Raw genomic sequence first — 64437 nt, forward strand, 5'->3', positions numbered from 1 at the left:
AATTCGATTAATTTAAAAGTGTAAAATACTTATTATTTTTTATCAAATTTTGATTTGGATAATTCTAATTCAAATTATTAAATTAATTTTACATGTTTAAAACGAAATAAAGTAGAAATTTGATTTTCTATTTAAACGAAGAACTACTATTTTTTAATTTTTGGTAAATATTCTCAGTTTAGCTCATTTTACTTGTTATGTTGTCTACACGATTATAAAGATTTATGTATTGGATAGTGATAGTATATATATATATATATATTTTTTATATTGCTAATAAACATACCTAAATTTGCATTGTCGATGCATATATACAGATGAACATTAATACATATACACAAATGTTATTTGTCTATTAAGTGAAATTATGTGAGTAAGTGACACGTGGCCAAAAACATAATTAATACCTGTCACTTGAAATGACATCATCTGTTGTGATGCAATCTTTATGAGCATGGGCAAAATAGGAAAAGTACGAATATATTTAATACTAAGCTACAGTAAGATTCTACTTTTAACTAATGGAATTATTCAATGGCAAGTGCTTTGACCAAATTGCCTGTCACGACCCGGCTAGGGGCCGCGACGGGTACCCGGGACTAACCACCGAGCACCGCTCGTACTATCATTTACCTAACCCATTTAACAATCATTCATCTATTTCCGGTTAACTTTAAAAAGAGGATTTGCTTTTCATTACAAAAATATAACGCGTTAATAGAGAAACATATTTCAATATACTTATACACATGCGTACTACCCATGTTGTGGAACCACACAACCCACACCGAGCATCTATGAGCCTCTATTGAGTGACATACAAATATATACACAAAAGGAACAGTCAATTAGCACCTCCGGAAGATGGAGTGCTCTTCAGCTCGGCTAGTGACTCCTATCAGTCTGGACCGCTTTCCCGTCTACCTGTGGGCATGAACACAGCATCCAAAGAAAAGGATGTCAGTACGAACATTGTACTGAGTATGTGAGGCATACATCAAGAAATAAGTAAGAATAAGAAAGTAAAGTAAGAACAAGGAGATAATCGATAACTGCTTGCCTCTTAAGGCGGATCCATGCATGCATACTCATAAAGCATCATATAGTAAATTGTTGCGGAACGCGCAGCCCGATCCATATGTCATCATATGTTAGTGCCGAGGAACGTACGGCCCGATCCATAAACATAATAAGTTAGTGCCGACGAACGTACGGCCCGATCCATAAATATAATAAGTTAGTGCCGAGGAACGTACGGCCCGATCCATAAATATAATAAGTTAGTGCCGAGGAACGTACGGCCCGATCCATAACCCATATATCCCGCGTCCGGGATGGAATCATGATATGCCAGCTGTACAGGTAGCTATGCGTCTATAGCGCCTCACCTTTCCCCCTTTCCCCTGAAAACATTTTCATATCATATATATATATACATACATAATATACATAGCATGCTAGAGAGCCCAAGGAAAAGTTGTAAGTACGTTGGAGTGACGTAAGGTCGAAAGCCTCCGATTGTGTTATGGAGTAATCATCGTCGCTTTGTCTCACCTTGAAGGAACAATTATTATAAGGCGAGACTATCAATGAAGAATAGCATTAAAAGAAAGCATAGAATAAAATCATGAACTTCATAAGGCATCCATTCATATACTTTGGAAGATTTAGAAATAAAGTCACCATCCATGAATAAATTGAGAGATCAGTAAATAGCTCGACGTTCTCATATAGTCCTTGAAATCGTAAACTTGAAACTTTTAAACATAAGATTTGCTCTCATCATGGTCAGCATAATAATACTTTCACTTTTGACATCATCATTGTTATTGAAAACAATATCCACGGTCGTTATCATAACGCTCACATAATCGCAACCTTTGGTTTGGAAAATAGGAGTACTTTGGAAAACATTTATGAAATATCAAGAAGGAAATCGTGCTTCCGAATCTTAGATTATTTAACCTTTGATAGCAAGGAAAAGATGGGAGCATTTATGAAATCGTAAGCTAGGGATCATGCCTTTGAAAGAAAGGGAATAGCCTCACATACCTTCGACGTTTACAATTCTTATTGCTTGCTCGTTCTCCCTTAATGCACTCGTATACCTTCAAGAGAATTCATGTCGTCGTTAGCTAAGTAATTACAAGAACGGACTACCATTTCTAAGGAAAATTGGGTAGCACTCCCTTCATTTCTAATACTTTCTCCATGTTTCATTTCCACTCTCATACATTCGTAACGACACTCACAATATTACTTTCAACAATCATCACTGATACACTTTGAGAAAAATCTACAATTTTCCTCCAATTTCTCCACATTCATGGTTATAGCTCGTTATCACGTTTTATCGTATATAATACTTATTTCATGGTCTAGACGTTATTTATAACATATTCACAACCATAACTTATCAACATTCATGACTCCATTCATCTACTATTCAATTGTGCCACTATTTACCCATACAAGGCCCATTTTCTATGTTTTTATACATTTCAAGTATCTAAGCCTTCCAATACCTTGAACCATATGGTATAGTCATGAAACATATCTTGGATGATGGTGGAACAAGCCTTGAGCAACAATACTCTTTTTATACCAAAACCCTATTTCAACCCTTTTGAGATTTCTTGAAGAAGATGACTTCCAATAGAGTCTCATGCACTTGCTTTCATGAATTAGATGTTGATGATCTTGGTTCCCCTTTGATCTCTTGAATTTTGTGGATGAATATTTGGAGAGCTTCTAAAGTGTTCTTGAATGGTGTAGATGCATAATGAAATAAAATGAAGCCTTGGTCCCTTTTATTAATTCAAAATCTGGTCTTTAATGAATTCCAGTCGGGGTGAACAGTGGTCGTATACCACAGTTTACGAGCCGTAAACTGGTTTACGAGCCGTCCTCCCTGGTCGTATTTAAGCATGTCCAAAACAGAGAAGTTGGCTGAAGAATATTGCAGTTTACGATCGAGGTTTACGGGCCGTATTCCAAGTCGTATTTAAGCATTTCACCACTTAACAGAAAGTTGAAACTTGAAAGGCTGGAGGACGATGGTGGTTTACAGTCCGTAAATCACTTTACGGGCCGTATACCACTTCACGACCACTGTGCTGAATAAAATTCCATAACTTTTTCATTTCCAAAAAAATTCACGAATCATCACCCCTTGCTTAGTAAAACACCCCACACTCATACTCTTGTCGTTCTATTTCTTGTACATGTACGGGGACTTTTTCAAGGTGTAACATTGCCCCTGGTTGCTCTTGGTCGACGATCCACCTCTTCAACTCATACTTTTATATAGTTTAGGTTTAAAAAAAAGAAATTTGTCTATTACAAATTTAAAACTAAAAAAATGGAAGAAATTGCACGAATTGTCCTTCAAATGGGCTGGCAAAAATGCTGCACATGCAGCGCGTGGTATAGAAATTCAACTGAATGTATCCATCATTATTGACTCAATGGAGGATACTTTGACAATTACATGGATATTGCTTGATTTTTTAATATGGGGTCCACATTGTTTTTTGGGATATTGCTTATTTTTTAATATGGGATCCACGTTTTTTTTTATATTGCTTGATTTTTTAAAATATGGGGTCCATGTTTTTTTTTTCAACATGATTTTGAGGTACAAAATAGTACCACATTTTTTTTAGAATGTCTAAAAAAAATGATATATTTTTATGTTTAGAAATCATTTAACTTGAAATTTTTCCTTTTACCTTTAATGAAATTATTTAAATTCACACAAATATCTGTGACTTATTTTAAACCACAAATTAGGACAGAGAGAGTACCTTTTAGTAATATAATTATGAATTTTTTATTACAGAAAATATTATAATTCAATTAATTGAGAATATCAATAAATTATTTTACTTAGTCCACTTCTCCCATATATGAATTTCCTAGTTTGGTTCTCTATTGAAAGATTTGAAATTCACCTTTTCTTACCGAGTTTCATGCCATCTTCTCTTTCTACTCAACAATACTGAAAAGCGCTTTCATGTGTCAGCATCTGCTGTAGTCTTAAATTTTTAAGTATAGACCAACTTTATCATTTTAAGAAAACATGTATATACGTTTCTTGACCGTTTATATTTCGTCTTCTTGATGTTATTCCTCATTATTTGTGTGAGACGTATGTGTCTAAACTTATACCCAAAAGTATAAGTTTTAAATCTTTCGATTTTATGACTTCTTTAGCGGTTTTTATGTTCAATTTAAATCGTTATTTCTTTTTTTCCGAACTTCTCTTCTTTATATTTTCTCCAAACATACCTTTACCATTTTCTGAACTTATTATCATTATTTAAATATCTTATTTTTTTCTGTTGCAATTGTCTCCTATTTCTTCACATGGACCCCGCCTTAATTTTTTTTCCTAGCAATTGTCTCCTACTTCTTCACGCGGATCCCACCTTTATTTTTATTTTTTTTCAATTATCTCCTAATTCTCCACGCGGACCTCACCTTAATTTTTTTTTTGCCAAACCCATCGACAAATACCTGTGGTCGTCCACTTCTTTCACTTGAGCACCTAAAGTAGCCCTTGTTCCATTTAGATACTTCAAGTGGGTCATTTCTATTCTACTTAGACACTTTTTGCACCGTTATCGGAGTAAAACTAACACCAGTCGTCTCCTATATGGATTAAGTGGTCAATTAAATTGTGCCAGCTCATTTAAATTGTGCCAACTCAATTAAATTGTGCCAATTCATTTTAATTGTAAATTCACTAATTTGTAAATTCGTGGAGTTTTGACCATTAAAAATTGGGGCTTTTGGGCTGGTTGGATGTGCAATGAGGTGGCGCCCCCTTTGGTGTTGGTTTTGCTCCGATAACGATGCAAAAAGTGTCTAAGTGGAATAGGAATGACCCACTTGAAGTGTTTAAATGGAACAAGGGTCACTTTAGGTACTCAAGTGAAAGAAGTAGATGACCACAGGTGTCTGTCGATGGGTTTGGCCTTTTTTTTTTTTTTTTTTATAATCTCTACTATTATAGAAGAGTGGGCCCCACCTTAAATTTATTTATTTTTCATATTCCAACTATTATAGAAGATTGGATCTCGCCTTTTTTCTTTTACAATTTTTCTACTATTAAAAAAAATTGGGGCCCACCTTATTTTTTAATTTTTTTAATGACGAACGACGAAAAAGTGAGCAACTCACTCTTCTAACATGAGTTGGAGGTAAAAAATAGTACCACATTTTTTTTAGACTGTCTAAAAAAAATAATATATTTTTATGTTTAGAAATCATTTAACTTGAAATTTTTTCTTTTACCTTTAATGAAATTATTTAAATTCACACAAATATCTATGACTTGTTTTAGACCACAAATTAGGACAGAGAGAGTACCTTTCAGTAATATAATTATGAAGTTTTTATTACAAAAAATATTATAATTCAATTAATTGAGAATATCAATAAATTATTTTACTTAGTCCGCTTCTCCCGTATATGAATTTCCTAGTTTGTATCTCTATTAAAAGATTTGAAATTCACCTTTTCTTACCGAGTTTCATGTCATCATCTCTTTCTGCTCAACAATACTGAAAAACACTTTCATGTGTCGACACCTGCTATAGTCTTAAATTTTTAAGTATTGACCAATTTCATCATTTTAAGAAAATATGTGTATACGTTTCTTGACCGTTTATATTTCATCTTCTTGATGTTATTCCTCATTATTTATGTGAGACGTATGTGTCTAAACTTATACCCAAAGATATAAGTTTTAAATCTTTTGGTTTTATGACTTCTTTAGCGGTTTTTGTGTTCAATTTAAATCGTTATTTCTTTTTTTCCGAACTTCTCTTCTTTATATTTTCTCCAAGCATACCTTTACCATTTTCTGAACTTATTATCATTAGTTAAATATCCGATTTTTTTCTGTTGCAACTGTCTCCTACTTCTTCACGTGGACCCCACCTTAATTTTTTTATCCTAGCAATTGTCTCCTATTTCTTCATGCGAACCCCACCTTTATTTTTATTTTTTTGCAATTATCTCCTAATTCTCCACGCGGACCTCACCTTATTTTTTTTTAATCTCTACTATTATAGAAGCGTGAGTCCCGCCTTAAATTTGTGTTTTTTTTTTCATTCCTACTATTATAGAAGATTGGATCCCACCTTTTTTTTTTTTTTTACAATTTTTCTACTATTAAAAAAGATTGGGGCCCACCTTATTTTTTAATTTTTTTAATGACGGACGACGAAAAAGTGAGCGACTCACTCTTCTATATAGTTAATAAAACTGAAATATTAATACATATTTGATAATTTTTTAGTTGTTTGGTATAAGATTCAACATACTAAGTATAATATTTTGGTTATTATATTTTTTAATCACGCATAAATACAACATTTACAAGTAATTAATGAGTCAATTTATGTATTATTTTATGCGGAATAAAAAATAGAATAACTAATAGTCCAATATGAATATCTAAATTCTGCATAACTAATCCCTTCATAACTGATTTCTGCATAACTAATTTATATATTAGTAATACATGCATAACTCACACTAGCAACCAAGCGACCCCTAAAGGTTGTGATAACAACAACAACAACAACAACCCAGTGAAATCCCACAACGTGGGGTCTGGGGAGGGTAGAGTGTATGCAGACCTTACTCCTACTAAGGTAGGACGGCTATTTCTAAAAGACCCTCGGCTCAATAAAAAGCATAAAAAGAGGTCAGATGAGGCTAAGAAATTCAAAGCGATATGAAAATGCAAATAACGAAAGCGACACAGATAAAATAGAATAATCAAAGTACAGGAAATAATAGATAATAGTAGAAATCAAAGCACAAAAGATTATACTGCGATAATGCGCCTACTAATAAGGAAGGATAACGAGACTATCTACCAGCCTTCTACCCTAATGTGGGTCCTCCAAACCCTCCTATCTAAGGTCATGTCCTCGATAAGCTGTAACTGTGCCATGTCCTGTCTAATCACCTCTCCTCAATATTTCTTCGGCCTACCCCTACCTCTTCTGAAACCATCCATGGCCAACCTCTCACACCTCCGCACTGGGGCATCTGTGTCTCTCCTCTTCACATGCCCAAACCATCTCAGTCTCGCTTCCCACATCTTGTCTTCCACCGAGGCCACTCTCACCTTGTCCCGAATAGCCTCATTCCTAATCCTGTCACTCCTGGTGTGCCCACACATCCATCTCAACAATCTCATCTCGGCAACTTTCATCTTTTGGACGTGAGAGATCTTAACTGGCCAACACTCCTCCCCATACAACATAGTCGGTCTAACCACCACTTTGTAGAACTTGCCCTTAAGTTGTGGTGGCACCTTCTTGTCACATAGCACTCCGAAAGCGAGCCTCCATTTCATCCACCCTGCCCCAATACGATGTGTAACATCATAGTCAATCTCCCCACTGCCTTGCATGATAGACCCAAGATACTTGAAACTACTTTTCTTCTGGATGGCCTGGGTACCAAGCCTAACCTCCACGCCAACCTCCTGAGGTGCTTCACTGAACTTGCACTCCAAGTACTCTGTTTTGGTCCTACTCAGCTTAAACCCTTTAGACTCCAAGGTATGTCTCCAACCCTCCAGCTTAGCGTTAACTCCGCTACGAGTCTCGTCGATCAGGACTATGTCATCCGCGAAAAGCATACACCATGGCACCTCACCTTGAATTTGTCGTGTCAATCCATCTATTACCAAGGCAAATAAAAACGGACTAAGAGTTGATCATTGATGCAACCCCATCACAACTGGGATGTGCTCTGAGTCCTCTCCTACTGTCCTTACCCTAGTTTTGGCTCCCTCATACATACATGTCCTTGATCACCCTAATGTACGCCACAGTTACACCTTTAGCCTCCAAACATCTCCATAGGATCTCTCTTGGAACTTTGTCGTAAGCCTTTTCTAGGTCGATGAATACCATGTGTAAGTCCCTCTTCCTCTCCCTATACTGCTCCACCAGTCTCCTCACAAGATGGATGGCTTCTCTAGTTGAGCGTCCCGGCATGAATCCGAACTGGTTCTCTGAAATAGACATGTCTATCCTCACCCTCATCTTCACCATCTTTTCCCACACTTTCATAGTATGGCTTAGCAGTTTGATACCTCTATAGTCTATAGTTGTTGCAACTCTGGATATCCCCCTTGTTATTGTATAGAGGGATCATTACGCTCGACCTCCATTCTTCGGGTATCCTTGTCGTCTTAAAGATGACATTAAACAGCCTAGTCAGCCACTCCAAAGATGACATTAAACAGCCTAGTCATCTTCGGGCATCCTTGCGCTCTTCCAAAATTCCCCAGGAATCTCGTCAGGTCCGGTCGCTCTTCCCCTGCGCATCCTACGAACAGCACCCTTAACCTCCTCAACCTTAATACTCCTGCAATACCCAAAATCGTGACGCCTCCCTGTATGTTCCAAATCTCCCAACACAATGTCTCTGTCCCCTTCTTCATTCAAGAGTTTGTGGAAGTATGACTGCCATCTCCGTCTAATGAGAGTCTCCTCTACCAATACTTTTCCATGTTCGTCCTTGATGCACTTCACTTGATCCACATCGCGTGCCCTTCTCTCCCTCGCCTTGGCTAGCCTGAACAATTTCTTATCCCCGCCTTTCTCTTCTAGTTCAGCATAAAGGCGTTCAAAAGCTGTCGTTTTGCCTTCGAAACAGCCAACTTCGCCTCCTTCCTCGCTATCTTATAAAGTTTCCTATTCGTCCACTTCTCTACCTCATCCTTGCTTTCTATCAACTTCGCATACGCCACCTTCTTTGCTTCTACCTTCTCTTGCACTTCTCCATTCCACCACCAGTCCCCTCGATGCCGACCATGACTACCTGTCGAGACCCCCAACACTTCCCTTGCTACAACCCTAATGCAACTAACCGTCCTATCCCACATACTGGTCGCATCCCCACTACTAACCCAGGCCCCCATATCCTTAAATTTCTCTCCCATTTCCAGGGCACTAGTCGTGGTCAAACTCCCCCATCTGATCCTAGGTCGGTCATCCCTGACCTCTTCTTCCTCGTCATCTTGATCCCTAAATCCATCACCAAGAGCTTATGTCAGGTTGTAAGATTGTCGCTCGAAATGACCTTACAGTCTTTGCACAGACTTTTATCATCCTTCCTAAGGAGTAAAAAATCTATCTGAGTCTTAGCCACCGAACTACGGAAGGTTACCAAGTGCTCCTCCTTTTTTGGGAAACTCGAATTGGCTATCACCAACCCAAAAGCTCTTGCAAAATCCAAAAGTGAAACTCCTCATCCATTTCTGTCCCCGAAGCCAAAGCCTCAATGCACATCATCATAACCTCCCGAAATAGACCCGATGTGCCCATTGAAATCCCCTCCCACGAAAAGTTTCTCAGTAGGCGGTATGCCTCCCACTAACTCATCCAAATCCTCCCAAAAGCGCCTCTTCTCCTCCTCGCCTAAGCCCGCTTGCGGCGCATATGCACTAATAGTGTTCAAAGTGAGCCCTTTAACGACCACCTTAATCGACATCATCCTATCCGTGACTCTCCTAACCTCTACCACCTGATCCTTTAAATCACTATCTACTAAAATGCCTACCCCATTCCTGTACTTCAATCTACCAGAGAACCAAAGCTTATATCCGTCTACCTCCTTAGCTTTAGGACCTACCCATTTGGTCTCTTGAACACAAGCTATATTAATCTTCCTCTTCTTAAGAATCTTAACTAGCTCTATGGACGTCCCCGTTAACGTCTCAATGTTCCAAGAGCCTACTCTCAGCCTAGATGCTCCTTTAACACACTTACCCCTCCTAACCCTCGTCCCCGTCCCCGAACGAGAACATGACCCTAGTCTACCATCAATACCCAAAGCCACGAAAACGAGTATGAACTAATAAATTATTCAAAGGTCTAAAGTCAGCAAAATGTAACTACAAGTGTATGAACAAAGAATAGATATGGCAATCGGAGGTACCAACTCTAGTTGAACTGAACCTGGTCGCCGCCGGAAAACACTGTTCAACGTCGGAGTTACTGTTCACTACCGAGGTACTATTCACTGTCGGCGTACTGTTCACAACGACCTGAAAGGGAGAAGAGAAGAGGGGGGGGAAAGGAAAGAGAAAAGGAGAGAGAAAGAGAGGACTGGCCGGAAAAAGATGCCACAAAAGGTCGCCGGCGACGGAGCAGCGGCGTTCTGGCAGCGCCAGACGCAGATAAAAAAGGGTAAAAAAGGAGAAGAGAAGAAGAAGAGGAGAAGAAGAAAAAGGAAGAGAGAAGAAAAGTAAATCTGGCCGGAAAAGTAGTCGGGGTTACCTGGTCGCCGACACTATATTTTATACCTTTAATTAGATATATCGGGTTAAATCTTAAATATGGAGTCTCCTTTAATAGAATGTGCTTTGTCTAAGAAATAAAAAAAATCGACGCTAGTCTGAATTAACAGACTTCGAAGAAATATCGAACACCGAATGAAAACAAACAAAAATCTATGAATCAAAGATATTTTGAAGAGAATATGCACATTATTCCTATAACATGACTGTCCATTCGCATCTGATAATTGCTCTATAAAGTCTTTTTCTTTTATGTTTCTCAACCAAATAAAGAGATCACTTATATGTTAAGACATTTCTTTCATGGACCCTTGTGCAGATTTTTACATGAATTAATTTTGTCTATCCCTTTCCTTTAACTTCTTGATATATGTAACAGAGAGTTTGACGTGCATTTGTTAAGATAAACTAGCCAACAAATATTATTATGTTGTTTAATTTTGTCTGTTCTAGATATGTTAGTACAATTTTTTTTTAAAATGTCTTACACTATTAAAAGCTTCTCTATAATTTATATGGAACTTCTTTTTCTTATTAAGTTTCAATATGGAGTTTGTACGAAAACCCACGATACGCTCAAATTACACCTATTAATGGCGTAAAGCGGACGTTGTCAAATATAGTAACCCAAACAAGGTTGGAGTCGAATCCCACAGGGAATATGCAGAGAAAAGGGTACTAATTGTATACGATACTAGTCTTTAAAGGCTTTAATCCTATTCCGAATAGTTTGAAAAGAGATTTGGTTTGTATTCGCTATTTTAAAGTGTTTGGAATTTGTTTGGATTTGGAGAACCAAAGTTGTGTCCCCGTGATGATTAGATGTTATGCTATGGGTGTCAATATGATATATTTCTAATGGGTCGGGGTTATGTATGCACTTAATCTCTAATGCACTTTCTAATATTTTCCAATAGTTAGAAAGTATTTCTTTTCATGATTTTCCCAAATGTAGAAAAGTTGTAAATAAGATTGATTAAACATGCTAAATAGAACTCATCTTATCCCTAAGCGAGTTCATTAAACGAGGGTTAGCGCCCCGAATCCTTGTTATATTATTTCAAATCACACCCTATTTCATCTTTCCAAATAAACTAGGATTTGTGCATGAACAAGTGTTTGCAACCACTAATGAACAATGAATGCGAGAAATAATAAAACACATCACAACCCATTCTATATATATACAATGTTAGACACCCATTACATAGCACCCATCATTTGGGTCCACAACTTTGATTAAAGAAATTACTCACACATTATGGTCTCAAAAGTAGTAAGCAATAAATGAGACATAAAGCTTATAAAGTGTGATAAAGATGATGAAAAATGGAATCTTGTTGTCTTCACTAAGCTCCAAAAGGGGAGTATTCAATGCTCACCCACCAATGGAACTTTGTTCACGTGGTTACAATTAAAATTGGCTGCAAAAAAAAAAACCTAAAATGTTCTTTAAATAGGCTCCAAAAAACGCACAGCAGCGACTGACAAAATTGCCCCTGATAGCAAGATCGACGGACCGTCTATCGTTCGACGATCCGTCAATTTCTCCGTCCTTTGTACCTTCAGCAATGTGTTCCATTCGACGGTGCCGTCGACCAGTTCGACGCTCCGTCGAGTATTCCGTCTTTCTCTCTTCTTGTTGAGAGATCCTGATTGTCGACACAAACGACGAAGCGTCGATCAGTTCGACGCTTAGTCGATTCCTCCGTCCTTTGTCGTCTTCAACTTTGTCATCACTGGAAAATCGAGCTTATCGACGCTTCGAAGGACAGTCGGTCGACTGATCGACGGAACGTCGATTCTTCATTTCTGACCAATTTTTCCTTTGTTCTTTGCTCTTTGCTTTTGGGCCATTGTTTTCCTAAAACACAACAAAACATATTAACGAGAACCAAACTTACTTGAAAACAACCAAAATTCATAGTAAAAAAGCGTCGAATGTGCCACAAATCCGCGGCACATCAACCCGATAATTACTTTCTCGAGCTAAATATCATAAGGTCCATTATCAAGGTTGATGAGGTTATTTACCCCCTGTTTGGATGGTGGTTTCCCGTGGTTCATTAATGTATGGTTTTCTAGGAAACTATGTTTGTTTCCATTATTCTTAAAATTATGTGGTATGGTGTTGTAAACCCGTGGTTCATTCCATGGTTATATAACCATGAAAAGTCCCAATTTTTGAAACCACGGATTTGGTGGTTTTTCCGTGGTTACGAATTTCATTTCTCCATTATACCCTCCACCCTCCACCATCCACCCCACCCCACCCCACCCTCACCCTACCACTCACCCCACCCACCCCTGCCCCACGCTACCACTCACCCCCACCCACCACCCGCCAATCACCCTACCCCCGCCCTACCACCCACCCCCCGCCACTCACCCCACCCTCACCCCCGCCCTACCACCCACCCTCACCCCCAACTACCCCACTCCTCTGCCACCCACCCCCCACCACCCCAACCACCAACCACTACCCCTCACCACCGCCCAACCCCACCCCACAACAACTCACCCCCACCCTCATCCCACACTACCTACCCCTCCACCACCCCTACCCACTACCCCTCACCACCACCCAACCTCACCCCCACAACCACTTACCCCCACCCTACTACCCACTACCCCCACTCTCATCTCACAATCACCCACCTCACACCACTCACCCCTCCCCCACCCACTACCTACTTATTTTTTAAAATTCCTATTTTATTCTTTACCTGAATTTTATTAATATATATAAATTATTTCTAATTAAGAGTTAAGGGTATTTTAGTAAACTTACAAGTTATTATACAGTACCATACAGTCAAACCAAACAATACAAATGTTATTAAACCACAGCAAACGATACAGTCTATCCAAACATTGTATTCATTAATACAGTACAATACAATACAACACCCTACTGTACCATACCATACTGTACATTAATGAACCACGGCAAACAACCATCCAAACAGAGGGTTAGAATTCATTATATACCACTCACGTCATTCGACGAATTATGACACCAAAGACCATTGGCTTCCTTTTGTTGTGTTTCTCCACTACATGATAAGAACTACTCTCAACCATCTTCATATCTTGCGTCATTGAACAAACAATTCTGATTTTAATTTGTTGAGGTAATTAAGCCTATCCAAAACATCTTAATATTGCGTTATATTGTCCGATTCGCCATAATCTGTGCATAATTTTTCCCAAGAAACACATCATTAGGGATATGCATACCCGAACTTTATCTTTTCTTATCCACTTTCAATAGAGAACTTTAATTATGAACAGAATCCAACAACATTATCCCTAAATGATCGTCTAAATTTCCCTATTAGAAAATTATATAGTAGCTATTATAGAACTTGATTAACTTTTTTTTTTTTCATTTTCTCTTGTTGAACTCTCAACATAATTTAATTTACAAAGATAACAAAGATATTAAAATTAAAGTTGTCACTGAGCACTAAAATCACATCAGAGTTACAACTCGGTGGTCTACAAATGGTGTGCTAAATTATTCACACGTACTTCAAACAAATGTTCTAGAAGTATGAGAAGTATATAAAATTTTCCAACAACATACCCGGTGTGATTCCACAGGTAGAGTCTGGGGAGGGTACGATGTGTGCATACCTTACCTCTACCTTTATGGGGTAGAGAGATTACGTTGTTTTCATAAACCCTCAACTCAAAGAAACATAGTCAATGCAAAATGCAAGAAAAAATAAAACAGCAAAATATCAAGATACAAATTAAACAAATGACTCAATATATAGTAAGTAATACACACATAAAGATAATGATCTACACAATATCAAAATAATATAAAATTTTCCAAGCTGAAAAAATACTTTTACTTCAATCTTGATCTGATTAATACAAAGTAGTAGTATCAAAACAATTTAAGTACTTGTGAACGGGAAAAAAAGTAAAAAGGAACTACTTGTCCTACTCCTAGATCATTAGCTTCCTTTTCTCATTTTTCTTTCCTTTAGCTTTTACTGTGGTCCACTTGTTGTCATTTGTTTCTATACCAGCAACCTATGCCCGTGCAATGCACAAGATCCAACTTAATTAATTTGGTTATTCAATTTAGTTAGTTTTTATGATTTGTATATTTTATAAAGGAAACCTATGCCCGTGCAATGCACAAGATCCAACTTAATTAATTTGGTTATTCAATTTAGTTAGTTTTTATGATTTGTATATTTTATAAAGGATACTGCGATTCTCTTTAGTGATTCTCCATTTTTTTTTCTTTTCCTCTTATTTTTCCCCTTAATTTCTCAATTGTTGTTAAAATTTGTCTTATTTTGGTTATGTCCGCCTCTTTTTATATTTAGGAAGTTGACAATTCAAATATCCTACATGTCAAGTTTATAATCACAAGATTCAAAGAATATTTTATTATATTATACACATTTTTAATTTAGAACCACAAGATTCAAAAGTCTATTTTTATTTTTTTAAACTCCGTGTGGTCAAACGTAGACACTTAAATTGAGACAGAGGGAGTATATGTCAAATGAAGGAAATGAAATGACAATTGAGACACTGCGGACACGTGGAGACTTAAAAAGTAAACACATAAGAGGTTGTATTAATGTTAAACTTCTGAAATGTATACATGTTAGTCCCGGCTTAGAGTACAATTTCAGTTGCTTTTTGTACAACTTATTGTTGTTGTGTTGGTCCACCTTGGGCGTTTGTTGTTAAATAAAAAAAAAATTATCTTATTTTGGTTATGTCCGCCTCTTTTTATATTTAGTAAGTTGATAATTCAAATATCGTCAAGTTTATAATCACAAGATTCAAAAGATATTTTATTATATTATACACATTTTTAATTTAAAACTACAAGATTTGAAAGTCTATTTTTATTTCTTAAACTCCGTGTCTAGTCTAACGTAGACACTTAAATTGAGACAGAGGGAATATATGTCAAATGAAGGAAATGAAAGGACAAATAAGACACTCCTGACCCGTGGGGACTTAAAAAGTAAACACACCTGAAATGTACACATGTTAGTCCCTGCTTAGAGCGCAATTTCAGTTGCTTTTTGCAACTTATTGTTGTTGTGTTCGTCCACCTTGGGCATTTATATATAATAAGAAAAATATAGAATAGAAAAATAGACATATATTTTTATTAATGTGACCAAGTAATATGGGACGAAGGGAGTACTTCATTTATTAATTCTTAAAGAAACGTGAAAAGTCAAGTATAGTAATTTGGCCAAGTAATATGGGACGAAGGGAGTACTTCATTTATTAATTCTTAAAGAACGTGAAAAGTCAAGTAATGTGGCCAAGTAATATGGAACGGAGGGAGTACTTCATTTATTAATTATTAAAGAACATGAAAAGTCAAAAATGAACAAGTAAAAGTGCACAGAGAAAATAAATGTGTCGGAGAATTAAAATTGAAGTGCATACATGTATACATGAGAAGAGAATAAATATTCAGCAAGAACTTGAAAAGTCAAAAGTGAACAAGTAAAAGTGCACGGAGAAAATAAATATGTGTCGGAGAATTAAAATTAAAGTGCATATGTGTATACATGAGAAAAGAATAAATATTCAGTACTATGACATATGTTCATGTGAGATTTATTAATTCTTAAAGAACGTGAAAGTCAAAAGTGAACAAGTAAAAGTGCACGGATAAAAAATAATTTGTGTAGGAGAATTAAAATTGAACTGCATACGTCTATACATGAGAAGAGAATAAATATTTAACAAGAACGTGAAAAGTCAAAAGTGAATAAGTAAAAGTGCACGGAGAAAATAAATGTGTCGAAGAATTAAAATTGAAGTGCATACGTCAATACATGAGAAGAGAATAAAATAATAAATATTAAGTACTATGACATATGTCCACGTGGGATAGAAAAGTAATTGGTTAAAGTGTACAAGTTATATAGCTTTTGCTACGAGCATTCATTGCGTGTACAATTTATAAAGCTTTTGGTACAAGCAGTCAATGCTATGTTGGTCCCTCTTTCACACTTATATATAATAGAAATTTGTATGTATAAATATACATGGTGTTTACTGGTAATCTATACAGAAATTAATGAGCGCTCGTGAACCCGCACAACATGTGCTACGTCGGCAACTGTACTAAGGGACAAGAGTTTCCTTTTCACTAATGTCATATTTTATTAATGATCAACACGATATCAAAATAATATAAAATTTTCCAAGCTGAAAAAATACTTTTACTTCAATCTTGATCTGACTAATACAAAGTAGTAGTATCAAAACAATTTAAGTACTTGTGAACGGGAAAAAAGGTAAAAAGGAGCTGCTTGTCCTACTCCTAGATCATTAGCTTCCTTTTTTCATTTTTCTTTCCTTTAACTTTTACTGTGGTCCACTTGTTGTCATTTGTTTGTATATTTGTATGTATAAAATATGACATTAGTGAAAAGGAAAAATCTTGTCCCTTAGTACAGTTACCGACGTAGCACATACTGTGCGGGTTCACGAGTGCTCATTAATTACTGTACAGATTTTGTATGTATATATATTAATAAAATTAATTATTAATTAAATATTTATAAATATTTTATTATGAATTCAATTATTATATATATTAATTTGATATCATTGTATGCACCTATAAACTCCAAATTTTGAATCTTATTCCGCCTTAATAACCATGCCCACTACTGAATTTGTAAGTGAGTTTCATCATTTCGTGAAAGCCTTTTTGTATTACTTTTTACTTCCAACAGTAATTACCAGTAAACACCATGTATATAAAGAGAGAAGAGATCATATTCTCTGCGTTTAAAAAAGAATTGAGGAATTTGAAGTACGAGAGAATCAAATTCTCAAAATTTCGATCTCAATTAAGTATCAATTTCTTTAAAAAAATTAAGAAAATAAAAAGTTATATATTTAGATACCAGATAAAAATACTCCATCTTTCTAATTTATGTGGCAGTATTTGATTGGGTATGAAGTTTAAGAAAAAAGAAAAAAAAATGAAATTTGTGGTCTAAACAAACCATAAATATTTATGTCTATACACCATCTTCTTAAGGATAACATATAAAGTTAAAATTGTTTCTTCTTTTAGGGACACGCTAAAAAGGAAAGTATACCACGAAGAAATACTATAAATTATAATTTTTTATTCATAAATGTTTTTAAGAATAAAAATTATTTAACTCACCAAATAAATGCCTTATAAAATGAAACAACGAAAATAATGATATTCTCGCGTGTATCAAATATTAAACAATAATATATTAAATCACAATAATATTAATTAAGAAAGATTGATGAAGTATCATTATAGGTCAAGGTTTAAAATACAAGGTCAAAGTTTAATTTGAATATGATATCTGGTGAATTAGCTATTGATTAAATGGATTAGACATTTATGCTATTAACTTTTCTTATTTAGGTAGGAAATTGAAAGGAAAAATCAAGACTAGAAGTTGAAACAAATATATTGATAATAAATTAAAATTTAAAAAACTAACACACATAGAGTGACATTTTAGAGACGTAGAGAATAATCTGGAAAACTAAAAAAGTGGATCAACAATTTGATTTAGGTAGGAAATTGAAAGGAAAAATCAAGAGAATTGAAAGGAAAAATCAAGACTAGAAGCTGAAACAAATATATTGATAATAAATTAATAATTTTAAAACTGACACACATAGAGTGACATTTTATTTTAAGACACAGAATAATCTGGAAAAATAAAAAAAGTGGGACAATAATTTGATTAGAAATTAGTTATAAATGGAACCCACAATAAGTGAGGGTATTTTTGTGAAACAAAAGTTTGGCAAATCTAATAAAGCATATAGCGAGAATAATCCCATTTTTATTCCACTCCTCGTCCTTAAAAATCTAGAACAACTTGCCTTTTTGCCTTTAAGGGCCCACATTTCTTACTAATTCACTATCTTCGTCCTCAATTTCTCAAAAAGTCAAAAAAGTGGACATTTCACTTTGCTTACGTGGTACAACAAGTACTTTCTTTTTAATGCCACGGGATTTGGAGCTGCAGCTTTTTGAACATTTCCCGAAAAGTTTCTTTACTGTTACTAAAACAAGAAAAAAATAATACTCCCCCCTGCTTCTAAAATAAGAATGTTTTGGATTTTTCATTTTATTTTAAAATAAATAGTGTTTTAGAATAGAAATTGATATTATTCTTTTAAAATTATCCTTATTTATATATTTAAAAATTATTAAATAGTTTTTTTCAGGAAATATATAATTTAGAAAAAGGTAAAATTTAATTAGGAATAAATTAGTAAAACACTCATAATTTTCTATAAGTGTGACCAATTTCTTAAGGAATTTGCGTAAGCTAAAAACATCATTTATTATTATGAATGGAGGAGTACAGAAATAGTTTTGTAAATAACATTTTACTACCTATAACTTGTTTAAATATGAATAGGATCCCTGCTTTCTTTTTTCTTGTAGGACATTATTTACTTTTCCCCCCAAATTCATGTAATCTTACTTTTGATATGATGAATTTAATTCCATTTAAAAGCCTATCTCTTCCATAAAAGGGAAAATGAATGCAATACAATTCTTTTTACATCGTGTCATTCAATTATTGTACTTGCTTACCTTGTTGAAATTTTAAATAGGGAAGAAATAAATGTGATATAATTTTTTTCACGTCATTTCATTCAATTATCATACTTATTTACCTTCTTGATTTTAATTAAAAAAAATAGCATTTTATGTTTTTTGTATACCTATCGATAAAAAATAAAGAAAATACTTTAAAAAAAAAACTAAATTCAGTAAAAAGTCTTTGTAAAATTTTCACTAATAAATGTTGACATGTAAGTTCTATATAGAGAAATTAAACCAATTTATAGGTTTAAATTTCTCATTTAAGTTTTCACTAAATAATTAAACACTGATTTCTTTACTAGGGGTCACAAAAGTGAGTCGTCTCTGAAGTCGTTATCCTTTTTCTATTGAATCTGATCCATCGATGAAAGTTCTTTCTTTTGTAGCCTTGAAGAGTACAATGGTAAATTCTTATTCTTTCTCCGGCGATATCACATACCTCTGGAAGAGTCTTTCTGCATGTGATATTTGCCTGACATTTTAGATTACCTCAACGAAAATGATTTGTTTAGACGTTTTTCTTAATCTATCAGTGGATTTGGTTATTTAACATTTTTTTTTTGCAAGTATTAATGATTAGTGGTGATCAGTGAATAAGTTTTTTTAGCTTAGAAAGGGTTAAAAGCACCGAATGTATTTACACCATCATCGGTAACGCCATGAATGACGCGTTTTACATATGCCAATTCTCAGTCCAACACATTCAATTACACTGTTAATTTGACATATTACGCAATGTATTTGTACAATCATCATCTACATATAAGGTATTTCTACATTAACACCATTAATGACACATTTTACGGTTGTCAATTCTCAATCGAAAACATTCAATTATAAAATTAATTTAACATATGTATTACTTTTTAAAAGTTGAGTGATTTTTTAATTTTGACGAAAAAGTTTACAGGAATCATAACACAAATTCATTCTCCTTCCATTCCAATTTATATGACACCTTTAGAATTTCAACAGTCAATCAAATTCTTCTTTTGACCAAAATTTTCTTATACACCTCCATCTTAAGATGTTAATTATTGTAATTTAATTTTATATAATTTCATGGTTAAAATTTAAATATCAACTGTGCCACATAAATTAGAATAGAATAAAGTATAAAAATGTGACTTCACTTTTACTCTCTTTTTAAAAAAGAAGAATCTCCTATATATATTAGCATCCTATTCTCTTAGCCAACTTAAAAATATTCTTCCTTTTTAGCTCAATTCATTTTTCTTCTACTATTTCTCTTTACTGTCCTTATCATTTCATCACCTCCCCTAGTAGTTCTTTCAAACTCCCAACACATAAATCTAGAACCATCTATTCTTCTCCACTAATCTCTCTCTCACTCTCTATACATATAAATATTCACATTTACAGGGCGGCGGAGATGGCGGGGAATGATTGGATAAACAGTTATTTAGAAGCGATATTGGATGTAGGACAAGGTGTTGATGATAAGAAATCATCCTTGTTGTTGAGAGAAAGAGGAAGGTTTAGTCCGACGAGGTATTTTGTTGAAGAAGTTATTACTGGTTTTGATGAGTCTGATCTACATCGCTCTTGGATCCGAGTAAGTTTTAATTACTGCAACTCTATTAATGTGTGTTTTGATGTGAAAATGTTTTATCGAAAATAGCTAGCAGAGCTTCTATTTGTATCCGAGAAAAGTTTGAATTTTACTGTATAATTGTGTGTTTTTGGTTTGTTTGTAAATTTTATGAATATCTGAATGTTCTCTGTAATGAATATATTTAGCGGAGCTCCTATTTCGATCTGAGTAAATTTGAATTTTACTGTATTAATGTGTGTTTTGTGTTTGTTTGATGTGAAAATGTTTTATTTGTAAAATTTTATGAGAGTCTGAATGGTCTCTGTAATCGAAAATAGCTAGTAGAGCTCTTATTTGGATCCGAGTAAGTTTGAATTTTACTGTATTAATGTGTGTTTCGATGCGTTGTTTGAAGGAAAATATTTTATTCATGAAAAATTCTATGAGTCTCTGAATGCTCTTTGTAATGAAAATAGCTAGTAGAGCTCCTATTTGGATCCGAGAAAGTTGAATTTTACTGTATTATTGTGTGTGTTTTGGTTTGTTTGATGTGAAAATGTTTTTATTTGTAAAATTTTATGAGTATCTGAATGCTCTCTGTAATCGAAAATAGCTAGTAGAGCTCTTATTTGGATCCGAGTAAGTTTGAATTTTACTGTATTAATGTGTGTTTCGATGAGTTGTTTGAAGGAAAATATAAAAAATTCTATGAGTCTCTGAATGCTCTCTGTAATCTACACATTATAAAAATAGCTAGCAGTACGCCTATTACTCGCTCTTGGATCCGATTAAGTTGAATTATATACTTGAATTTTTTTTTTTGGGGAAGTGTGTATCAATGTGTATTTTTGGTTTGTTTGATGCATTTGTGTACTTGAATTTTGAAGGAAAATGTTTTATTCATAAATTCTATGAATCTTTGAATGCTCTCTGCAATCTCTGCACTGTCAAAATAGCTAGCAGCACTCTTAATTATAGTATATTAGGACAAAGCCTATTTTAACTCAATTTGAGGATCCTGCACTTGGTTGAAGAAGTAGAAAAATGGATAATTGTAGTGATAATTTGATTCTTTGCCGTAGTAAATAGGAGAGAAAAGATCGAATTTAATTATTTCGTTTTTGTTGTAAGTTATGTGATTTTTTTCTCGGATGAAATAGGCACAAGCTACTCGGAGTCTACAGGAAAATATTTTATTCATAAATTTTATGAATCTCTGAACGCTCACTGCAATGTCCACAATATGAAATAGCTAGCAGCACCTCTGTTTATAATAGTATGAAATCTACTTTAACTGAAAATAGGAAAATCTGTGTTCCTGAATAAATTTGACCATCTATCCTAACTAGACATGAATTTAAAATACCAAATCCTAACCAATTTTGGTACCTTACCAATCCTAATGAGGTAAATAACCTCTACTAATTAACAGGCATGAAGAAAATAAGAGCTAGAGAGAACTAGGTATTCTATGATCACCATGGAGTTTGTAATACAATCTAAAATGTTGAGGATTTGTTGTTTGTTTATGTGATTTTTTTGATGGATGAAATAGGCACAAGCTACTCGGAGTCCACAAGAGAGGAATACTAGGCTTGAGAATATGTGTTGGAGGATTTGGAATTTGGCTCGCCAGAAAAAACAGGTCTCTCTCTCTCTCTCTCTCTCTCTCTCTTTGTGTGTGTTTGTTTCAAGGGAATCCGTTGTTTCAAAAGTAGAATTTCTATTGTGTATGTATGGTTTTTCCTCTGTAGCTAAGGATAAAAGTAATTTACTTTTGTAGTGGAGATGGAAAGTTTTCAATTAATTTTATTTTTAATAATACAAAGACTGAGCTGAAATGAGCGTCAACTTTTCAGCCTGCCCACCATTTGTCCCATGGGAATAAAAAAAGTATAAAGATGAACATTATTGACAATTGGATACATTGATCTAAAAAGTCCACTTGACTGCATATGTTCATCGTTGTTTTTATATGTTTACTTTGTTCAATCTCTTGCTCTATCAAATGGAAAAACTGTCTGTTTACTTTGGTCAATCTATTAGAATATTTGCTCGCTATACTAGGGAACCTATATTTGTCAATATGCGTTTAACATTACATGTGAATAATGAGTTATACAGATCACTCCGTCAACTGTGTCTGATTCCAAAATTAGTTGGAGAATAACAAGCAATGTATGATTTTTATGGACTATTTTAATAGAAACATCAAATTTTTTGGTAATGATTGATCATTTGGAAGTCATTTTCTATCATTTAGCTTAATATTACTCAATTATATAATGATTTAGGCATTGCAAACTTGGCTACTTCAAATTTGTGAAGTTTCACGTAGGTTTTAGTTTGCATGCTTGCTAGTTTGTCCAGTTCCCAGTCAGTGATATGTTGTGTTCTTCCGTCACTAGTGGTCCCACTCCCGTTTTACTGGCTATTCATTTTATAAAGATGATCTGTAGAAGCGTTGCCATTTCAGTGGTGTTTTATAAAGTATAGGCATGTTCTACTTTCTCAAATTTCAGCCTTGTATTTATGTAGCTTGAGGGAGAGCAAGCTCAATGGAAGGCAAAACGCCGTCAAGAACGTGAGAAAGGTCGCAGAGAGGCAGTTGCTGATATGTCAGAGGATCTATCTGAGGGAGAGAAAGGAGATACAGTCAGTGAAATGTCATCTCTTGGTGAAAGTACCAGAGGTCGATTGCCTAGAATCAGTTCTGTTGAGACGATGGAAGCCTGGGTTAGTCAGCAGAGGGGAAAGAAGCTTTATATTGTGCTTATAAGGTGTGACTCAATCTTCTCCTGTAGTACTGTGTGATGAACTCGACTTTGAAACTTACTTCATATTCCAGTGCAATATCTATCTAAAGAGAAAATATGAAATACCATCATTGACCTTGTTCCTATAGTACCTTGAGGGACCATTCTTCAAATTTTAGTCTTACCTTCCTGTTTAAGCAAGGCAATTAGCAGCTTCAGAGCTTCTAGCTGCCTGCTTCATTCAGTTGAACTTTCTGTCTCACTAGAGAATTACAGCCTTTGTGTCTAATGGTTTTCTTCTTATTAACACTACATTCTTGCAGTTTACATGGTTTAATTCGGGGTGAGAATATGGAGCTTGGACGGGATTCTGATACTGGTGGTCAGGTGATTATTATTCCACGTGTTTTAACTAGTCATTATATTTATGCTTATGCAAATTCATCGTCTCTGCTCTTTGCCGTTGGAAAGCTACTCGCATTGTTCTCTTGCCTTCTGTTTGTCTTCTATGGCAGAAGAAGATTTTATGATCTTTATGTCCCTTTCAGGTGAAATATGTTGTTGAACTTGCGAGAGCCTTAGGGTCGATGCCGGGTGTATATCGGGTTGACTTGCTTACTAGACAAGTATCTTCGCCAGAAGTAGATTGGAGCTACGGTGAGCCGACAGAGATGCTGACACCAATAAGTACAGAAGGCTTGATGACTGAGATTGGGGAGAGTAGTGGTGCTTATATTATTCGCATCCCCTTTGGACCAAGAGAGAAATATATTCCAAAAGAACAACTATGGCCTTATATTCCCGAATTTGTTGATGGTGCACTCAATCATATTATTCAAATGTCCAAAGTTCTGGGTGAGCAAATTGGTAACGGCCGTCCTGTGTGGCCTGTTGCCATACATGGACATTATGCCGATGCTGGCGACTCAGCCGCACTCCTATCAGGTGCTTTAAATGTACCAATGCTTTTCACTGGTCACTCACTTGGTAGAGATAAGTTGGAGCAACTGTTGCGACAAGGTCGGTTGTCAAAGGATGAAATAAATTCAACCTACAAGATAATGCGGAGAATAGAGGCTGAGGAGTTAACTCTTGACGCTTCCGAACTTGTCATAACTAGTACAAGACAGGAGATTGACGAGCAATGGCGCTTGTATGATGGGTTTGATCCAATATTAGAGCGTAAGTTACGTGCAAGGATCAAGCGCAATGTCAGCTGTTATGGCAGGTTTATGCCTCGCATGTCTGTAAGTAGTGCATCACATCTCTAATATGCTAATATCTACTTCAATTCTAGTTGGATATGTGATTAAGCCAGTGAATGTGAAGCTCTCAGTTGCATTCAGTAGTTTCTGAAATAGGTAAATATCCACTATTTTTTTATGCAGGTGGCATTATTTCACATCACTACTTACAACGACAAGTTGAAAAATTTAGGTTTAAGGAAAAAAATTCCGTTCATAATCTGGGATTCTCTCAGCAGCATTAGTAACAGTTATATATGTCTATTATTTATATAATGGCAAAAAGAGAGATTTGATGAGTAATTTTAAAAAAAAATTCCTTCATGATCCAGGATTTTTCAGCAATATTAGTAATAGTTATATGTCCCAGACCCCACTTGTAGTCATATCTTGGTGAAAAGCGATTTTGATGAGTAATGGAACTTGATTTTATCTCTTTTTCTTCAAGCTGACCGTACAACTTATGTAAACCTTCAAGTTAAATTAGGTTCGACTTCTACTGTTGTGAATTTACCTGAAATGGCTGGCTGCATTTTTCTTTTGCAATTTCCTCAAGAGCCTCTTGTGATAAACTGAGCATCCATGGGCAGGTAATTCCTCCAGGGATGGAGTTCCACCATATTGTTCCACATGAAGGTGACATGGATGGTGAAACAGAAGGAAGTGGAGATGGAAAAGCACCGGATCCAGCTATTTGGACAGAGGTTTCCATCGACACCATCTTTCTTCTCCTTTGAGTGGCCTTCCACTTTTTCTGCATTCTTGTTTTCTTGCTAATTTCTTAATTTGATTTCCTGTTCCTAGATTATGCGCTTCTTTTCTAATCCAAGGAAGCCTATGATACTCGCCCTTGCTAGGCCTGATCCCAAGAAGAACCTCACTACTTTAGTGAAAGCATTTGGTGAATGTCGTCCATTGAGAGAGCTTGCTAATCTTGTAAGTTTGAGTTGACACCAGTGGTATAGGTGAATTGCGTGCTGTTACGGGGTAGGGAAGCTGAGCTAGCAGTGCAATTGATGTTCCTCTTTCCTTTCTTCTTTTTGCAGACTTTGATAATGGGTAATCGAGATAATATCGACGAAATGTCTGGCACCAGTTCATCACTTCTTCTTTCAATCTTGAAGATGATAGATAAGTATGATCTTTATGGTCAAGTCGCTTATCCCAAACACCACAAGCAGTCTGATGTTCCTGATATCTATCGTCTTGCTGCAAAGACTAAGGTACAGTCTGTAATTTTAATTTCAAGTGCATAGTTCTTTCACTCCCTTAGTTGATTTGATTGATTGTATGCATAGGGTGTGTCACTTCTTGGTTGAATATGTTCCAATTTTTTTTTTTTTTTTTTTTTTTTTTTTTTATTTTTATTTAGTAGTGTTTCTTTTTCTGTTTCCAATAGGTAATATGTGGAAAGTATTTCATGGTATATGAAACAACTCCTTTGCATTTTATCAGCGCATCATTACTCATTTTGTGCATAACTAGATTATACCAAGACAGAAACCACAGGAGGATGTTATTTGTCAATTAGATAAGTAATGATTTTTAGAACGCGGAAGAGACTGTTTTGTACCTTCTTCGTCATATTTCATGTAAATATAAGAGAATGGGCTCCTAATATGTCTCTCACGTGCATACCTGAAGCCACATCTAATAAAATGGATAGATAGAAAGGGTAGGATTATCGCATTGTAGTGGCGACAAAAGAGCAACTCTTATAAGTGTGGCATAAGAAACCTTCATTGCTTCCTGCTCATGAATTAAAAATATGGACAAATAATTCTAGATGATGTTGTCAAAGTTGGTTCAGCTATTTCTAGAAATGTGCATGGAACAGGGGTATTTGCTCCTCTTTCATAGTTTCATACACAGGTGCAGAAATACAGATAGTGGTAGCATGCTTGTATTCCCTTCAGCAATTAGTGGCTTCAGTAAACAATATGGTGATACTTCCTTCTTGAATTTCCTTTTTACAGGGTGTTTTTATTAATCCGGCTTTTATTGAGCCTTTTGGACTGACTTTGATTGAGGTATTCTTCTTCACTCAGAGGTTTAAGCTTTAGTTGCTAATTTTGTTATTCTTCATCATAAGTTGGTAAGTCTTCTTTATTGACTTGTGCACTTATCTCCTTTGCAACAGGCAGCAGCCTATGGTCTCCCAATGGTTGCCACAAAAAATGGAGGACCTGTTGATATACATAGGGTATGCTGTTGCATTTATGTCATATACTGCCTTTGATGCCTTCCATCCTGTTCTGACTAGCTTCCAACCAAATTAGATTCAAATTGATCTTCGACCCGTTTGCAGGTTCTTGACAATGGTCTCTTAGTGGATCCCCATGATCAGCAGGCAATCGCTGATGCTCTTTTGAAGTTGGTTGCTGATAGGCAATTGTGGGCTAAATGCAGGGCAAATGGATTGAAAAATATACACCTTTTCTCATGGCCTGAGCACTGTAAAACTTATCTTTCCCGGATAGCTAGCTGCAAACCAAGGCAACCACGCTGGTTGAGATCCGATGATGATGATGATGAAAATTCAGAAACAGATTCACCTAGTGATTCGTTGAGAGATTTTCATGATATATCTCTGAATTTGAGATTTTCATTAGACGGTGAAAAGAATGATAATAAAGAAAATGCTGATAATACATTAGACCCCGAAGCTCGAAAGAGCAAGTTAGAGAATGCTGTTTTATCCTGGTCTAAGGGTGCACTGAAGAGCACACCAAAAACTTGGTCGTCAGATAAGGCCGACCAGAACTCTGGTGCTGGTAAATTCCCAGCGATAAGGAGGAGAAGACATATTTTTGTTATTGCAGTGGATTGTGACGCTAGCTCAGGACTCTCTGGAAGTGTGAAAAAGATATTTGAGGCTGTAGAGAAGGAAAAGGCAGAGGGTTCCATTGGATTTATCCTGGCTTCATCTTTCAATATATCAGAAGTACAGTCTTTCCTGGTTTCAGAGGGCATGAATCCTACTGATTTTGATGCTTACATATGCAATAGTGGCGGTGATCTTTATTATTCGTCCTTCCACTCTGAACAAAATCCTTTTGTTGTAGACTTGTACTACCACTCACATATAGAGTATCGCTGGGGGGGCGAAGGGTTAAGGAAGACTTTGGTGCGTTGGGCCTCTTCTATCATTGACAGTAAGGGTGGAAATGAAGATCACATTGTTGTTGAGGATGAAGACAATTCAGCCGATTACTGCTATAGTTTCAAAGTCTGCAAGCCTGGGACGGTAAATCGACTTCTGTTCTCCATCTTTGGGTGTTCCTTTTTCCTTCTCAATTTTGCTTCTTTGACTCTTCGATCACACCTCCTGCCATCCTGGGGGCGGTTTAATGCAGTAGCAGAAGCTTTTCTATTTTTTCTTTGAGAATCTGCTTTCACTGATGCTGGCTGCTGAAGCAAGTTATTGATTCAGGCTTGTGCTAGATATTCTTTGAAACATCTGCAATCTATTTTCTCCAAGCATCTGATGTTATAAGGCAATTGCCGGTCAACTGAATTTTTAATTACACCCTCTTAAAGTGATTGTTTTGTTGCTTTTGCAGGTTCCTCCGGTTAAAGAACTTAGAAAAGTAATGAGAATTCAGGCACTTCGCTGTCACACAGTTTATTGTCAAAATGGGAGTCGGATTAATGTGATCCCTGTACTGGCATCTCGGTCCCAAGCACTCAGGTAATGTTTTTAGTTCCATCTGCTAGAAGGTTACTGGGGTATCTCTGCCAACTATTCTGTTTGAAGTTTCACCTCCTGATTTTCAAATTGATGCATCTATGGTGCATCTTGCTTTAGAATAACAACTACGCCTCAGTCCCAAGCAAGTTGGGGTTGCCTATATGAATTCCCACTTACTTTATTCAATCTCTTTTCATATTATTTATATATATATATATATATATATAGCAATAACATTAGAAGTTCTTTAACAAATGCATCTCTGGTGCATCTTTCTTCATAATGCACATCAAATATTGATTTTGTTGAACTACACTTGCTAATCAATTTTTGCTTATACGCTTTTACTTACATCTCTAGAGGAGACTGAATATGAGTGGCATGCTGTCTAAAATTGCTGTCGCAGCATGGTCCTGCCATCTGTGCTTTGTAAGTGTTGTGTTAATTATGTGTGCCATTTTTGTGGCTAGTTCAGTTATTACTGATTGCCTCGTCGTCTCCATCAGCGGAAAAGATGGCGGGGCAGGGATTTGGGGCTGCAATTCTTTTGGTTTGTTTTTCTCGTTATCAGGATTTTGTTCGTACATTTAGGTGTTTGCATAGTCAGAATAATAACACTGCCCGATTAAAGCCAGCCCATAGCCAATAAGTAATAGATATGATTATTGAACTTGCTTTAAATGTTCTGTGGTGGTTGTAATGTTCACTATTTGGGTCCAGAAAAGGGACTTCACGTTTATAGGCCAACCTCTTGTTATTTCTCCAAATGACAATATAGCACTCTCTAGTCTTTATGTTTTTCCATGAATATAGTGGTTTTGAGGTCATATCCTTTTCAGCTCTGCTGTTCCCTGCCAGTCAAACGCTTGCTACAATAATCTTGCTGTCATTCTGGATCGTATTTAGATTGGTTTCTAACTATAGAGTAGTTACGCGGTTGTATCTTTCAAGAATTTCCGGGATCACTTCTACATGTTTAAGGGGGAGGGGTGAACATAAAAGCGGAAGCTGAGGCAGAAAGCTTTTGTCCACTGGTAGTATGCACTGATACCTTGATTGCTATAAATGACTTTAACATTGTCTACAGGTACTTGTATCTGCGATGGGGAATGGACTTGTCAAAGTTGGTGGTTTTCGTTGGAGAAAGTGGTGATACTGATTATGAAGGATTGATCGGCGGTCTACGCAAGTCTGTCATAATGAAAGGACTCTGCACTAATGCAAGCAGCTTACTTCATGGTAGTAGGAGTTACGCGCTCTCTGATGTTTTGCCACTCGACAGCCCTAATGTTGTCCAAGCTGCTGAGGAGTGTAGCAGCACTGAAATCCGTTCCTTACTGGAGAAACTAGGGGTACTCAAAGGATAACACCCTTCCCCTTTGATTGGCAAAAACCTATATGAGCTAAGATTATGCCATGAAAGAATGGCCATCCATTTCGCCCGTCTTTTGAAGCTGTTAATAGTTTTCAACAGACTACTAAATGAGATGAGCCTTTTGATGCTTTTTAAAGGAGGACATAAAACCTTCATTATGTTCCCAGTGTTATGCAAGTCTTTAGCTGAATCAATGCTGTATAGTTGTAGATTTCTTTTGCTGTGACATTCGACAGGACCTGTTCTGGTTCATATACTGCGAGAAAAATAAATTTCAACTTGAAAACATCGACAGATCTTGTAAATTATTATACACATCCGCCAGAGGCATTATCGGTGGTTTATCAAATTTTTTGAACTTTGTCGATCAGTTAATCTGATCATCCCTCATGTAAAGAGGTGCACTTGACATTTCATCTTTAAGTTCAATTTCATATAACGGATTCGGTTTCAGATCATGCAGCCTGTATGTTGATGCTAATCACCAACTGTTTTAACGAAAAACAGTAGATGTTCTAAATGGGCTTTTGTAACTTTTGAGTTAGGAATCGTAAGTCTCCATTTTGTTTCTTGGTCTTCGTTTTCGCCACGAATTTTAACATCAGTATTTAACAATTATGGTCGTCAAATTTGACCATAAATGTTTAACTCGCCGTCGAGCGAGGAAACGCTTAAATGTATGTACGGCATTAGATGAGATTGATATCAAACTTGTTTGTTTTAGTCACTTTTAGCTGTAACTCAAGCCTGAGTAGTCTTTTGCAGACTGTAAGTGTTAATTTTTGACATTATAAATCCAATGTCTGACTGAAAAAAAGGTACTTGAAGTGAAGATCAATGAGCAATTACGAGAAGGCACAGATTCCTTGACAATGCGTTTTAAGTACTGCAAGCAGATCTTATGTTCTGTTTAGCATCCTAATTTTCCTCTTGGCTTTGTTACCAAGAATGAAATAGAGAGAAACCTTTAAAAGAAAACGATCATCATGTTGCACACTCAATTTTTGTTGTCCCCAATGGTTTGTGAAAGCAAATAAGCAATAGGAGACTTGCTCCATAGAATCAGGGGAGGCAGAAGTTCATATATGGATTCGGTCAAACTCAGTAGCTTTTGCTTAAGAAGTGTACTTGTTTTAAGAAATTCATTTAGTATGTACAGATACTTACCGGAAACAACCTTCGTGCTAGGAAGCTTCTTAATGTTGATAAGGTCCTCAGCCCAGATCGTAGATTTTAATCAGCATGACTTTGAGAAGGGGCTTTGTATGACATAAATGCTTGATCATCAATTAAAGAACTCACATTGGGCAAAGCTTGGTGATTAGCCAAACGTAAAAGAAGAATGAGGAAGGATAGCATATTATGCTTTCTTATTGGAAAGATGAACAGGAGTACTATATACTAGTTGCTATTTGAACTTCTTTATGAACAAGTCAATCTAACGCTACTTCGGTTCCAAATATTAGTCGTTTCTGAATTTTTTTTGAGATATTTAGCGTTTTAAAAAAACAAAGAGTATTTGTTATTTTTTTTTTTCAAATCTACCCCTACTATTCTAATTGATGGAGTGTTAATATAGTGATAGGAGAGAGATAAATAGAGTTTAGACAAATATTCTAACTATTAAGACTATTAAATATCTTTTTTAAGGGGTGTGCAAAAATTTTTGGAACCGAAGAAAGTTTGTTCTTGAGAAAGAATTGTGGATATATTCCATTTCATTTTCAAACTTTTCTTTTCTATTGTGCATGACGTGACGGTCTTGGATGACGTTTTGATACAAATTAAAGCTCAACTACCTTACAACTTGAAAGAATGGAGCACTTGCATGAGCAACAAAAAATAATAAATGAACGCATGGTGCAGTAACATTTGACTCTACAAAATGTTCATATTTGGCATTTAAGTTGGCTCTGATCGTCTAAAGTTTTTGTAAAAATGACATACAATGACCTCCTAATAAATGCTCCTGCCACTAGCTCCAGCCCTCCTTCTCAAACTAGTTGTTCATATTTTTTTTTTTTTACACGTCTCTTGAAAAAGGCATTAATAAAGGTAATATTTTGATTATTTTTTTCTCTTAAAATATTGCATCATGTTATCTCTCCTCAATTATATTTACGGAAAAGGCTCATAATATCTCTAACCTATTGAAAAAGACTTATAAATATCTTCCTTCTACATGTGGGTCTAAAAATATCATTCCATCCACCTTTTAGGTTTAAAAATACGCTTAAGGTTTGTTTTTTGGCTCAAATATACCCCTCAAACTAATAGGTTAAAATTAACTCTTTTAAAAAGCCACATGACATTTTGTAATTGGTCACACATTTTAATTTCAGAGTAAGTAAAACCCACCCAATTTTTAAGACCCAAACCCATTGACCCATGTTAATACTATTTAACCATCTACATTCAAGGGTTTAATAATCATTTTCCAACACTTAAAGCTTTGACAGAAATGACCAGAAGATTAAAATTAACAGGAGTAATACTAAAAGGTAAATTTCACAAAGCTAAAAGCTTTAACAGAATGAAACATTAGTTTCAATTTGTTCTTCAGCTCAAAAGTCTCGTGTTATTTGTTTCTCCAGTATTGTTTCATGTTGGATTAATTAAACTAATTGTAATCTTCCAGTACAAGCATTTGTTAAGAGAACATTCACCAAAACACAACTGGAAGTCTTGGAACCATAACGTAACAGAATCACCGCCAGCAGTGGCGGATTCGGGATTTTCATTCAGGATGTTCGGAAAAAAAAAAAAAACTAAATACACACTGCCATTTTTTGCCGAGGGAGTTCAAAAGTTAATATATGCACATAAAAACAGAAAATTTACCCTATATATACACTGTAATTTTTTACCGAGAATATTCAAGTGAACACCCTGGCTCCCAAGTAGATCCGCCCCTGGCCGCCAGAGACACAAAAGGAAAAGAAATAGGGAATATGACAACAAAAGAGTCCAACTTTAATAATGCACTAGATTGAGCCAAGCGAATGCAGCTCCGGCGTTAGGTGACAGTACCAGAGCCATTCTAATCTCCTGAGCCGATGCTGCTGAAGAGAAAACAACAATCATTGCAACTAAAACTACCATGGGTCAATGGGTTTGCGTCTTAAAAATTGGGTGAGTTTTACTTATTCTAAAATTAAAATGTATGGCCAATTACAAAATGTCATTTGACTTTTTAAAAGAGTTAATTTTAACCTGTTAGTTTGAGGGGTATATTTGAGCCAAAAACAAACCTTAAGGGTATTTTTAGACCTAAAAGGTGGATGGAAGGGTATTTTTAGACCAAATGATGAAAGGAGGGTATTTATGAGCCCTTTTCAATAGGTTAGGGGTATTTGTGAGCCTTTTCCGTTATATTTATTATATATTTATGCCAACTTCATCAATGAGGTGCTTTTGCTTAAGGGCTCGTGTGGTACGAGAGATAAGGGATAATTAATTTCGGGATTAAATTTGCGATAAGTTTATCCCACATTTGGTTGGGATAAAATTACGGTATAACTAATTTCAGAACTATAGTGTAATTTTTTTTTTCTATCTGGGAGGGTGGGACAATCCCAGAATAACTAATCTTGGGATAATTTGTTCCCCAACTAAACGATCCTAATGTTGTAATTAATATAAAGGGTAAAATGAATAAAAATTAATTTTATCTTGAGTTTTTAAAATGATAAATATTTTAAGATTGATCTTTTTAATAAGAACGTCAAGTATTTTGAGACGAAAAGAGTACCAATTGTCTATTAATGAAAGTGATGGGCTTAGAAATGTAAAAGCAAGACATGCAATGGACTTCGAAAAATGCGATGTCAAACAGCTAAGGGAAGTCAAGTCATATTCAATTGATTTGCTAGCAATAACCATGTTAGCTGTTAGTTAGTAGGCACCTTCCGTACAATGACGGAGTCAGAAATTTATGAGATTCAACAATATGCCAAATCAATCTTAAACCACTTTTGACCCTACACTAAAAGCTCTCCATATGTTAGAGAGATTCAATAATACATATCTATACATATACATGCATAAAATTTACTTGTGTTTTATCTGCACGATATAATTTTTTGAACGAAGAAAATTCAATTAAACCCTTTCTGTACGGGTAGAGACAAATGCACCGTTTCAACGAGGGGTTCATCTAAATTCAATACTTTCAATACGAAGCATCAATTTATGTGTAACAATGTACTGAAATTATAACAAATAGTAAATATGTACCAATACTTAGTTATAATTCTAAAACATAACCAGGTCTAAAGTTAAAAATTTTAAAGGTTGGAGTCATAGAGCTTTAATTTTGAATCCTTCGTATATGTAATTTTTCTCTTGCTCTCCCTTCCCCATGTTGTTGTGGTCCTTAATTTGCTTTTCCATTAAAGTACCTAGAATTTCCAACATCATGAACATGGAATGGCTTGCCATCAATCTTTTATGGGTATACCTCTAAGGAATAGAAGGACCATCTTGTATTTCTTTCAAGCATTTTAAAATATTTGTACTAACAGTTTGAAAAATATATTTATACAATCACAATTACAGGTAAATTCATTGATAAGTATTAAGCAATACAATAACAACAACATATTCAATGTAATTCTACAAATAGGGTCTGGAAAGGGTAGAGTGTTCGCAGATTTTACTTTTACTATGGAAGGTAGAGAGGTTGTTCCAAAAAGACTCTTAACTCAAAGAAAAGAAATAACATAAGTGAAGAAGTCAGGCAAAAACTATAGGAATCATAAGAAAGCAGTCTGAAAAAAGGGACAATAACTACCACAAAATAATACGATGATCGAAGTACAAGAAACAATAGATATTAAGTGATAATCTAGTTAAAATAATAATTAACTTGTTATCATGAGTTAAAATTCACTGATAATATAAAAAAAAATTGTGCGTTATCAACGTACATAAATTAAAACAGCAAAGGGTCATATATACCTCTGTACTATCCCAAAATAGTTGTGTGTATCCCTTGTTTGCTTTTTCGATATATACCCCCGCTGTTAGCGTTTTGGTCATATATACACCCGCGTCTAACAGTTCCGTTTAACAGGGAGACGTGGCACGATCTCACGGCTCCAATCATTTTCTTTTTTATTTAGTCTAATTTATCATAAAAAAAAACACAAAACAAAATAAAAAATTGAAAATTAGAAAGTCTAATCTCCGACGAAGCTCCACCACCAGCATCCGACGACTGCAACGGTATATTCATGGATCCATAATTAAAACTTTGAAATCTGCCCATAAGGTTCATGAACTCTACAATTAGATTCTTGCATACGAAAATGGTGGCCGAAAAAAAAAATTCAAAATGGTAAAAAAATTGTTGGAATAAATTGTGTATTGATAATTGAATCTAAAAATTATAATTAAAGCTTGTCTTGAGAAGCTGGAACGTGAAGAAAAAACAGAAACTCCATGAACAGCCATTAATGAAACTTGAAGCTTCAAGTTCAAGTTTTGGGTTTCTTCAAACGAGCTTTGTTTCTAGTGAATGTCATTGAAAAAGATCGGTTAAATTTTGAAGAATTGATATCTGAAATTTGGGATAATTTGGTGAAGAATTCGGTGGATTTTTAGGTGAATTTCTGTTGCAAATTAGTTGGAGAAGAAGAAGAAATCCCACATTTTGAATTTCAGAAATAGGCACATTTTTAAGAAATAGGCCTTTTCTGGTTTAAAATATTTTTTTAATGATAAATTAGATTAAATAAAAAAGAAAATGGTTAGAGCTGTCGAGATCGTGCCACATGTCCCTGTTAAATGGAGCCGTTAGATGCGGGGTTATATATGACCAAAACGCTAACAGCAGGGGTATATATCATCGAAAAAGCGTACGGTGGATAACCACAACTATTTTGGGATAGTAGAGGGGTATATATGACTCTTTGCCGTAATTTAAATCCTATTTTAAATTTTAAAAAAAAAATACTCTCTGAGTTATGTCGGGAGGACACAAATGCAAGCCTATGAAACGATCCGGAGTTCAACAATAAGTGTTAGGTCCAGAATTTTGCTTTATTACACAACTCCCACCCGCACACCTTCATTTTGAACCTCTTGAAAGTTTTTTTGTTGTTTTCCAAAAGGTTAAAAATCGAATCTCAGTGAGTTTAATCTTAATTGTCTGTCAACACTTTTCCAAAAGGTTAAACTCGTCTCGATGTGAGATTAAATGACTTTCAACACGATAATAAAGAGCTAAAGTCACATGATACCTCGGAAGGTCGTTCATCAATTTTACATCTAAGGTGATTAGTGTTGTATATATGCTCCAGGACATTGGACATCTGTTTTGTTGGGTCTAGTATAGATTAAATGGGAAATGGAGGGAAGAAATATGGAGGGAACGTGAGTTGTTCCCTTATGTTTTGGTGAAAAGCATTTCTCCCACATTGGTAGTGAAAAGAGAAGTTCCAAGTGTTTAAATAACGAAACACTTTTACTTGTTGTTAAAAGGGTTGAGGAAATAAGCAAGCCTCAGGCCGTCGTCGTCGCTCACTCGGCTTTAGCTTTGGCTTTGGTCAAAGATTGATTGATTAATCTTTTTGGACAAAATTTTCTTTAATTATTTAATTATTAATTAAATTAGCCAAATATCCAACCCGAACCAGATCCGCGCGCGACCCGGTTCATTTTCTTTCCCGGATTTTATTTAAAATTCCCGCTACTCGTTTTTAAGTTACTATTCTGAGGGTTGCAAACTTTCAGACTGTTCCTGTTTACTGGTTTTAAGTTTTCTGATTTTGAAAATATTCTTCAAACTTTATTGTTTCTGGAAATTCTCCAAAGTTGTTGTTCTAAGTATTTTCGTAATACAAATTGATAACATGTTTTACATCGCGAATTAGCTATCTTGAATGCCCTAATTTTCTTATTACTGTATATATATATTAATTATTTAATTATAGTTTTAATTTAAAATTTTAAATACTTTTTTCTAGAATAAGAGTTTGAGTGACTTTATGTATACTATTATACCTAGATATAAAATGTTTTGTACATTTTTTAATTTTGTATTTTATGAAATTTGTTATATTTCCCACTTCTTGTAATTCGACCATTTTCTAGACCTCATTTTATTTTTTATTATACAAGTACTTATAAATAAAACTTTGTGGAGATCTACATCCGTGCGTTTGGGTTGACGCCTGGTCATGCACCTACACTTTTTCTAGTAATCAGTTACTTATTTTTTTTTGTTTTTAATTATTTTATTTATAGCATTTAATGTAGATCTGCATTTTACATAAACAAAGAGAGTATTTTGCACATACCAATACTACATTATATTTATAGGTGCTATAGATTTTTACTTGTTCTTTTGTTTATTATAAAACCTTATGCATGTGTAAATTTGATGATAACAAGCTTCAACTTGTTTAAGAAAATTAATTTAAGTTTGGATTTGATGTTTCTTAAGGGCAACAAAGAAAGATGTTAAGCAAAATCTTCCAATTGTTGGCCACTTTTCTTCAACACGCAAAATAACTTTGCCTAATTGCTAGGTAATCATCATTTGCTATAATATGACCTGTTTCACAATATTATAGTCCCTTTGTCTCAAAATACTTGTCATTTTTCGCTTCTCTAAATTCAGACTACATAAATTTTGATCAACATTTTAAGATGTAATTTTCACAATTGATATGAGAAGAATTGCAACTTATTACATTTTTTCGTATAGTCTTTAAATATCTAAATTTTAATCTTAAAATATTAAATTAATCTAATCTAATTTAGTTTTGAAGATTCATTAAATTGATTCTCGAGAAGCGAAACGTAACAAGTATTTTGGAACAGAAGAAATACTTTTCAGCATGGCCTAATGAAACATATTCCAAGCATTTCACACTATAATTTGAGTGAAGGAAACTTTAAGCTAGAAATTAGCTTAGCTTCCTCAACCAAAACTGGTAGGAAAATTTTCCATCTACCCATTGCTCATTTTCCACTCTTACATATGTCAATATTCAAAGTACTAGGTGGACACTCAACATGTGAACATTGTTTAATTACAAATGGTGTTATATGGCTATACCTTGCAAAGTTGGTCCAAAATCTTTCTTTTTATTCAATTCCTTGAAAATTCCAACACCGTCATATCTTATAAATTGAAATGGAAAAAGTACGTATGATGATGGGAAGTACTAAATATTCTATGAAACAATTGAGATGTGTACAAACTGGCTCGAATCGCATTGCTATGAGAAGAAGTTTTTACCTATGCATAAAAAATTATATTTGGGGATTGCATTATGGTGGTAAATGGTGACTATACTCATGATTTAAGTTGTTATAATAGTGTTGAAGTCACTGGTAAGATTTAGAGGATAAAAGTAATTTAGCTTTTAGAGAAGATGAAAAAGTAGAGAAGAAAGTAGAGGTTTTTACTTTACTTAGCTTTAGAAATTCTTCAAGAAAGGGGTCAATTACGTGTGGAAAGCAAATTAATTTGAGAAAAAAAATTAATTAACCAAAAAAAAATGTCTGGGAAATTAGATTAGAAAATCAAAAAAAAAAAAAAATCATGTTGTCATTTGACTTAGAAAACTTCTCCTGATTTTTGAATTTCTTATCGCTTTAATTTGACCATCATTTTCTTAAATTATTTAGATTCACTGCAAGTAAGACTTAATTATTTGGCAGCTTTTAATCATAGTTCTATGAGTCCATGTCGTAATTTATTTTTCTTAATTTGAGTAATTTAAGTCAAAATGGCATTCCACACGAATTGGTTAATTATACCGCTAACATCAGTTTGTACTTGAAGAAAGAGAGAAATTATACTTCAAGATTTCTAAAGAACGTAATGTGAGTTAAGAAAGCTATTTTCACATGTTAAGATTAAATTAATTCATATGATTATCTTACTTTTTACACTTCTTTTCTTTAATATTTTTGTTTTCACATCAGTTAAAAGAATGCACTAATATCGAGCAGGGAATGTTTTATCCTTAATCATTATGAAATTATTTCTTCCCACAAAAGGAAAAATATCACTATCCAAGAAAAGAGAAATTGCTTTTTGTTATAAAATAAAACTATGAAGTAAATACACAAAAGAAATATGTAGAGAGAATATGTAGAGAGATATCAGATTATATTACTTCTTCTCTTTCAACATTGCATCTGTGCATCCTATTTATAGGAGCAACATACAAAGGAGATATTTTGGGATATTTTGGGATATTTGGGATATTTTGGGATATTTCCAAATTAATGGATATCCATTAGTTGGATATTTATAACACTCCCCCTTGGATGTCCATTAATAGATGATGTACCTCGTTAAAACCTTATTAAAAAAAACCCTGTGGGAAAAAGTCCTAATGAAGGAAAAAGAGTGCACATATCTAGAAATACGCTTTGAGAGCTGCCTCATTAAAAACCTTACCAAGAAAACCCAATGGGACAAAACTTGGTTAAGGAAAAAAGAGTACAACGCGTATTTCACTCCCCCTGACGAAGACCAAGATTCAAATGTCGGAGTCTTCGCATTCCAATCTTGAATATCATCTTCTCAAGAGTTGAAGTTGGCAAAGATTTAGTGAACAAATCTGCAGGATTGTCACTTGAACGGATTTGTTGCACATCAATATCACTATTCTTCTGGAGATCATGTGTGAAAAATAACTTTGGTGAAATGTGCTTTGTTCTATCTCCTTTTATGAAACCTCCTTTTAATTGAGCTATGCATGCAGCATTATCTTCATATAATACTGTGGGTATTTTTGTATCACACTTCAAGCCACATCTTTCTCTGATGAAATGTATCACTGATCTTAACCACACACATTCTCTACTTGCTTTATGAATAGCGATTATCTCAGCATGATTTGAAGAAGTAGCAACAATGGACTGCTTGGTCGATCGCCATGATATAGCAGTACCTCCGCATGTAAACAGATAGCCCGTTTGAGATCGAGTTTTATGTGGATCAGATAAATAACCTGCATCTGCATAACCAACAAGATCTGTACTACCTTTGTTAGTATAAAACAGACCCATATCGCTAGTTCCCTTCAGATATCGCAATATATGCTTAATCCCGTTCCAATGCCTCCGTGTAGGAGAAGAGCTATATCTTGCTAGCAAATTAACAGAAAATGCTATGTCAGGTCTTGTAGCATTAGCAAGATACATAAGTGCACCTATTGCACTAAGATATGGTACTTCAGGACCAAGTAGCTCTTCGTTTTCTTCCTGAGGTCGGAACGGATCTTTGCTCACTTCAAGTGAGCGAACAACCATAGGAGTATTTAAAGGATGCGCATTGTCCATGTAAAACCGATTTAAAACTTTCTCAGTATAGGCAGATTGATGTATAAAGATCCCTTTTGCGAAATGTTCAATTTGCAGACCAAGACAGAGTTTTGTCTTTCCGAGATCTTTCATCTCAAATTCTTTCTTCAAATATTCAATCGCCTTTTGGAGCTCTTCTGGAGTTCCAATGAGGTTTATGTCATCAACATAAACAGCAAGTATAATGAACCCTAATTTTGTTTTCTTAATAAAAACACATGGACAAATGGCATCATTTATATATCCTTCATTTATCAAGTACTCACTTAGGCGATTATACCACATACGCCCTGATTGTTTTAAACCATATAATGATCTTTGTAATCCGATTGAATACATTTCCCGAGACTTTAAACCAAATGCTTCAGGCATTTTATATCCTTCAGGAATTTTCATATAAATTTCATCAAGTAAGCCACATAGGCCGTGACAGCATCCATCAGTATAAAGAATGTGACATCTTCTGTTGTTTGGACTGCTGGCCCAATAAACATTACGTTTACCAAGATGGATCATTTTACTTGGTAATTATTCTACGTCAACATGCTTTAAGAGACGTAGAAATCAAATCCTCACAACCTTATACAATATTGCGCGATATATTGTATATTGTCGACAAGATATCATGTTGTATCGGTTCGCAATTCGACATAACTTACTGAGATCTCATCACTTCATTATTTTCAGGTACCTGAACCTCCTATAAGGTTTATGAAATGTTATGTCGTAGCTCTTCAAGAGCACATTGCCTCCTTATTATGATCATTTGCTCCTCCCTTTTTCAAGGATTATTATATTTGGAACCGATTGGTCTACCATGCTCCATGCACGCTGTAGACTTTGTCCTTCAGGGACATTAAGAGCATTTTGCAGATGAAATATGAAATAGTTGGGTCAGCAAATGCTTCCAGCATTTGACTTGAATTATCTGAGGATCATACTGATGATAATTCACAACATATTTCTTAGCTGCTTATTCTCTCCCCCTTATTTTAGTGACATATGTCCCCATTTTCTTTGGAAAAATCCATCTGTGTGCATCATGGTATATCCATTAATCATGTATCGCACATCAAATGCTAAAAGATGGAAATATCTAGTTCCTGACCCTGAACCAAATATGAGGGGAGAATTTATCAAAATTTATTAATCTGAAGCATACAAGTGCTGTTGTATGCAATATACCATATCTCAGACCAACATCTGAAACTCTGTTCTCATAAGCAATGGTTTAGCTGTATTATGGAGGCATCCAATGCCAAACCAACTTAGATATAAATCAGCATTATCAAGATGATTGTCTTGATTACATATTCTGAAAATTGTGCTTCCAACTCAATTATTTTGAGCAAGCAACTTTGTAAATGTCAAACTGCCAGTTGACAATAAACATACATGTGACTGTCTTAAATAGATGCATCTATTTAAGACATCACATTGCAGGTGAAGGGGCCCACATTCACCTTTTATATTTTTCAGAATTTTGGGGATTCAGTCCCAACATTAGCTGGTGTAATCAATTTATCATGAGAATAAGCAACACAAACAAATTCTTGAAGAATCTTCTAGTTCTTCAATATGTTTTTTAATACTCAATTAACACATCAGATTTAAATCAGGACGATCAAAATGGTCTTGTCAACTGATAAAATTATCTGTACCCGTAAACTTCAAGTTTACTATGACGAGTGCTATTTCTTTTAATAAACTTCTGGTTTACTATTGCATGAAATTTTATGTCAAAACTTCTGGTTTATTGTGACATGCGATCTCATCATGCTCGGGTAACGCTTTACACACGTGACCCTACCCGTAATAAGTTGGAGATATTCAATCTTCCAATCATCTGTAATCTCAATATGATGACCATTTTTCTCGCTAGTAAACTTCAGGTTTACTATAATTTATTTTCCGATCGAAATAATTATGATTTGAGATGAATGGTACTATCATATATAAGCTCTTCGAGAGACATCAATTTGTTCACCATAATCATATATTATTTGGACACTGCTAGTGTCATGATACTTGTAAATAAATAATTAGCTCTTCTGGAGCCTTTGATCATTAATTTCTATTACCAAATATTTCTTAAATACTTCTGGTACCATTAAAGCAAATTTCGACACTACTGGTGTCACGAAATAAACATTGAATTCTAAACTTCAATATTTCAAACATCTCCTTCAGGGAGATTCATCATTAACTGAGTATTTTGTATCTAAGCTCAAACACATAATAATCAAATCCTTCATAAAGAAATACATTAATTGTTATTTCCTTCAAGGAAATCAATAACAACTAACCATAATGTATTAATGTGGTTATAGGAGAAAGCATTCTACTCTTCTTCCTTTTGCCTTAGAAATATGTTTCGACGTACGACAGGTACATGTAGCAATGTCTGAATTTCATACCACCAGAATATAACATCTACATTCCTTGTATTTTATCCCTCCAGGAGATAAGTTGTGGCATTTGTTCATTCACTTCGGGGAATGAAACCAGATTATTTAAATGTGCTTGAAATACGACGCTCATCAACAGCTCGTTATTTTGGTCAAACACAAGAAAATATTGCTTCAAAGTATTTCTCAGATATTTTGGTAATTCTTTCTGCTTCAGGAGTAAAGTTTCAGAGTTTTACTGCTTCGGGAGTAAAGTTTCAAGTTTTACCACTTTGGGAGTAAAGTTTAAAGGTTGACTAATTCAGGAGTAAATTTCTGAATTCTACTACTTCGGGAGTAGATTTCAGAGTTATTTCAGGAGTAGAATTAAAAACCTTACTACTTCAGGAGTAAAATACATAGGCTTACTACTTCTAGAGTAGAATTCAAAGTTTGCTACTCGTGGAGCAAAATTATGAGTTTAGTACTTCGGGAGAAAAGCATATAATATTCAGAATATTTCTTCTCAATTATTCTACCTCTTCTGGAGATGGATCATGATATTTTCACAATCAAATGCATGTTTATATTTATAGGCTTTACTACATATTATCACATTCACTTCAGGGAATGGATCTATATTTATAACATTTATCAAAAGTTTTAATTCTTCAGGAATAAAACATAATTATCTGAACGCGCCTTAAGCATATCAAATCGTGATAGCTTATAGCCTCTTTTAAGATATTGCTACTTCAGGAGCAAATCGAGGCATACATATAATGTGGAGAATTTTTCTCTAACACATCTTCAATCATAAACACAATAAGCTCGTAAAAATATTACCACTTCTGGTGTTCACGGATATAACTCATTTAATCAATTCATATTTGCGAACTAACCTTCCAGTAGAATATTGGCATAAGGCCTTCAGCAACTTTGGTTTCAAGATATTTTGGCAAAAAGAGGCCGAAGTGCTATATTCCATAGTAATATTTAAAAAAAAGAAAGGTCATGTTTCTTACTACGTTGATGGTGAGCTTCTCCCAAAAATCAGTTTAAAATTTTCATAGTTGTTAAAGTCAACAACAATCAACCATCAAAACAAAGATAGAAAAATACTTGGAACATGTTACCTGAACTGTTTAGACTAAATAAGTACTGCAAGTCCTTTACTTTATCTCCAGGAGGCAACGACTTGTACTCAGTGTAATTCCAAGAATTGCACCTTCGAGGCTTTCAAAGTATTTGCTCAAGATGGCTGAGGCTCGTGCTGATAACGTGTTATAAAATAAAACTATGAAGTAAATACACAAAAGAAATATGTAGAGAGAATATGTAGAGAGATATCAGATTATATTACTTCTTCTCTTTCAACATTGCATCTGTGCATCCTATTTATAGGAGCAACATACAAAGGAGATATTTTGGGATATTTTGGGATATTTGGGATATTTTGGGATATTTCCAAATTAATGGATATCCATTAGTTGGATATTTATAACACTTTTAAGTTTGTTATTTCCTTTTCAGCTACTCAAGAGTAACTTTTTCATCTTAACTACCTTACCCTTACGTGTATATATCAATCTTAAACCGTTCTATAAGATAATCTGCTACTTGGCTTATAATTATCATCCCATTCTCCACAATTATTTAATATGTAAAATTTGAATTTTAGGTAGGTCGCTCGAAGAACAATACGTGTATATATTTCTAATACGTTTAATTTAATAAATCAAAAGACAACTATAGGTAAACCTCCTTAAAATATGAGATTTGAAATTTTAAAGATAAACTATCTTATCTGCTACAACAAATAAAAATGACCTATCGCTTGTCGGTATAAAAATTATTTACACTAAGGGTGTATATTTCTTAAACTCATTGCTAAAACTACATAAGTATCCTTTATATCAAGAATCTAACTACCGTCAAACCTCTCTATAATTGTCATTCGTTATAACTGCATTTCACTATAACTAGAGCTGTCAATATGGGTTTGGCCCGCGAGGCCGGCCCAACCCAACCCTTTATTTAAGTAGGGTTGGGCTAAGACTTTTTTAGCCCATATAGAAGTGAGGCTCAAAAGCCCAGCCTCCCTTGGCCTGCCGACCTCAAGGGTTGGGCTGAGGCCAGCCCTTGAAGCCAGAAAAGAATAATAAATTAATTAATTTAAAAATAAATATAAGTAAATTAAACAAAAAGATAAAAAGTATTGAGAAAAAAGAATGTACTTACTACTAATTAGTAGTAATTTGAAACTAGAGTAATACTTTTTAGTCTTAGAATTTATATTATGTTTAATTTCTTTCGAACGTGATCTGAATTAGTGATTAAAAATAATAATTTATATTTGTTCTCTTGAATTTTTTCTTCTGTGATATGGATTTGCCTAAAAATGAGTGGTAGACGATTCTATTTCATATTGCAAAAGTTTCATGTTCAAATTGTATCAAAAATCACTTAGAAAATGTTATTTCGGAAGATGGAAAAACTTAAAGGGCTGGCCCGTCCTAACCCGCGGCCCGCTTATGGTTGGGTTGGGCTTTCATTTTGCTGGCCCTTCAATTAAAAGGGCCAGCCCATCCTAACCCATTTAATTCTTTGGCCCTTTAGGGCTGGATTGGGTTGGGTTGGGCTAGCCCATTTTGACACCCCTAACTATAACGGTCTGATTTTCTTCAGAACCGATTTTTCATGTTATATTTTACTTCTCTATAACAGCATTCTACCTATAACAGCAATGCACTTATTATAGCGGTATACTCTTTGTAAAATTACCTCTCTATAACAGTCATACTCAAATATTGTGTAATAATATTTTTTAGGAAATATATTATATATACAAAATATCAGGGGTGTATCTAGCATAATAAATGGGGGTTCAATTGAACCCCTAAATTTCGATGCGGAGTATACATTTATGTGTAAGAAATTATGAAAATTCTAATAAATAGTAGATATGAATCCATAACTTTAAATATATAATGGGTTCAATACTAAAAATCTTAACGTTGAACTCCTAGATTTTAAATCCTGGATCCGCCTCTACAAAATATTAAAATATTTATATTAATCATTATTAATGTCATGCACATGGTAAATTTTAAGTACAAATATCTAAATTAAAAAAAATAAATTACAGCACAAATCCCATCTCATAACACCAATCAAGCATAGGATGCTGTCTTTTGCCAAAAAAAAAAAAAAAAGCATGGGAAGCTACCACTTATATGGAGTTTGATACAACATGTCCAATCCTTGAAACTTATACTGATGAAGAGATTATTGCACAAGTCATTGGAGTAAAAGAACAAGAGGCATCGAATGCTGACAGCAAAAAGTACAGAAAGTTAATTGTTTGCGTACTTTTGTTCATAACAGCTAAATGAGATCTAAATATCGGATGTCAGTATACATGCATAACAACACCTCATTATAACAGCTATGAAATTTTCAGACAAACACTCTCATTATAGAGAGGTTTGACTCTACTAAGAAAATGAAAATTTCACTTGTTAAATAGGATGTCGAAATGCTACGTATCGGAAAAGGATAATATGAAAAGTCAAAAATATGGACCGGTTGGAGATAGCAATCACACTACTCGGCTTATAATTATAACCTCATAGTCATACCATTCCTATTTAATTTTTAGGTAGCTCGAACCATGTACAATACGCGTATGCATTGCACAAATACATATATTTTCTTTATAAAAAAACTAAAAACTAATAAAAAAATATAAAATGTCACCAATTAAATGGGATGTCTAAATGCCACGTGTGACAATTTTTTTGAAAAAACACAGGGAAGGTGGTGGGGGGAAGGGTCATCAAAGTAACATGACAAAGAAGTTATTGATGACCTAACTTATCGGGATTGTCCTAACTGTTAAAAGTCTAAAAAATTAAACAAACAAAAAAACTCTATAAATACTCTTTCTTCTTCTTACACTTTTTAACCTACCCTAAAAACCTTCACTTATTACTCGGACAAACACACCCCAAAAAAAACAAAAGAAAAAAGGGAAGAAACTCAACCCAAAGTTCAAAGAAAAATTGTTTTCTTTTTTTCTCTTTATAATTCCAGATTGATTTGAAGGAGTAATGATTAAAAGCTCTGAAGGGTCTATTTTGAGGAGGAAAAATAATAAGGAGATAATGAATCAAGAAAAGGATGATCAGAATATTATTACAAACGAAAAGTGCAAGAAGATGAAGAAGACTATTGCAAAAATAAACAAAGGAGAAAATAATAATTACCCTTTGGTTTGTTATCATGAATTGCCAGAATATATGAAGGATAATGAGTTTATTCTCAATCATTACAGAGCTGATTGGCCTATTAAACAAGCTCTTCTCAGCATTTTTCGTTGGCATAATGAAACTCTTAATGTCTGGACGTAAGTATATATCCATCTCATTTCATTTTTGTATATTTTCTCTTGGATATAACTTATATACACTACTAAAAATGTGAATTTTGGATGAACTCCGTCGAAAATTGGCTCATCGAAAATGTTTCCAAGAACTTTCTGTCTGACCGCGTTCAAACGGGAACAACCATCAGAAATTTGCGTTTTTTTAGTAGTGTAGTTACCGTCTGAAAAATATTATACTCTCTGTACATAAGTGTATATTAATATGTTGCATGTAATAAATAACTTACTTATTATTGGTTACTTTAATCTGATCGTGTAGAAATTCTAATACACATATGTGTTAAAAGAGTTAAACTCTTTTGCTCTTTCTTTTTGTGGTTAATTTTTAAAATTGGATTTGTTAGGTGGAGTATTTATTAATATATTGATCTATTATTCTATTTTCAGTTTGTATATTTAACCTAGTTTAAACAAAGGTTAAACTTGTTGATTCTCATTTGCAGGCATTTACTTGGGTTTATTCTATTTGTGGTATTAACCTTATCCAATGTAGTGCAAGTGCCTCAGCTTGCTGATTTCATGACTATGTTTAACTGGTAAGTCACCTAAATTCTATGTTTATACTTGTTTTTCCTTTCACTCTACCAATGACTAATTTTCACATTAAGTTTTGTTTATGAAATTAAAAGTAAGAAAATGGTTCTTTTTTTTTTTTCGTTCCTAGTGAATGCAAATAAATTCAGAGATTGCATTTCTTTAAGATCCCTAATTCTCATTTTTCTCATTAATAGTTGCTTCATTTTTTTCAATTTTCTCCCTTTTCATGTATAGACCTCCTTTTCCTTCAAGCAATCGGGAACCCTTTTTTTGTACGGTCTCCAATTAGGTATCTAATACTCGTATTGAGACTCCCGACTAAATTCAAATTTGTGCTAAAAGTCCCATGTTGAGTTAAACGCTCCCGAATAAAGTAATAATAGCGACTCCATATTCAACGATTTGAACCCGTGAGCTCTTTATTTCTAAAGTTACCTAAAAGAGACACTTCTGTAAGTGTTATTAAATTGAGCAAGGTAAAAGAGAGTTAGGTCACCTAACCTATGAAATCTTTTTGTTTTTTTCTAGTTTCCCAACAAAATCCATTTGTCTCTTATTTCCTACTAATCAAAAATGCAAAGTTAGTACCATGAAAAGTGAACTTTTAATTTTTTATTTTTTTTGAAATTTGAATTATTTCTATAGTAGATCCTAGTCCTAGTGACAGCTAACAGACACCCTATAGGGGTCCATTTTAATAGATGAAAAGTTGGTGAATTGGATAGTAGTTTTTAGCATATGCTTTTATGAAAGTTGTTGGCTCTCAAACTTCCAACTACATTCCATAAATACGTTCGCATTTATTTATGCCATATTTTTTTTATTGGCTCACACTCACGTCACATTTTGTTTTATACAGTAATAAAAATAAACTTAGTCTTTGCTTCACCAAAGTATCACACCCTCCAACAAAATTTTTGGAATTTATATATCAATTCACTTTAATATAAATTGAAAGAAGGAAAAAGGACGGAATATAAAATATTAGCACTAAATAATGTTTAATTTTTTTCATCTTGCATCACTAATTAAAAAGCGTTTCAATTTCATCAAAGGCCTTAATTTCTGATGTTATTTGGGGTGAAGAAAGAAAAAAAAACAATTGTTGGATTTATTGTTTGATAATTAATTGTTAAATTTTGATTCAATCTTGCAGGAACTTACCCACGAGTAGTGATGTAAACGTCTCCAATAATTCAAAGGAATATTTCGGGGTGAGTTATTTAATTCTAAAAGGCCAGGAAAAACATAACATGGAACATGAACAATGTGTCTCTTTTTTAGTAAAACAGGAGTAAATGTCTATGACAAAAAAGATCTAATAACTTGGAAAATAAAGTAAATAACAAGTTATAACGTGTTAAACCACACTAGTAACAAATTTCACTTCTTTTCCATAGTGACATGTATAATAGGGAAATTAACATGAATGGTCGCCCACCAAGATAATAGTTGGTAAATGTATATTTTTTTTATATATTAATGTATAAAATACATATTTTATACATAAATAGTATATATCTTTTGTATATATTTGGTTAGCGGCTGTAATTATTTTCGGCCAAGCAGTAAAATGTGTTAAAGGCCAGGGAAATTAATTTAATACCACCTCCCCCCCCCCCCCTCCCCCCCCCCCACCCCAAAAAATAGCCGACAGATACGTAATATATGTATAATTAGCATATAATATATGTATATTGATTTGTCCGAGCAAACAAATGTGTAAAATTCCCTAATTTAAACCCTCTTATATTTCAGGGCCCAGCTAGACTAATTGATTTGAAGCAGGACCAAAACTTACAATTGGACATGATGTCAACAAATAGAGTAACAAGTGAAACAACATGGCCATTTTATGTATTCTTGGCTGGTTCTATGTTCTGTCTGCTTTCAAGCAGCATTTGTCACCTCTTCTCATGCCATTCCCACAAATTAAACACCCTTTTGTTGAGAATGGACTATGTTGGAATCACAGTCATGATAATCACCTCATTCTTCCCACCAATTTATTACATCTTCCAATGTTCACCACACTGGCAAATTGTGTACCTAAGTGGGATTACAATCATGGGAATTTGTACCATCATCACCCTCCTTTCCCCCGTGTTTTCGACCGGGAAGTACAGATCGTTTCGAGCTGTTCTGTTCATGTCCATGGGATTATTCGGCCTGGTACCTGCTGTCCATGCGATAATACTGAACTGGGATGTGCCCGAGAGGAACGTCACGCTAGCTTACGAGTTGGCCATGGCGCTGTCTTATTTAATTGGGACTATGTTTTATATTACTCGTATCCCGGAGAGATGGAGACCTGGATTTTTTGACCTAGCTGGTCATAGTCATCAAATATTTCATGTATTTGTGATCTTAGGTGCATTGTCACACTATGGTGCTGCACAAGTTTTCTTGGAGTATAGGGGTCGATTGGGATGTGACAATCAATAAATTACAATGCACTATAACTTTATTTACAAACGAAAAAAAGGAAAGAAAAGAACAGGATTATCATACTTTTTCTTTTTTTTCTTTTGTATTTTAAAAATTATATATTGTTGATGTAAGGTATTGCTTTGTGTTATGCAAGGGGTTAACTTTTTTACCCTTTTAGATATAGGACAACCATTCATTTGTAATGTAATGAACTTCTAATATACGATTGCCATTATTTTTTACTTTTTCATCTCAAGAAAATGTTAGGCTCAGTTTTTCTTTTAAATTCTTCTTCTTCTCCTTCTTCTTCTTCATGTATAAAAAAACATTAATGAAGATGCTCACCACACCTTATGTTTATCTCATCAAATTTTAGGAGTCAAATATTAAAGTGAGAATATACATAACCGAATCATCTTTTAGGGATAAATTTATCAGCTAGTGCAAAGAATTCCTTCACCGATCACTTGAATATCTTGGTTGTAGGAAAATTTTCTGGAATTTACACAAATAACAGGTCGGATTCACTGTTTACTTTGCATAGCTCAGTTTATATAAATTATACACTAATTATACCTAAATTATACATATATTATATGTTAACTCTTCAAGTTTAGGTGGAGGATTATTTAGGTTAATTCTTCAAGTTTTCTGTATTTTCTGGCCTTGATATAAATGTTTGCTGATCTGCTTGAAATACGGACCAATATTTTGAGCTTCTTGTTTCTGGAAGATTTATTACAACTGGGCCAACTTCTGCTTCATACTTGGTAATGGTGGGGTTTCACCTAGCCAACCCAAGTTCATTTTAGGACCATACAACAGTGACTTTAGAAAATAAAAACCAAGTATATTATATAATTATAAATGCATGAAAAGCAGCCGGGGTAAAAGAAGAAAGAAGGGATAGCAATTTTGACCCCTCAACTATAGTATTATTTCAATTTAGATCCCCGTAATATTAGACTAAGCATTCTCAACCTTCAATTAAATGAAGTTGGTGATATTAATTCTATTACTAATGAAGCTGAACAAAGTTAACGGACCGTTGCATATTAATAAAGGTAATTTGGACATTAACCATACTGAAGTTAGCTATGTTATATTAATGCATTTGATAGTACGTCTCCAGATCAACACGTCTCACATTCACACAAATGCGTTTTCCTTTTAAGCTCTTCAAAACGTTCTCCCATCAAAACTAGTGTGAAGCCCCGAGCTATTTCAATGCTCCTTAAAGTCTTGAATTACTCTTACCGCGGTGCTTATATGAGAGGATTAAATTTCTAAGTCCCAAGACGATATGAATATACAAATTAGTCCTATGAGATTATTTGGAACTTAGTTATATGTATGTTCTCTCTTCGAAATAATATATAGTCGTAATATAATGAATATGAAGACTGTGTTATAAAATATATAAGTTTGTTAGTGGGCCACGGTTGATATGTAGGCATATAGCAATGCATTATGAACCCGTTTCCCCATTATTTATGAGAATAATTTCCTAGGCATAACCTATCTATACTAATGAACCATAGAGGCCTTCAAAGCCGAAAGTGCTTCGATGTAGACAGAGATGATTTTGAGCGTAACCCTACTGAACACTTTCGCAGACTTGTGATTATGTCACCAGTGATCAAAAGCACTCCATTTTTTACGATGGTGATGGAAATTATTGAAATACTAGTAAATTTGTTCGCACTTTACGCGATTGTCTAAGTTAAATTAACTCTTTAATTTTATTTTTTGTAAATGAAAAGAAGTTTCAAAAAATTACTACTGATTTCCTTACTTCTATGAGAATTACACATCATACTTTCCTTTCAATCTTTATCTTCATGTTTTTTTTTCCTATGAGATGTAATATTGAATAGCTTTTCTTCGGCGTAAGTGTTTATTTACAAATCATTTTTTGCACTTAAAGAATTGCTTCTTAAACACGTAACAATCTGAATTGACAAATATTGTACTGCTTTACATGAACGGCAAAATTATTAGTCCATAATTTAACGTAAAGGCAGCTATTAATGCAGTACATTCCTTCATTCTCTAGTATGAAGTTAAATTAAGAAATCTTCTAAAATAAAATAAAAAATGAAATGTGTGTCCTCTATTTTTCACTTGTATGTAATAATCGAAACCAAACTCGGAGTACATTAGAAAATGTGAAAGAAAGTTCCAAAAAATATGCAAAACAAAGAAAAGATTGAGAAAATGAAATAAAAAATACTTAGTCTGTATGATGTGACTATAAATTGACTTTTATTTTCTCAGGCAGCCTGAATCTTCTCCTTTACCATTGACACTGCCTATGGTGCTTCACACTTTCACCTGCCAAAGTTCCTAATTTTTCCTTGAACTCTTGATTTATAAAAAGGTACCAGCTGGTAAGCAAGATATTTCATTTACCATCGTGGATCACTTATGCAGTCTCCCACTAAAATCATGATAAAAGCATTGACAATTAGTCTGCTTCCTTCTAATAATCTCGTCCTACTATTGGGAAAATAACAAATTCTCCTGAAATTCAAATTGAAATATCAAACGTAAATATTATGATTGGAAGGTATATTTTCAAAGTTTAAAAAAGATAAAGGAAAAATAAAGCTGAGAAAGATTTGGTACAACCGCCAATGTGATTGGAATTTAATTCCTTGATGAATATTACAAATATGTAAACAAATAGTTATGTGAAGGAATAGATTTTAACAGACAATGGCGAAATTTGGAGAAGAATACCAGACAGTAAAGGTGTCACTCTACACCGGACTTTGGATAGTTATTATGTGTACATCTCTATCACTCTCGACAAACTGTAAAGTGGGAGAATAAGAAAATATATAAGAGATATATGCTCTTCACTTTATACTACTAACAAACAAATAGTTAATGAAAAAAACAACTACTCTATAATATTAGGAGAGTACTTTCACAGACCTTTACATCCGCTTCCACCTACTTGATTGTTTGAGTTTTTTGACTGGGTCTGCCATGGAATACAAATTGCTCAAGCAGTAGCGGATAACAACATTTTATGAATTATTATGATATATTTATACTCTCTTATTATCCTCACCTTATCTTCTTGTTTACTACTTCCATTCGACGGAGTTGGCAGCGGCCTCCGCATTCCATCAGCGTGTCATTGATGGAGATTTCACGGACACTTTTGCATCACTTTCTATAGAATTTAATTAGTGCTAACAATGACATTGGTTAAAAATTGGTTCTCTTTGGGGAGAGTAGAGGCTATTACTTCATTATTATATTTGTAAAGGATGAAACGTACTTGCTAACAACATCGATGGGTTCATGTAATGGGATAGTTAATGTAATACAATAAGAGAAAAACGTTTGTAGAAGTAATTACTTTTCATCTTAACGTTTGTAGAAGTAATTACTTTTCATCTTTTATCTTACAAAGTAATGCCTTCAGAAAAACGGTTTGAAAGTAATGACTTTTCATCTTTCATTTTACAAAGTAACTGCTTTCCGCTTTAATTGAATAACTATGTAGCTAATTTTAGGCTTTTAAAATTAAGATAAAGTGGGAAATAAGGAGGAAAAAGTCAAAAAAAAAATGAGTTTCTTGGCCAAGAGAGGTACCACATAACTCTTCTTTTGTCTAGCTTTATATTGTATATAGATATAGATTAAGCACAGTCTTGTTTTCTTTAAGTTGGAGGTTGTCTTCAGAATTGATAGTTTGTTAACTATTAAGCCATCATCTTCTTAAATTGATCTACTATCTAATGATCAAAAGAAAGGTATCAAGATTGATTTGGTTTATTACTTGCAGCAGTGGGAATTACATGAATCAAGCTTAGATGCTTGGATTGAATCATAGAATAACGTGAAGTTGGGATTTATAATGCAAGGTATCAAGATTGACGCTTTTGAACAGGATGTGAACGTCGGAGGTGCTTAGTACACTTTGGAGCTTTGACGTAAGTTAGACTTACTCTTATAATAAGAAATTCTAGTAAAACCTAGGTACTTTGTGTGTCCAAAACAATGTCCTAAGAAGAATTCTTGTCATTAAGTATTCAGTTTAATCCGTTCTTATCATTACGATCATAAGTAGTAGTGCAAGAATCTTTTTATATGTTGCTTGATGTCTTGTATGTGTTATATAATTTTTAGACTCAGTTTTCAAAAAATATATGCTTACGTGTTACACTGTTAAAAAAATATTATATCTCAAAAGAATATTTTTCATTAACCTCCTTAATGTCTTTCAGCCAATATAGTCAAATGTATTTGTTGCCCAACGTATTTGATAATTCATTTTATTGTCTTTATGACTAATTACGCTTTTGACTCATATTAAAATATTTGCGACGTTTGCAGATAACAAAAATCATTAGAAATCATCTCTTTCTTTGGACTATATAAATATGATCTTCAGTGGTCATGTTGGATGTAGAAAAAACCAAGAATCAAATTCCTTCTTCTCATTTTTTTTTTTGTTGGGTTTTATAATTTTACTTAAATCATTGTTGGATTCTGGCTCCTAGTTTTGTACTAGAAGAGTTTGTTGAATCCCGGGGATACGCTTATACCGGGTGAAATATTCTTAAGGACAGTGTCTTAATTGACATGCCTCAAGCTTTGAAAAATTCGCTACAATGTTCGTGGTGAGTATTTTTCCGTAAGATTTCCAACAATCTTAAGAATATTTTACACTATAATTTTATGGAGAATACGAATTACAATGTGAATCAAAGGGGCGAGACGAGCAAACAATAGTAGCAAGACATGGATGGAATACAAAGGTTGATGAGGTAACAATCTGAGTTATGTGATGAGGTATGCAACGATACTGTAACCTCTATGTTTGAATAAGTGAAAGAAAAAAAGTTATTGTTACAAGTCCAAAGATAATAATAAAAATTATTTTATGTGTGGCAAACTAAGTCATCATGTCACTCAATGTAATAGAAGATACGGAGAAATGATAATCCCGCTAAGAAAAATATCGTTGATTGAGCGGATGATATAAATTATTTTGGTCATTTCTTAAGCGAATCTTGTGGCTAACGTGAGAGATTGGGTGTTAGACTGTGATGCTACTAAACATATTTGTGCTAATATAATTTTTTGTTCTACACCCAAATTGAAGAAGAAAAAGAATGATTATTTATGTTGGTGGATCTAGAACTACTCAAGTTCTTGGAATGAAAAAGTTTTTCTTAAACTCACATATGAAAAATATTGACATTAACTGGGGTAATTCATGTTCCTAATATTCGGACCGATTTGGTTCTTGTGAGATTTTATTAAAAAAAAAATGAAGGTTTTATTTGAGTTTGATAAGGTATTACTAAAAATAAAATTTTTGTGGGCGATAAATGTATATATTATAATCATTTTTTATCTGTACATAATATTTTTCAGAGAGGAAAATGATAGTGTGCATTTTCCACCTGCTCTAGGCTGAAATTGATTGCATGGTTCTTGGCATATATTTTAATGTCATTATTGATATCTTATAGGGGCTATGAATACAGTTATCAGACTTTTCTTTGTTTAATTAATTTCAAGATGATTTTACTACTGGTGAGATTCATCAAAAAAAAAAAAAGGATAGAAAAATAATTTGATGAAGATTTTTATACTTATCTTGTTAATTGAGGTTTTCATCCAGTTTGAAGTCCTGTTGGTGTCTCATAAAGGAAAAAAAAAAAGAAAGTTAAGAGTTGTTTATGAAAATATAACTACAATTTTCATGTTGCTTATATTTCTGTGATGAAGATATTACATTTTTTTTTAAGACTTGAATAAACTCTTTGATATGTTTAGTTATAAATTTGTGTATCAGATACAAAATGTGAATACCTTACAAGAATTTTCTTTTGTGAATTTTGAAAAAATTATCCCCTTGGACTGAAGTATTTAAAAGTGTGGGGGTGCCTTGTTAATGTTATGCTACTTTTTTATGGAGGGTAAAAAAATATTTGAGAGATACCACAATTATGATTCTACATATACTGAAATGTTTTCTGTTTTACTAGAGTGTTACAATTGGTTCTCAAAATTTACAAGTGGTTATGTGTTTATCCTTTGTGGTGGGTGTAATTATATGAAAATCAGCCAAATAGACCATAATGAATTTTGAGTTTGTGGTTTGAAGTTGGCAGGTAATGAGGCTAGGAGACTCTTAGTGAGTATTCCAATCGGAATAAAACCAACATATTTTGTGTTTATATATTGTTGTTGCCGAGCAAAAAATAATTTTTTTATTGGCAAAAATAGACACATTTATTTGAGATATAATGTGATAAAGCAGATGCTGTGAGATGAAATTATTTATGTAAATTATGTGAAGTCGGAGGTGAATCTGATCAATTCACGGACTATAAGAAACATCGAGGGGATTGAGATTTTTTTAGTCAATTTGAGAAGATCAACAATGATGGTGACCCAACCTATGTGATTGGAGATCCATGAATTAGGTTCATATGGATAATAACAAGTCATTAGTTAATCAAGTAAACACTATTAACTTATGTCCCTCCTATGGTGTGTGAATGTAGTGCAGCTGAACAAAGCAAAGTGAGGCTGAGTTATAAACTCTTAATTCATTACCATATCCTTTATAGGTGGTGTATTTCTCTACAAAATACACTTGATGTGTGGACCTATATGAGTGTGGAATGGTGCCGCTCCTATGAAATTATGACAGATTTCTAGAGCATTTATGAATAGCAGGACAAGCGCATGGCCTCTTAGCGCAAAACCGCAATAAAGGCAGTGGATTGTGAATCCACCATGCGCGGGTTCAATTCCCTTCATTCGCCCATAATTCATAAATATTAGACAAATGATTGGCTACAAAGGGATTTTTTTTTAGTGAACGTGTAACAAGCTTACTCCTTTTTTTTTTTTTTGTAAATTTTTTGTAAAAACGAAGAATTAAATTCGATTTTCTCTCCTATTTACTACGGCAACGAAGGCGACATGGGGGCGAAAAACGGAAAGAGAGCGATGGGGTTTCTCTCGCTTTTGGCATAGCGGGCCCCCAGTGGGAGGCTCGCACGACGGCCTATTAGCTCAGTGGTAGAGCTCGCCCCTGATAATTGCGTCGTGTCTTCTTTTCGATTATAATTGATGGAATCAACCATTTCGCTACATAAAGAATGATCGATCTGAACAGGCTGTAAGAACGGAAATGTCACAATATTTTTTTGACACATGTAAAGGTGATGGAAAACAAAGAATATCTTTTACATACCCGCCAAGTTTATCAACTTGAGATGGAAATTCCTATACATTCTCTTTTATTTGACTATTTGTTAAGATTGTGCTAGTATAATGTGATAGGATAAGGTTATGGGCTTATAAAAGAATTCTTGGTCCATAGAAGTTTTAAGCTTCACCAATTATTCTGTAAGTATAATCTTATTTTACCTAGGTTTGGTTCATAGTCTATGCGACACCAGATTTAATGCATTGTGCTCATATGTGGAAACCCAGCAAAATTCTATTTTATTCCTTATTATTCTTTTGACATACACGGGGGATTGTTAAAAATATATTATATCTCAAAAGATTAATAATATTTCGTTAACCTCCTTAATGTCTTTCATTCGATTTGATCAAATGTATTTGTTGCCCAAGGTATTTGATAATTCAATTTATTGTCTTTATGACTAATTACCTTTATGGCTTTTAACTCCTACTTTGAGACGTTTGCAGATAACAAAAATCATTAGAAATCATCTCTTTCTTTGGACTATATAAATATGATCGTCTATGGTCATATTGGATGTTGAAAAAAAAACAAGAATCAAATTCCTTTTTCTCATTTTCTTTTGCTGGGTTTTATAATATTATTTAAATCTTTGTTAAATTCTGGTTCCTAGTTTTGTACTAGAAGAGCTTGTTAAATCCTGGGGGATACACCAATACCGGGTGAAATATCCTTATCGATAGTGTCTTGCTTGACATGCCTCAAGCTTTGACGAATTCACTACAGCGTTCGTGATGAGTGATTTTTCCGTAAGATTTCCAACGTACACTTTATGTTATGTTCAATTGCTTGCAAATTATATCCTTAGTTCATGTCAAGTTACTGGTGTGATCACATCCAAACTCAGACAGAGCTAGCCGACCTCCCCTTGCATGAGTGCCACGACCGCCTGGGTTAGATACCCACAAGCTCGTAGTGGCTATTGTTTGCTAGGGAAATAGGCTGACACGCCCCAGTGCGTGTTGCTAAATCCTCATGTACGTAGGGCCATTTTGTGAAATGTTCTTTTTACTCAGAAAAGTTATTTCTACTACAAAATAACTCAGATTTTAGCTTTAGTTTCAGTTATCAGATTTAGACTCTGTTTCCCATTCAGTTATCAGTTTATGTTAGTTTTCAATACTTTATATGATTTACACGTTCTTGTGAAACTAGTTTTTCCTTGTTTGTTACGCTGAAAGTCTAGATCCACCCTTTTTAGGAGGTAGTCTATGAGACTTATTGGGCACCCTTAGAGATACTTATCCCGTTTAGGCCTCCCACGTTGTGTGGTAGGTGTTGAGTATGCATGTGACAAATCACATGGCTGGAGGCAAATGTTCTAGACTCCGTTAGCAGGCTTCATTGATTCATCCCAGCGTTAGCAGATCCTTCCGGTCTTTTATTTACTTTAGATATTTACATTATTCCCGGAGAATGCCCCCAAGCTCTGTGCATTTAGAGTTCAATTAGAGGCTCGTGGCCTGACAGTGGGTTAGCTTTATAGACACCTTGAGATTATGTTTCTTATTTAGTTTGCTTGACAATGTTTAATCAAGACTTTTTTTTTCTTTTTACTATTGAGATCAGTTTAGACCTTCAGTTAGCTAGCACGGGGTTTACTCAACGGGTAGTAAGAGTTGGATGTCAATCACGTCCCATCCTAGCTTGGGGGCATGACAATAAGTGCAAAATCATCTTAGCTAAATTTCACCAAATCCTACCGTTTGTGTGTTTTGGTAGAAGTGACCAACACCCCAACTGCAAAAGTCCCAATGGCCAAGGAATGGGCCAGCTATCCTTACACTCATTGGTGTCATTGTTTGTTAGATAAAAATTTCAAAAAAAAAAAAAACTTTTCCATATTCAATTATGAGAACTTAACTTAGTTCAAATTCAATTTAATTTATCAGAGACTCAAATTTTATACATTTAGTTTCAGTTATCAATTTCAGACTCAATTTTCAGGTTCAGTTTCAGTTATCAATTTCGGACTCAATTTTTAGGTTCAGCTTCAATTATCTGTTTTCAAACAAAATTTTCGAATAGTTTCATGGTTAAAGATTGACAATATTTGTTATGTGAATTGCTTGCTTTATTTTTTTGCATTTTATTCTATATGTAAACATAGCCCAGATTAGTCTCGCCCTCCGCTTAAGGGGTTGTCAACGAGATCTATCGTTTACAGGTGCTTAGCATGTTTAGTTGCCACGTCATGTGGTAGGTGTTTTGTGTGCAGGTAACGAAGCAAGTGGCTCGAGGCGGACATTCCTACACTCGTTGACAAGCTTCGTTGATTTAGCCCACTGATAGCAGCCTCGTCCCAAAATTTTCTTTATTCTTAGATGTTATGTTATTAATTTTGCGGGGAAGGCCCCAAAGATTTTGTATTAAGACATCAGTCCTTACAGGTTCATGATTTGTCAGTGAGTTACTATAAGATAATTTACATTATGTCCATAATTTGATTTTCAGCCTATACTCATTGTAGATTTGAATAACATTTATTGTTGTATTAGCCATCATACAATTAGATTTTTTTTCCAGACAATCAAAATAAGGTTTACTCGACGAGTAGTATATATAGGTGTCAATCACGTATCACCCCAATTTGGGGGCGTGACACATTATCTATCTTTAATTGTTTTTTGAATCATTTTTTACTACAAATTCACACTCACAATAAAGACAATTTATAATAAGACAAAATGAATTCTACAATACAAAAGTATATGCAGTAAACCAAACTTTTAACTTTCTCTCGAAGACCTTGCTGGCCACCAGCGTTTCTACGTACACTAGGCTGGGATGAATATTCATTCATGATCGTATAAGTTATCGATTTTTGTGTTCTTATTATTTGTTTATAATCTCTTGTCCATCTGGTTATGTCATTTTCTAATTTGTTTGTTCTAAGGAATCGTAACATAGGATTTTGGTTTAAAAAAAAGGGATTCAGCGTGTTCTTATTATTCCTTTATAATTTCTTATCGTGTACGAATTCAGTCCCGTTATATCAAAAAAATCAAAAGATCAATAGGATCCCTAACACCACTACTATTGATCACGGTGTAACTACATCCGCTGACAGTCTTGATACCAATTAACAAGGTATTGAGGGAATTCGAACAGGAAAATAGAGGAAGGAGAAGAATTGAGAGAGAGAATTAGGAAGAGAGGGAAGAATTCAGAGAAAGAAGGGAGATAATTCCACCAGCACTTCAAAAGTGTGTATTCCTATTACAAATGAACAACTAGAGGGAGATAATAGCATCAAACACATCAAAAGTGTGGATTCCTATTACAAATGAACTACATATACTTGTTAAACTAAAGCAATTAAAAATGAAAATGCAAATTACAGTAATTGAATAATTTGAAAGTGCAGAAATGGAATTAACTAAAATAACCAAATTTCTTGCCAAAATCCTGCAAGCTCAATTCGTGTGACTCGATCCATTTGCCAGCTAACTTGGCATCCCATGTGCTTTTCCATAACTAAGCATCCAAATGTGTATCAGTCTCATTTCAGTATCCGCATAATCTTTTAGCAGTATAAAATGAACTCTCTTTTTTTTCTCATAAACAAGATGCACTTGTTTTCCATTTTTGACATTGAAATATTGCAAAACTCGAAAAGAATAACCAAATCATATAAATCATTATTAGAACAAAGATGGTTGGAGAGTCTCATATAATAAGGTCATACAGAGTGTAGTGATAAAATTAGAAGTTATTTTTTCTTACATTTATGTGAAACTTAACACTTTAGATTGGTTTCTATAAATTTGTGTAAAATATTACATTTTTATTTGATATATTTTATAAATCACAAAAAATACTTGAGAGTTGAGATTATTTGAATGGATAAAAAGAAGTTTGATCAAAGCCTACATTCCTTCTATTAATCGAATGAACAATCAAGAACTAAATTCATCGACTTCTCTCTCGTTGTAACACAAGTAATATATAATACGATATAATACCAAATTGTTTTTATTTATTTTTGATTTTTTGCTCAGATTTATATATACCTGAGTTTATGTAACATTCAAGATGTTATTAATTTAATAACTATATTAGATGCTTTCGAACTAGCCTTTTACATGAAGTTCAGCATTATGAACTTGAAAGTACAAGAGGAGGTTGGGGGTGAATTGTAATTTTCCTTTTTCTAGTCGACTGATTGGGTTTAATAGTCGACAGTAAATTATATAGAGGATACCTTAAAGTAATGCAGTAAGTAAATTGCATAAAGTAAATGACTCCGAATGTTTTTATACTGGTTGGGATTCAATGTGGATCTTAGTTCAGTCCTCTTCGGTTTCAAGGGTGTTCTCTGTAGCTCTTTCAAGTGTTCTTCGTACAATGGTGTTTAGAGTAGAGCTCCTATGCCTACACTCAAACTCTCATAATCTTTTTGATACAATGTGTCACCAACTATAATTTTTCTTTCCTTTTTTTTTTTTTTTTGTGTGTGTACATAGTAAATCACTTGGAAATACAATGCATGTTAAAAGTAGAGCAAAGAACTCGAGATGTTGAAACGAAAGTATGTCTCTTCTTCGTTAGTTGAGCCTTTATATATATTCTTCAGGATATAGTTGTATGGATCTTTAATCAGAGATGGCGATAAGTCGTGGATTTTGGACCATTTACATTCCCTCCTTATACTTTTTAGGAGTTTTTTAAGTATTATTCTCCGTTTTTATTGTGTTTTCTTATGTTTTTAGGTTTTTGGGAGTTGAAGAACAAAAAGAGAACAAAGGAGTTGAAACATGACTAGAAAGGGCGTAAATGCGGCCTCTAATGCAACGTTGCAATGTCCAAATGCGACCACATGTGCAAATAAGAAAGAATCAACCAAAATGCGATGCGAATGCAACACCGCAAACACTAAATGCGGCCGCATACTCAGAGCCTGAGCAAAATAGTGAAAAATCCAAAATCGTAGGAAACGTGGCGCCTACTGGAGGATACAAATAGGTATGCATACTCATTGATGAGAAGATTCAAGATCTAGGGTTTTGGAATGCAGTCAACATGCGACTGCATACTCAAGATGCGGCCTGAAATGCGATCGCATTTGGGTCAACGCAACTTATCATTTTCAGGATTTTTTGTATTTTTTGTACTTTGACTATAAATACTTTGTCTACGGCTATGAGCTCATGTGTCACACCCCACCCTAGGTAAGGCGTGATTGGCACTCGGCACCTTGCGGAAACCGAGCGAACCAACTTACAACTCATAACCTCTATGTCTCGAATTGCAACAATAAGGTCAAGAGGCTAAATATGAACATAATATCATGCATAATTATATGTACAATAGACCCATGATGCCGACATTACTACTATCACACTATGACTAAGATGTACATAGGAACTATCTGCAAAGCCTCTATGAACGTGACTGAGGTATGCAAGTCGGGACAGGGCCCCCGACATACCCTTAACACAATTCATATATATATGTATAGACTCAGACTCGGCAATGCTCCAGGAGGAAGTGGAGCCACCGCTCAAGACCAGCACCTGAAGGCAGCCTACGATGAAAGATCCTCGTTTCGTCTATCTACACCTGGGGGCATGAACGCAGCGTCCACAAGAAGGGACGTCAGTACGAGCAATGTACTGAGTATGTAAGGCATAAATAACAACATAATGAAAGTATGAAGGTAACGTAATATAAAAGAGATCAGCTTGTGTCTCTGAATGCTTTTTTAAGGCGAATGTCATGCACGCTTAACTTTTTTAAAAAAAAAGAACTTTTCCGTATATAGCCATATATAATATCTTGTCTGGCCGTTAAGGCGCGGTAATATATATACATATATATAGCATCTTGTCCGGCCGTTAAGGCGCGGTAATAAATATACATATATATAGCATCTTTCCCGGCCATTAAGGCACGGTAATAGATATAGCATCTTGCCCGGCCATTAAGGCACGGTGTTATCTTGCCCGACCATATAGGCGCGGTGTTATCTTGCCCGGCCATGTAGGCGCGGTGTTATCTTGCCCGGCCATGTAGGCGCGATATTATCCCCAGCTGATCAGTGAGATGCAATGCATACATACATACATACATACATACGCATAAAAATACATAAATGAAATCAACGCCATCATTAGCATTGCCATTGTCACTATATCATTCCTTGAAGAATCAACCATCGTAAGATGAAATCGATAATGTCATGGGAGTCTCGAGAATCATGAACTTACATAGAGTTGAAAATAGAATCATTATCTTCGCTACATCTCACCTCGAAGGAACGAGTAACATGAGGTGAGACCATCAACAATAAGTAAGATCAAGATATTCATGAAATGACTCAATAATCTCATAATGCCCTCAAATCATAGCTTCGGAATTTCTAGAATTAAGATCATCATCATCATGTTAATCATAGAAAATATGTCATCCTTAGCATCATAAAAAGCTTTTAAGAATCATGAACTTCTAACTTTTGGAAGTAAGAAGGTTATGAAAAATATGTATGGAATCATAACATAGGAATTATGCCTTTGAAATAAAGGGACTAGCCTTAACATACATGTTCAGCCTCTAATTATCTACACTTATTGGTTCGAGCTCGCAAGTCTACATTTAAGAGGATTCACACAATCGTTAGACTCATCATAGTAAATTTGTGCTAAGCTCTCAAGTCAAACTATTTTATATCCTGCTGAAAATCGGGCAGCATCTCCCCTGTTTATATGCCTAGCCCGGAATCTCAATTCAGCAACCAACACAACAACAACAATACCAACATCAATAACATCATTTCCAACACCAATATGTACCATAAAACAGCCCACACGTTGTTTTCCAACTTCTAGAACTAACCAACTTACTATACAATTATTTAACGACTTTATCTCCGTAAATAAGCCTTAAATAATATCAAAAGAGAAAGATTCATACCTTCTTTCTTGTTAAGAAAGCAATATCCTCAATATCCATGCTAAAATCCACCGCAAAACAATACTAGAATCACAACTATGCGTTACCCGGGCATAAACCACTACTTCGCGACTTAAAAATTGCTCACTTTTTGTTTCCCTCTCTCTATCTCTCTTTAATTTCCGGATTTTTCTAGGAAAATCTGATGAAAAAAGGGGGTTATTACCCTTTATATAGGGGTCAAATTCGGGTCGGGTCACTGTAGCATTAATTGTAGCAGTACTGTAGCACGTCTTTCTGCTCTGTCATCTGAACTTGTAACGTCCATAATTCTCTACTCCGATGTCCTATCAACGAGCGGTTTGTTGCATTAGAGACTAGACTCGACGAACTTCATTTTAGGCTTTTGTTTCACTTCAAAACACTTCATATTCTAAGAGATATTCGTCCCTCAATTTGGACCAAAATTTTCACACGAAACTTTACCCATTCTTTCTCCAAAGTCGTACTACTCCATTTCTTCCACTCATTTCCTTATAAAACTTTCCGGTATACCTTATATGCATCCTTCACTC

At 34.4% G+C, this 64437-nt stretch overlaps 2 protein-coding genes across 3 annotated transcripts; both read left to right on the forward strand.

Annotated features, from left to right (window-relative positions):
* The first annotated feature begins 20188 nt into the window (after window positions 1-20188).
* LOC132603125 (probable sucrose-phosphate synthase) lies at window positions 20189-30039 on the forward strand. 2 transcript variants are annotated; one of them, XM_060316028.1, is made up of 13 exons: window positions 20189-20541; window positions 22076-22165; window positions 23059-23300; window positions 23600-23663; window positions 23825-24523; window positions 25111-25224; window positions 25325-25456; window positions 25567-25743; window positions 26497-26550; window positions 26661-26723; window positions 26829-27767; window positions 28084-28211; window positions 29299-30039. In XM_060316028.1, the coding sequence occupies exons 1-13, from the start codon at window positions 20359-20361 to the stop codon at window positions 29576-29578; spliced, it is 3165 nt and encodes a 1054-aa protein (XP_060172011.1). In that variant the 5' UTR covers window positions 20189-20358; the 3' UTR covers window positions 29579-30039. The 2 variants fall into 2 exon arrangements, with proteins under 2 accessions (XP_060172011.1, XP_060172012.1); XM_060316029.1 differs by lacking the exon at window positions 20189-20541 and adding an exon at window positions 21141-21308.
* Window positions 30040-46256: 16217 nt separating this feature from the next.
* Window positions 46257-49958, forward strand: LOC132603126 (heptahelical transmembrane protein ADIPOR1-like). The gene is made up of 4 exons (XM_060316030.1): window positions 46257-46710; window positions 47193-47285; window positions 48443-48500; window positions 49045-49958. The coding sequence occupies exons 1-4, from the start codon at window positions 46415-46417 to the stop codon at window positions 49729-49731; spliced, it is 1134 nt and encodes a 377-aa protein (XP_060172013.1). The 5' UTR covers window positions 46257-46414; the 3' UTR covers window positions 49732-49958.
* The last annotated feature ends 14479 nt before the right edge of the window (window positions 49959-64437 follow it).

Source organism: Lycium barbarum, chromosome 7, assembly GCF_019175385.1.
Source record: "Lycium barbarum isolate Lr01 chromosome 7, ASM1917538v2, whole genome shotgun sequence".
Classification (NCBI taxonomy): Eukaryota; Viridiplantae; Streptophyta; class Magnoliopsida; order Solanales; family Solanaceae; genus Lycium; species Lycium barbarum.

Excerpts from the sequence above, each read along its gene's own strand:
- LOC132603125 (XM_060316028.1), top strand. The coding sequence starts at position 20,359 with ATGGCGGGGAATGATTGGATAAACAGTTATTTAGAAGCGATATTGGAT. Across the intron at positions 20,542-22,075 it reads TACATCGCTCTTGGATCCGA|GCACAAGCTACTCGGAGTCC; the intron begins GTAAGTTTTAAT and ends TGGATGAAATAG. Across the intron at positions 23,664-23,824 it reads ATTCTGATACTGGTGGTCAG|GTGAAATATGTTGTTGAACT; the intron begins GTGATTATTATT and ends TGTCCCTTTCAG.
- LOC132603126 (XM_060316030.1), top strand. The coding sequence starts at position 46,415 with ATGATTAAAAGCTCTGAAGGGTCTATTTTGAGGAGGAAAAATAATAAG. Across the intron at positions 46,711-47,192 it reads GAAACTCTTAATGTCTGGAC|GCATTTACTTGGGTTTATTC; the intron begins GTAAGTATATAT and ends TCTCATTTGCAG. Across the intron at positions 47,286-48,442 it reads TTCATGACTATGTTTAACTG|GAACTTACCCACGAGTAGTG; the intron begins GTAAGTCACCTA and ends TCAATCTTGCAG.